Genomic DNA, 72,089 nt, shown 5'->3' on the forward strand with positions numbered 1-72,089 from the left:
ACCCAAAAAGTGGCCTTTTGGAAACGCGCTGGGAATTTTTTTTCGAAAATGGCGGCGATCGAAAGGGTATCCCATACAAGTGCGAAAAGTCGAGTACGAACCGAATCAGCCCCGGGTCCTAGCTACAGGGTCTCAAAAAGTCCCAAAAAATGCGTTATTTACGTGGCCACAGCACAGGTGCCTAAAACATGGGTCGCTTTGGGAATTTTTGGCGCGAGAACCGTGACAGATGGAGCAAATCCACTTTGCCGATTTTAGAAAGAGGAGGTTTCGAGCTACCGCGTGGTATTTGCTTGTTTTTCTTATGCGGCAAATAGTAACGGAGCAGCGCCATTTTGAATTTGGCTTTTTTCGAATTTTAAAGTCACGTGACAGTAGGTGGAATAGGTTTGTGTTAGGGTTATAACAATGGTGTTCATTATAACAATGGTGTTTGTGTTCACAGTCTCCAAAAGTCTACACGAAGAGCCTCAGCAGAATTGAGCATTTAACAAATGTCTATTATACGAATCCTGAATTCGATTGGGTTGGAATCTCATCATTGACTGTCCACCTACTTTTAGTTCACTCTGTATATTCGAGGTCAAAACTAATTGCTTATCTTTGCTATTATAACAAAAAAAACTCTCCTCCCGTTTATTTTTGGTGGTTTTGGAAATCCCCCAGGAATCGGCACCCTGTGTTCAGGCACGTATCCAGAGGGGGGGCTTAGGGGGCTCGAGCCCCCCCCCGAAAGTTTTAGGTTTACACTAGATAAAATGACGTTTTTGGTTTCTTGTGGTGTGAAATAAAATAATGTGACAATAATTTAAGGAGAGAAATAATTATCGAGGCAAGACGGCGAATGTTCCGTAACCCTGTTATTGATAATAGCACGTATCCAAGATGGGGCACAGGGGGCTCGACCCTCTCCCCAGGAAATTTTTCAGTTTACGTTAGATAAAATTAGGTTTTTGGCTTCTTGAATAATGTGAAAAAATTTAAGGAGAGAAATAATTATCGAGGCAAGACTGAGAATATTTTATACCACTGATATTGTTAATAGCACGTATCCAAGGTGGGGATGAGGTGGCTGGACCCCCCCCCCCTTAGGAAATTTTTCAATTTACACTAGATAAAATTAGATTTTTGGCATCTTGAATAATGTGAGGATAATAAATTTATAAATCTGAGAGAAATAATTATCGAGACAAGACGAAGAGTGTTCTATAACCCTATTATTGTCAATAGCACGTATCCAAGGTGGGAATCAGGAGGCTCGAGCCCCCCTTCAGGAAATGTTTCTGTTTACACTAGATAAAATTAGGATTTTGGCTTCTTGAATAATGTGATGATAATTTGGGAGAAATAATTATCGAGACAAGACAGAGAATGTTTTATAACCCTGTTATTGTTAATAGCACGTGTGCAAGGTGGGGTTGAGGTGGCTCGAGCCCCCCCCCCCTCCCCCCTTCAGGGATTTTTTTTATTTTTCACTAGATAAAATTAGGGTTTTGGCTTTTTGAATAATGTGACGATGATTTAAGGAGATAGACAATTATCGAGGCAAGACAGAGAATGTTCTATAACCCTGTTGTTGATAATATTGCACGTAAACTTTTCTTGCGCTTTCGGTGTTGTCGCAGCGCACTTGAGCACTATGTAGGGACTTGCCAGCATTTGGAAGCTGCACAACAAAGGTAGCGCCACACGTAGGGCAATTCGTTGTAATTTCTAATCTCTGGAAGGCGGGAGAGGGTACGTTCTTGACTGAGAAAAGGCAACTACTGGCAATATTAACGAATCGTTTTATCTGTGGAACGTTCTAGAATATATTGAAAATATAAATACGCAGATTCAATTTTTCGGTTCATCTCTACAAAGAATCGGTTAATGAGATTTCAGAGGTAAGTGTGACAATTCATACAGTCGATTAGTGATCAGTCAGCGTCCTCTGATTGCTTTATACAAATATAGTGATTCGAAAATGAAGACATTGACGACAGTAGAACTTCCGGGTCCTCAATGTAGTGCTAGTTCGGGTCGAGGGCCGAAGAGATCAAGACCTCTCTCTCTCTCTCTCTCTCTCTAAAGTGAACATTTCAGCAGTACTGGATTTTGGAGTGGTTTATTAATAAGCTGAAATAAGCTGCATAGATCAACTGAAAATCAAAGTTTTGAGTGATGATTTAGTTTTGCCAGAACTAAATTTCGTATATGCAGTCCGAGAATTTCATGCTATAAAAAAATACTTTTGTTTAAGCCTATCTACTGGGTTCAAAATACATTCAAACACTTAACTATCATAAAGAGACAGCCGAAAATTTTATGAATGTCGAGAAGAGAAAGCAAGAAGATGTTGCATATGTAGACATTTTAGGTGGAAATTGCAGGCTCTACCAGGACCCGAATCAGGGCTCTACCAACTGAGTCACCTAGCCATCCTTGACTTCAACTGATTTTTGTTAAAATGTCTACATAGTACATGTCCTGTGTATATCAAATCGTAAGGTGTTGCTTGTATAGTGAACAAGCACAGAGAATATAGGAGAGAGAAGAAAACTGAGGAGCATTCCCATCGGTTAATGAGAAATTTTTTATTTGTGGTCAACAAGAGCTACTACTTCGAGGTGACAAGTGACAATGACAGTGGTCTAATAAGGGAGATTTCACACTGTGTCGCCTGAGGATTTCACAAGTCGAAATTAGGTTTGTGCGGCCTTTTGTGTCGCTACGGTATGAAACGTTGCTGTTGATTGGCCCATTCCAATCGACATGTAACGCGTGTCCCTTCGGTCCGAAAACTTCCTAAGTCTTGAAAATCCAAGTCACAAGGATGGACAATTAGGGCCAGTTAAGGTTAGGTGTGAAGGCAGGCAGACAGCACCCTAAAGGATCATATCCAAACCTACAGGAAGAACACATCTTACTTCGATCTCCAATACGGAATGATAAAAACTTCTGGTGAGTTGATTTTAAAAAATGTGTCCGAGATAAAGAGTGGCGTGCCCAGGATTTTCGGAAAGGAGAGGAGTTACGCATACTATTTTTGGTGGTCAGTCCTGATTTTGTCATTTTTTTCCTGTCTTTGACGTTCTTCTTCTTCTTTTTTTTTTAAAAAAAAAGGAATACTGGGTCAAATGGGGTTATGACCTCACCAACCCTCCCTTGGGTACGTCACAGGAGATAAATGAATAAGCATTTGATCATACTGGGAGACGAAACATTAGATGTGTTGGGAACGGAAGGGTTTTCATTGTGCATTAATTGTTTCGTGATCCAGCTGTATTCGAGAAGACTTCCTTTGTTTCGTGCCGATATATGACAAGACAGCGGAAGCTGTGACAGGCATTTTTGAACACTTGTGAGTGCTAAGGCCTGAATCTGAACAATTTGGTGGGTTTCGGCTTTTATGTTTTTATACCTGATGAGAAGAAATGGGCAAACACACATACTGAGATGGTTCCGGCACACAATGTTAATGCATGGAAACAAGAGGAGTCGAGTGGTAAAAAATGTTTCGATTTCACTTTCTGGTTAAAATAACAGCCTTACAGTGGCGACGATTTAAGGGATAGTTGCTCCCCATTTTTTTGCCTCAACATTATGGCATCTTAATGTTAAGCCTTGTCTACCAAGAGAAAGTAAACTTTCCTTGCACCGTCCCCCCTCCCCCCCCCCCTGTTTTGGAACCCAATTGCCACCACTGGTCTTAAACATACAATTGTGAGGTTCTTACTATACCCCTTAAAAAAATGGTGTTGAGCCCCCCCCGAAAGGAATTCCTGGATACGTGCCTGCCTGTGTTCCACACCGGCCAAAGAGCTCCAAATCCAAATTTCTAACCACAAGCGAGACTCTGAGGAGACTCCATCCGCTGTGACATTTCAACGCCCACGGAGCGCGTGCCTTGAGGCCAAACGCTCGCACGGACCTCGAAGGCTAATAAAGATCAAGGAACCGTTGTCACGGAACGCTGAACAAACCAGGCTTCCCCCCTCGGGCGATTTGGTCCAAAGGTCAGCGACAATCCCGAGAGTGCTCTCCAGTGGGATCTTCACGCGCCCGTTTTGTTCGCTGAACTTTTTTGACTGGCTATCAGATTGAGAACAAGATAAAGGAGATTCGCCATGTGAACCATTTTAATCCCCTTTCAGCCATCGGCGCTAACGTCTAGATTTATTATCTGACGGATGTTGCAATACTTACGGCGATCGATGGAACTAATTATGGGAGTGCAAAGGGCACGATTCGAATCCCATCATACCTCTCACGACCCATTAGGAGAAGCATCAGTGTGCCGAGTCCCGAAAGAGATGTCGAAGAATGAAGGCACATCTGGTTCCTACAACAGGTACGAGCATTCTGCCTCCCCATTCAGTAATTTCCAAAGTACCATTTTCCAATAGACCTTAGAACCGCATTCAGCAATCGCAATACTTGTTAAAGAGCAGTTGTACATTGGGATGTAAAAGTATTGCAGCCATAAACCTTCGGGTTTAAGAAGCCTAGAGAGTTAGTAGTTTTAGATTTAGATTTATTCTTTCATGTGCGAGCCATAAGCTGTACGCATTACATAACATTTGGATTTTTTCTACAATATATATATATATATATATATATATATATATATATATATATATATATATATATATATATATATATATAGGCACAGATGATGTAAGTTGCTTGTCTGATGTTTTGTATTCGTTCCTGAAGCTCTCAATGCGTAAGACAAAGACAATTGGACAATTTGCTTCGCAATACTTATGCATTCCATTGTACAATGCTACAAGAAGTTAGAAACCTCACGAAGAAAGAAAATTATCCGAGGAAGACTTAGGAAATTTATCTTTGTACTTTAGTTATATTCTGTATTTCAGCAAATTTGAGTGAAGAAACATGAGGTCAATTGTTTGAAAGAAAATTTTCCGCCAATTTTTGGATTACTACGTTAACGTATACTTTGCAATGGTGCTAATCATTGGCGTACGCAGGATTTTTTTTTCGGAGGGAACTAGAATTGCAAAGGTGGATATTACATAGATTCGTTCTGGTGATTTCGTGATTACAGTTTTTAACCTTCATTTTAAAATTTTGTTCAAAGGCGAAAATGGTAATCAGGTGAAATTTGTTTGGGAAGTATTGTTCTTATCACTTTTGTTTTACCCGAGAACTTTAATATTTTTATGGAAAAATATTGTTTTTCTAAAAATTTCGGGATAGTCTGTAGCCCCGTCAGCTCCCCGCCTCCCCCTTTTCCTCCGCTTACGCCAATGGTACTAAGTATTCATGATAGGCGTATCGTGTCCAGTTTCCCAAGCTGAACAAATTTGTTTTTCAAATTGTCGCAATCTCGAGATCAACTAGACAAATGTCCCGTAAGTTTTGGAAAAGCGCTAGCTGTTGTGCCATCATGGATTCAAAGCCTAAAATGATTTTGTTTCTGTATTTTATCTTCTATCCTTCCAGAGCTCAGAGTAGAAATTGTTACGTGGAGAAAATGTTTATCAAAACTTGGGGAAAATGATGAATAGGTAATGGGATGCTTGCATAGTTCATAACGGTGACAATGAATCAGGTAGTGGAATTCTCGTGCACTCTTTGATAAAAAGGAGCTAATTATCTTGTCCTGAACGCCGAATCCTAGAGAACAAAATATTCTGCCAGGAACAAACGTGATCTGCCTACCATTGTGGATTATATCACGAGAGATATCTATCACAAAAGAAAGTTCATATGAAGGTCCGTTTCGCCTTGGTGAAGGTCTCTATTCTCCCCTTCAACAAGTGTCAGGTCTTTCTTTTTTTACATTCATAGTTGCCGAATGCTCTATATATCGAAGGGAATTCTTGTAGAACAGTCTGCACTGATGTCATTTACGGAGCCGCAGAAAAAAAAAACTGGACGTTGTGCTACAATGCTTCGCTGTGTACGCTGATACAGGGTGACAATTAATGAACTATATGAAATAAAACCGTCATAATTTCTGAACGGTTCGCGTGATGACGTCCAAACTGCGTGGCTGGCCACAGGGCATGATGGGAATGCGTATGCGCACGCAACGTGTTGATGTCGGCCATTTGCAAGTGAAAATGTCCTGGAGGAGTATTTTGGGGACCGCATTCTGGCTCTGGGGTACCCAGAGGCCACTGGAAGGGGGCTATGTTAAGGACAAGGTGTACAGAACCCCAAAACCATTGCCGAGCTGAAAACTGCCATTCAGGAGGTCATCGACAGCATTGATGTTTTGACACTTCAGCGGGTCATGCAGAATTTTGCTGTTCGTCTGCCCCACATCATCGCCAGAGATGGCAGACATATCGAACATGTCATAACCTAAATCCGAATGTCTGTAGTGCCGTTTACATGTGCAATACAGTTTGTGTACTACGTGGTTTGTCACTAATTTCCGTTTGATTTCATATAGTTCATTAATTGTCACCCTGTATCAACGCACATGTGGAAACGTGTCAATCTACAATTTGACAAGTCTCAAGTACAATTACACATTTTCCAGTGTATACAAAATGTCAAGTCCAAAAATTATCTTAGGGTTTTAGAATCTGACTTATTTTAGGATCAAAAGCCACTTCACCTCACTTCGTGTATGAATGCATATTAATTTATATATTGATGATGACAGTGTTTCAACTAATGCTTTTAGCTTTTTCAGAAACACTGGCTTCTTACACTATCTCCGAGGGAGTCTCCATACCTAAAGTGTTGTGTGTGTCCCGTGCAGGTCACTTTACAACCTTCCACTTTTACCCATTTTTTAACAACCAGGCAAGGATTTTAGATAAGAGAATTCCCCCCCCCCCCATATACTTTGAAGGGGGCAAAATGGCCACATGCGCCGACGCACTCCAAAAATTGCAACTCATTCATTTATTCATTCATGATATAACGACATACGGCCTGTTTTGATATTATAAATTCATATGTTTGACACGAAACTTAGATCTATCACATTCAACGTCACTTTCTTCCTTTTCCAAGGATATCGAGGAGATGGTCTCCAAACAAAAGATTGAAGACATTAGTTTTTATTTTGGGGAGAAGGGTTGGGCACTAAGACATAATTGGAGACTTTGAGAATGAGGTATCGGTGCTGCTAAACTCTCGGGAACGAATTACATGTAGAATCCAAGCTCAGTTCCTGTTCTAACAGCATGCAAAAGTTTCAAATGACCTTTCTGGTTGATGAAACTGCAGCGAGTCTTTGATACCCCTGACGGGATGAGGAAACCAAGAAAGATCGAGCAATCTTCACCAAGACGAACCAGGCGAAACCAAAGTAAAAGTTGCTGCGTTCGGAGCAGCAGAAGCCCTACGGTGATTCTCGCACCATGCGTGACTCCCTTTCTGTAACAGAGCACATTACAATAAGGGCCATCATAAGGAGAACAACAGTCAAGCGTCCCTAACACAAGGCACCCGCTCTATCATCAGAAGCTCGCCGATGCTCCAAACCCTATGCACACTTCCTCGGCAGTCCGCTTTCGAGACGGTGTAACCCAATCTCTATCAGGTCCGTGCTGTGCTTATCTACCCATTATTTCCCGTATCTTGATATTCACTCCGGACGATTTGAGCTTCTAATAGTCGACGCTTTAATGTCTCGCTCGTAACAGCACGGTGTGCAAATAACGTGCGAGATGACGACGAGAGAAACGGTGTGAAGAATCCATTTGCGGACAGCCTTGACGGTTGCTACAGCAAACATCATCTTCAGGAAAGTCTGCAATGATGAAAGCTCCGGTAATATACCCGCGGGAGACAAGAAAACCTTTGTTACGGTCCGCACTAACGACACCAAATGATGATTTATGGGATCGGCCGCTGGCGTTGGTTCGCGAGAGAATTGACCTCGATGTAATTGTGAGATCTCTCGCTTCTTTTTTTCGACGTCGTCAAGAGCGCCTCCGCAAACGTGAAATCGTTAATTGGGCTCCCCGCCTCTGGCTTTCAATACGTGGTCCAGTGTTTTACTTAAGCGAGAATTTCCACCACTTTGGGTGTCATTATTGCGATTCGAAATTGCTCCGCACAGTTTTTGCCTTGAAATTATGGGATCGCTCGACATTCGACGTACCTTCTTCCCCCTCACGACCTTAACGATTCCAGATCGAAAGTGGATTTCCTAATGACACGTTAAGCGATGTCGATAAAGGTTATTGTAACTTGATTCCTTTCAATTTTCAATGGGAACTGCAAGCAGGTTGGTGGGAGGAAATAACAGTCGGAGAGTTCAATCAAAATACCATTTGCTTCTGGCGGTGAAAATACCAGTCCCTGTATGCTTTCCATAGAAAAATATTAACTCACTATTAAGCTCTCATCGTGGGTCTTGCAATGGGATCTCCACTGGAAAAGTCGTATACACTGAATGAATTGGTGTAAAATGCATCAATTTTCCACATCTTTGCCTGGTGATGTAGTGTGGTGTGTTTCTGTGGCACTGTAAAAAAAAAAAAAATACTGCGAGATATATATAGGCCTATGTTCATCTTGGTGAAAAGACTCAAGAATATTACCAAAATGAAAGAAGTGACAAAATATGACGAAACAATACACCAAATATTGCGAGAAATGACGTCAAAATGGCGAAAATCGGGGGAAATGACCTAAAACCTGAAAATTGGCAAAAATGCAAAAAAAAAATGCACTTTAATTTTTATTTTTTTTTATTATTATTATTTTTTTTTTGTTCTAGACGAAGTGTAATATTGTGTATATTTAATGGGCATCGTGTCCGAGATGTCAGAAAAAATATGACATTTCATCAACTTCGGTGAAGGGAAAGTACCTTACAAAGTAAATATGATGAAACGCTACTCCCATCATGTGAATCATGGGTTTGATACCCGGCCACGGCTTGGGTGTGCCATTATGTTTATCAGCTCGTCTGTTTCATCCTCATCGCCGCGATTGGTAAAGCTACGTTAGCCATAAATGCAAGAGGACTATAGATTGTTCAGATTGTCAGCAGGCACTCAGGCAGTTTCCCTGGTCCTCTGAGACGAAGTGAAATACCCTTTTAAGGGCATCAAGCAGGATTCCCTCTTCACACCCCATTCTTCATCGTCATTTATGCTCAAGGGATATCTTAGGGTACTAATCACAGAAGCTGAAACGCATACATTTTTGGGAAATATGGCATACGGTCTGTGCCAACTATGTGAATCTCAGAGGCTGCTAAATCTAAAAGCCAAATTCTGCTGTACTGTATGTACTGTATTTAATCCGGCTATCTGTCTTGCCAGTGAAATTAGTCATCTCGGGAAGTAACAAAATCTGCAGATCTAAAATATCTTTAGGTTGAAGACCAAGAGAATACTCCATAAACACAACACACATTACTTCGATTCTACAGTCCATGTATAAGATACGAATTATATGAGGAATCATGTACTAGGATGATTTGTGTGGTGCAATTTACGTACACAACATCTCATTTAAAAAAATGTCACACGATGTCGATATCATCTCATGACTACAGCTCGCCGGGTCCGACGTAAAATATATTGAACAATTTTAATTTGATGGCCGGTGTCGTAATGGCATGTATGGTTTGGCTTTGCCGAGAGAAACAAAGCTATCCTGACAAAGTTGATATCCACCAGCAAGCTATGCCAGGTAAGGAATTCCTTACTTGCGAGGCGGCGGTTGTTGGTTCCTGGTGAAAAAGTTCGGAAATTCCGCAAGGAAAGCGGAAGAAGAGGTGTCAACGAAGGGGTGAGTGTAACTTTGGTTTCGCTTTGTCTTTGCATAGAAGAAGGACTTGCTCCGTTAGTGATAGTAAGAAGTTTGTAAATAAAATTCTGGCCTGTTGGACAAAGAAAAGAGTTCCCGGCCATTTAGTCATCCATATTCCCATACATCTTCAAAGTTTAGCATAATCCTCACTGGTCAGAGCCTTAACACTAAACAGTCGACCTCCGTGGTGGAGTGGTTAGCAGCTCCGGCCTGGACATGAGTGTTCTTTGTAAATGCGTCTTCATTAATTTCATCATATCATCACTCGTTCTCATCTTCACGATTAGCCAAAGGCGGCAGAAAAGCGAAGTAAAACCAACTAAATCAATCACTTATCAGTATGTGTTGATTGATTTTTGCTGTTGAACACTCAGGTTTTAAGTCCATTCTCTGACTATCTTAAAGATATCAACCTACAGGGTGCCGAGTTAGTGATTGGTGCCCTAAAATGGAAACCCTACTATAAAAACCATCCTCCTAAAACAGTATGTTGATCCCATTGAAGAACTTTGCACCGCTCCCAATCACCGTTTATCGCACCGATCATCACACCTCTTTACAAGCGTTCAGAACAGCCCATTGTTCCAAAGTTTTTTGTAACTTACTTAACTAGCCTTCTACTCATCGCACCATCCATCAATCTATTTTTCTTAACTCCCTCTTGGACTCTTAGTAACCCTTGATTCCACATTGGTGACCCCCGTTGAAGCAGTTCGCAGCAATCTTCAATGTGCATTGATTAGTTTATTATCAATGGCGGAGAATCAAGTTGATGTATGGATGTTTGCCGTTCGTCATGTATCAAACTCAGGATTCCAGCCCTGCTTTCTTTTTTCTTCTCGGAATCCCGTCGACCCTTCCGAACCTCCTTTCCAAGAGATTTATTCCCGAGAGTCAAGATGTCGGAAGCAGCTCTGAGCTACCAAATAATGGTGGTATATGAGCGATAGGTGTTCTTCGAGGATAGTGCCGTGCAATTAACTACAAAGGGGGCGGGGACTTGTGATTGCCAGGATTTTTCTCGATTGTTATGAATGATTCTTCCGCCCCCTGGCGGTCTCCTTTCCAGTGCGCGAGCTTTGTTCTCGGAAAGGGACCCGGCCGTAAAAATAAAGACCTTAAAAATGGTAACCGCGTGGCAAAAGGGAATGCGACTTTAACGAGGGGATTGTCGATCGAGGAGCTGCAAGGCAAAGGGGTGTTGGAAGGAAGACCATCAGGGATTCGTGAAGACGGATGATTCCGGAGCAGGAGGAGGAATAACGGTATGATATAAACGCCAGGAATGACTCGTAGAAATGATTTGGGGAGTGTGCGTGGAGGTTGCGAATCATCATCTTCCTCTCTAAAAGGAAATGGATAATGTCAGGGGTTTCATCCTGTCTGCTAGCATAATCCCGTTTCCATAGCATACTGACGTCTTTAGTATCTTATCTGACAAAGAAAATATCACCTATATACACACAAGCTCAGCCCCCGAAGTGTTGGAAGGGTGAAACGCAGCGGGATAACCCCTTCAGTTAAACAAATTTTATGAAGCCAGCTAGAATAATTTGCATAAGCATTACCCCTAGTGCATTGTCTCAATGTTGATGTACGTATATATATATAATCACCAACCCCATCCTTTCAACATCCAGCTCCAAACTCTCTCAATTTTTCCTTATCTATTAAATACCACTTTGAAAACTACCCAAGGAAAAAAATGTTTTTTTGAGGGCTAATATTGCCGTAACAAGGCCTACCAAAATTTTTTTCTATGAAGTTGTTTGTCTTGATGCCCTTTACAGACTGAAACTTTGTCGGGTGTTGAAATGTGTGTTGAAGATATGAGGTGGGGGGAGGGGTTGAGTGTAGAATTTTACAAGGAGAGAAAGGTGTCTATATTTTCACTTTTCAAAATATAAGGGCCTCGCGGTTATGGTTCGTATAGGGCCTTGCGTTTCCATGGCTCGGAAGTATCAGCCAGCATTTTGGTCGTAGAGTTCTTTCACGAGTGTTGACTGTATCCTAACGCTATCATTACTACCGTTCTCTTCCTCCGTAAGAAAACATTTCCCATTTATTTCAACACTGGCTACATGAAAAATGGGTAATTTAAAAGCTTGTAAAATTGTACGTGCCTTGTCGGGGATCCGAACAACCATGTGCTCCAAACGGGCATCGAACCCGAAACACCTTGATCACAAAGTGACGACGTAACCACTACGCCATCAAGGAGACCCTAGGAGAATATGACAATGCAAGGAAAGTATCTACGAGATGCCATATTGATATCAAAGACCAATGTCGAAATATATACATCACCTAAATGGGTCATTGCGATGGCGCCAAAATCACGGACAATTGCGATGATTTCGACGGTGATTTTACAAATTAATGGTAGGACAATTGCTACGATCAGGACCTAACCTAACCTAACCAAAGGCGCCACAGAACTAATAATGCTGTAGAAGGTTGGAACAACAAAATCAATAGGTGGCTTGGAAGACCACTTCCAAAACTTCATGACGTTCTGGCCTGTCTCAAGAGCCAAGCAGAAGACACAAACATCAAGTATATGCGGATGGAACTTAATCTAGAAGGCCAGAAAAGGAAGAAGCGTAACATTAAAATCGACGAGAGAGTTGCGAAGTGTTTTCGCACATATGAGGAAACGGGTGACTTCAAAAGGTGTCTGCTGGCTCTAGCCCATGTTCAAAAACTTGATTGAACCAAATTCCCAGCCGGAAATATCAATATTTCACATAATTATCTTGTAAGAGGTATTGTACCGGGGTGTTAAGTTCACCATTTGATAGAAGATTTAAAATGCCATCGCAATTGTCCACCCGTCCTTTCACTTCTAACTGTGTTCATTGCAATTGTCCGGCTACCGGACATACACGGCAGAGTGGTCCGGATCCCACTTTAAACTGTAGGTCTAGTCCCCATTAGCCTTTATGTGTATAAAGTGGGCTTAAAATCAAACTCAAAAAGTCGAAATATGTGCAGTTTATGTTTGTGTCTCTTTAGGCTAGTAACGACAGCGAAGATAAATGATGATTAGGTGAAATTTATGAATGGAAACTCACGAAGGACACACCTATGACCTGGACTGGAACTCAAAACCTTCAGCACCGCGAACGTCAGTCGACAACTCAACGTGTTCTGCTTTCACAAGTAGAGCCTATTAGTGCTTTAGCATCCAAGCCCGTAGCTACGAGTAGAATTGATCTCCAGGGGGGGGGGGGGCTCACGGGTTATCAGGGGGCTTTGTAAACCAAGTCCATTTTTCAAAAGTTGGATAGTATTAAATGAAGGTTAATTATGTGTGTGTCGGGGGATGCGGGAGCAGGGGGTCATTAAGTTATATACATTTTAGAATCATCATACAAATACTACATTTTTTTTTTTTTTTTAATATCGCTTGAAGTGTCAATTGACTGCTACTGAAATCATCTCTTACTACACACTAAATACTACTTTATTGATACAGATATTTATATCTCACAAGAAAAATGGACAGTATTCAGTCATAGTGCCTAGCGTACAGTCCACCCCCGGGCCGAAACATTAACACTACCCTTCGTACCATGTTGACCTTTGACGCAGATACGAGCGAATTTGCATGATGACGTGTCAAAGTTACAAATTTCTGTCTAAACGGGACGTCGCAACTGGCAACGCAACAGGGGCAGCGAAGGTACAGATACAGGAAGTCCCTTATGGAGGAACTTTCTAGAGTCTAGAGAAGAGAATATTCTAAATCTAAATACTTGTCGCTATTTAGACTTCTTATAAATAAGATGAACGAATGTAATAGCTGCTGTTCATGTTCCGTGAATTTATCTTTCATCTAGTTGTGAGCCAAATAATATCTGCTGTCTATATTTTTACTCTTCACTGCAAACAAATTACACAAAGTAGTTTTACCTAATGTCAAAAGGAGGCTGACGGCAGTGCCAGGGGGAGCTGACGGAAGTTCCAGGGGGTTCAGCCCCCTTGGCCCCTGCCTGGCTACTTTCCTCCTGCAAGAGTAGCGCAGCGAATGTTATAACGCTGTAGTGCTCTTTGGAGGGTTTGCACTACATCTGGTCCTGCTTTACCATCCAACACTATAGTCGCCTTGTAATCAAGGTGTCCCGGGTTCGATACCCGGTGGAGACACATAGTGCTTCGGATCACATTTCAAACAGTAGGTCCAGTCTCGATTAGCCTATATGTACATAAAGTGGGCCTTAAACAAAAATTGAAACTCTAACTACTCCAGCACTACAGACCATCAGGTAAGCGACTTCTGCCCCAACATGTACGTCCACGAGACAAAGGCCTGGAAAAGCAAGGCCCAAGGATCTACCAGAATATTACATTCACACCAAAACACCTCATAACGCGGCAATGTCCGCCATTAATTTACATGAAAATGGAACACGTCAACCAGTTGGAGACACAGGGATCGTGATTTCGTGCACGAAGGTCTCACCTCCGCAACCTTCAAACCCGCATTAAAACACAAAAGAGCACCTCCTCTTCTTCCAGTTTGCCATAGATCTCCCGGGAACATGAATGAAACAAGAACGGGGAGGGAAGAAAGAGCGGAAAAAGGGTAATATCAGACGAAGGTGTTGGTTAGTTCTGAGAAGAAAAGAGAAGATCGGGGCGGTGACTCAGAAAAACTAGATCTGGGTGGACATGTGAAAAGGGCAGTGCGTTACATTAGGCCTCTGCACCGGAAATGTCAGATGCCTTGATAAGTTTGGTTCTGGCTTTGCTTTGTTTCTGGGTTGGTGCAGGTGTCGTTGTTCTTGACTGCACAAAGTAAGGTCTCTAATGGACTCCCTGTCATTGTTCTTGTACCCCACGGTGAGCAGAAATGAGCTGTATAATCATTGCTGCATCGACAATATTCTCTATCAATGCAACACTTCATCAACACCGACATAGGTGTTCCATCAGCACATAGTTCAACGATATGTGTTGATTCTTTATCAACGGACACTTCATCGACTTGATTCCTTTATCAACAGGACTTCACTTTACTTCAGTCCTGGAGAGCCTCCCCGGTGGCGCAGTGGTAGCGTCGTCGCCTTGTAATCAAGGTGTCCCGGGTTCGATACCCGGTGGAGGCCCATAGTGGTTGGGATCCCACTTTAAACTGTAGGTTCAGTCCTGATTATCCTTACTGTGCATAAATTGGACTTGAAACACCAACCAAAAAAATATGATCGGTAAAACCTTTTGCAGCCTTCCAAATCTTATACATTACTCCGAAAATTTTCACCAGGCACACTAGAGAAACACCTGGGCAAATCAATTTCATTGTCTTACTGTGTATAAAGTGGACTTTAAACACCAACTCAATTAATCAATTAATTCAGTTATGTACTGACGCATCATGACATGGAAGCTATATGAACGGACATTTCAAAAGTGCCATTTTAAAAAGGACACTTAATTCATATGGGCGAGTTACCATGTATTCCTGCATACAGGTTTTCGAACATGAATATAATAATATGTGGATAGTCCGTAAAACGGAGCGGATAATCGATATATCAGAATATCCATTATCCTATAATTATCCGATATCCGGATAAAATTTTATCCGGATTTGGCCATGCATAGTCTTAACTGTGCATAGCCCCAGCAAAATAATAATAATAATAGTTGGGAAATACACTATTTACTATGAATCCGTACAGGGTAAACAGTTATTAGTTACCATTGAAAATTTAAAGGAACGTACCCCTCCTTGTCGACACTTCAAGATTCAAAAACACTTAGCAACAATTCGCATTATCTGCTGGTGCCCAGAATATTTCAAACCCTAACCTTCTTGGCGACCATAATAATATATTGAGGTCTAAGATTAACGGCGTCGGCGGACGGTAACCTTTCGTATGTTCTGGAAGCAAAGCTTTTCTCGCCGTCCAACAAAAGTACAAGGTAAGCACCAACGGGTAATTGTGAGGGAGAGAGAGAGCGAAAAAATTCACGCAATCGTCTGGGAAATTCGTCATCGTCCGTTTTGCGAAGAGATATTTTGCGCAAGATCCTAGTGCATACCACTTTTTGTTTTATTAATATCATATATCACAGCTTCCTGTAGCGCATACTTTCTCGGGTTCTTGTAATTAACCCTCGGCGTAAGTCAAGTGACGTAATTTATGGGGGGACAGGGCTCTCAGATCTTCCCCCTCCTCTCCACCTCTCCCCTCAACCAACGTTCGGCTATGCATCATTCATATGTTATCCGGGTGCCAGGAACGATGCGCCTGCGAAACCTGATGCTGAGTGGTTGCCATGTACTGACAGCCTGGCTAGTCGTAATTAACACAACATTGACACGCATTACTTCCTTATTGAAGCTTCTTCCTTTCCAATACACACCTTTCTCGTTTCTCTTGTCTATACTTTTCGCATTTCGTTACGTTATTCGTAGTATCCGGATCACCTCTGTTTTCATGCTTCTTCGATCACTCCACACTTTCTCCTGTTCTTCTTCATCTTTACTTTCTGTGTCTATCTTTCTTTATCGCCTTTTATTTCCTCTTTGGTAACTCCATTCTTATACTTTATTCGCATAACATACCTCGATCTTATTATACATCACCTCTTTTCTTTCCACTATCCCAGTTTTCTTCGACACCTCGATTTTCCTATACGTCACCTCTTTTCTTTCCACTATCCCAGTTTTCTTCGACACCTCGATCTTCCTACACGTCACCTCTTTTCTTTCCACTATCACAGTTTTGTTTGGCACCTGGATCTTCTTACACGTCACCTCTTTAATTTCCACTATCCCAGTTTTCTTTGACACCTCGGTCTTCCTACACATTTTCTTTATCCCAGTTTTCTTCGACACCTCGATCTTCCTACACATTTTCTTTCCACTATCACAGTTTTCTTTGGCACCTCGATCTTCCTACACATCACCTCTTTTCTTTCCACTATCCCAGTATTCTTCGACACCTCGATCTTCATATGCGTCACTTCTTTTCTTTCCACTATCCAAGATTTCTTCTCCTTGCACACCTTCAATTCCTTTCCCTCTATTCATAGCCTTCATTATTACTCTCTTCTACGTTCTTCCCTAATCTAATTTCCCCTCGATGCCTTACACTCGCTTCCATATCTGGATTCATTTATTTCATCCACGTTCTTCCTTTAGTCTTCCTTTTTGTATTATTCCTGGAGTATAAGGGGTGATCCTTCCTTTTCGGAGACACTCAAATGTCAATCTTTCTTGCACGTAGCACTGCAATCTTGCAGGCTAACGAGGATCTGGTACCGGGATTCACAGCCTGTATAATCCTTTGTGGGACTTGTGTTGTGCTTAGTTCATATGTGTGTGTGACTGTTCCTTCAATTACTTCATATTTTCAACATTCATCCTCAACTTACCAATTGCAGAAACGGTGTTCGTGCACAGCTACGACGCAAGGGGTCCCGGGTTTGAGTGTTTCTTCATCAGTTTCTCATCCTCATTCTCGCGATTATTCAAAAGTGGGAGAAAAGCGAAGTAAAATGAACCAAATCAATCAATTCAATGGTAGAGTAGGGACAATTTACTCCATCTCCGTTGCCCTATTCCGCCTTCAAATGTGGGTACTTTAGTATTATACGGAATACCTTTTTTCAGATCGTCTGTTTTCTTGAAAGTTTACAATATATAAATCATACAATGTGTTAGGTACATAACCTAACCTAACCTAACCTAACCAGAAAACAGACGGTCTGAAATGAAAAGAGGGAAAAGAGACCACGTTTTCACATCTCAAGGTTATGGTAACCTTAAAACTGATCATAGTTAAGCTTACTGAATCGAACATAACCACAAAGTATGATCGGTAAAACCTTTAGCACTCTTCTAAAACTTCTGCCTGGCTCCAAGAATTTTCACCATGCACGCCAAAGAAACACCTGGGCAAACCAATTTCATTGTCTCACTTGCAACAATACACTGCGAATTCTCAGCATATCTCTCCAACAAGAAGACACGATACTGGAACCATGTGGACAACAATGGCTATGTGAGCAGAATCCATAATGATAACTTTGAAAATTTGTAAAACAAGGATGACGTAACAATCGATAAACAATCTAATCACGCATATTTCTTTTCAAAACCAGAATACACGACTTCCAACGTCAATTCTTTGGAACATACTTCGGGAAATCAATAGATTTGCAGGGCTGTACATCTACAAGCCCGATTGTATTCGATCTCCACGGGGTGTCCACGATGCAATGGTGGAGCTACTAGTCCTCATTTACGATTCACAATCGTCGTAACCGAGAGAATTATTTGACCTAAACTGAGGATTTACTACGGGACTCCTCAATGCAACCTCGTGTGCTTCCACAAAATTTATGCTCTCTGCCGGACACCAGAAAGGACAGACCCTCTCTCTCTCTCTCTCTCTTCAGCGGGAACACGACATTATAAAAACGTCCGTGAACCTGCACCCTCGCCCACATAGAGCACTAACGAATCTAATAGTGCAATTCGTTAGTCCTTTGGTAGTTCTCTTAAGAACTGTTAACAATTTAGTTAGTGCTTCATTAGAACACGAGTAATTACAAAAAGTCGTTGGCCCCCTTCACACTAACGAATCTAACAGTTCCATTCGATAGTGCTCCAAAGTACTGTTAACCATTTCGTTAGTGCTTCACTAGAAATGAAAGAAACTACAAAAAAACTACTGGGTGCTAGTTTCACGTTGACCTCCTCCACATATAATGCAATAGTATTCGTTAGTGTAATACTAACAAATGAAAATTATATTAAAGAGGAAATAAAAAGTAGGCTTAATTCAGGAAATGCATGTTACTTCTCTCTTCATAAACTTTTGTCTTCTCGTTTAATATCTAAGAAACTGAAAGTTAAAATATACAAAACAGTAATTTTGCCTGTAGTATTATATGGGTGTGAAACTTGGTCCCTTACATTGAAAGAAGAACATAAATTGAGAGTATTTGAAAATAAGATCCTTAGGAAAATCTTTGGACCTAAAAGGGATGAGGAGACAGGTGAGTGGAGAAGGTTACATAATTTAGAACTACATAATTTGTATTGATGTCCAGAAATGATTAGAATAATTAAATCAAGAAGACTTAGGTGGGCAGGCCATGTGGCACGAATGGGAGAGGAAAGAGGAGTTCACAGGATTCTTGTTGGGAAACCTGATGGTAAGAGACCTATAGGAAGGCCAAGACGAAGATGGAGGGACAACGTTGAGATGGACCTAAAGGAAATCGGTAGGGATGGAAAAGAGTATATAGATCTTGCTCAGGATAGGGACAGATGGAAGGCCTGTGTTGCTGCAGCCATGAACCTTCGGGTTTAAGAAGAAAGTTAGTTAGTTAGTTAGTATTCGTTAGTGATCTGAAGTTATTTAAAACATTTTGCTAGTGCTTCATTAGAGCAAGAGGAATTGCAAGAAAAAATGTGTTGGAGCAACGTTCTCGTTGGCATCCTCACATAGGGCACTAATGGCTTCGATGGTACGACTGTTAGTGCATGTCTGCTCTCCAAAATACTGTTAACCATTTCATTAGTGTTTCATTAGAGCAAGAGTGATTACAAAACCAAGTCCTGGAGGTTCAGATCACGTTGCCCGCCATAGAGACAAATAACGAATCTAATAGTACCATTTATTAGTGCTTTGTTAGCTTTCTAAACTATTGTCAGCTATTTCGTTAGCACTTCCTTAGAGCAGGATTAATTAGCTGTAAGATTAGAATTCATGGGCGAAGTTCAGCCTGTGGCTGCTGGGTGTGGTTGATTGATTTGGTGTCTTAAGTCCACTTTATGCACAGTAAGGCTAATCGAGACTGGGCCTACGGTTTAAAGGGAATCCGAACAACTATGTGCCTCCACCGGGTATCGAACCCGCGACCCCTTAACTACAAGGCGACGACGCTACCACTGCACCATCGGGGAGGCGAGTGGGGTTGAACGTACGGCTGCCCAAGGATAGTACTGTTCAATTTTAATAGCTATAATTTAATTTTGCTATTTGTTTATTATGAATAATAGCTTATAAAGTATAACCAATAAGATTTTCTGTACACAATTTCGATGCAAATATTGGTTTGATATACATTTTCAACTTTACAATATTAAACTTTAAACCATTAAAAACCTTATTGACCAATGTAATGGTCAATTATCAGATTTATTTATTTGATTATACAATTTGTGCAAAATGGATACTTAACCAATCTGGGGAAGGAGGGGGGGGGGTGGACCCGTTAAAACATCCTCTTATTTCCGGCTATACCAATATCCTTACAGCGCATTAAGCTCGAGACGAATAGTGCAAATTATAATAGGCTAAGTGTGAAACAGAATGGGAGCATGATTATGTTTTTGCACGTAATCTGTATCTCTCTCTCTCTCTCTCTCGCTCTCTCTAATCCTGGGTCTAATTTCACTTCCAGGCCTCATGATACCACAGTTGCAAACAAAAGGTTCCTGGTTCAATTAACGGTAAAAGTACGTTGTACAACGGTTCAGATCTTGCTTTATGCTGTAAGTCACGTCCCGATTAGCCTATCTGACCATTAGAGAACCAAAAGAAAAAAATTGATATCAATTTTGTTCTATAGATTAGCTATGTCCTCTGCTAAGTACGTCGCTAGTTTAGAACAGATTATTTCTGCCAGATATCAGTATTCTTCTGATTATATTCGTGATATTCGTAAGAGGCTAAGCCAGGCCCGTAACCAGGCAGGAGTCAGGGAGGGCTCAGCCCCCCTGGCAGGTCCGCCAACCCCATTGACATTAGGTAAAACTTGTATTGTAATTTCTTTGAGGTGAAGAGTGAAAATGCAGACGAATATATTATTTTGTTCACAAGTTCACGAGGGATAAATTCACAGAACATGAACAGCAGCTATTACATTTGTTCATCTTTTGTGAGCAGAAGTCTAAGTAGCGGCAAGTGTTTAGAAGATTCTCTAGACTTTAGAAAGTTCTTTCATAGGGGAGCTTCTTTATCTGTAACTTCCCTGCCCCTGTTGCAGCCTCTCGTTTGACAAATATCTGGGACTTTAACGTCATCATCTCATCCACATTCCTTCCACACTGCGTCAAATGACAACAGATCCATAGTTTTTGGAACGAAGAGGAGTTTTATTGCTTCGGCCGGGGCACGGTAGGCATTATGATTGAAGCGAATATTGTACATTTCTACTTGTGTGATATAAATACCTGTATCATCAAAAATAGTATAGTGTGTGTATTTAGGGATGGTGTCAGTAGCAGTCAATTAACACTTCAATAGATGTTTTAGAAGGTATAGAAGAAACTGGTATTTGCATGATATTTCTAAATTTTACCTTTAATACCGTTAAACTTTTGAAAACTAGACTTGGGTTACGATGCGCCCCCCCTCGATAACCCGTGAACCCCCCTGCAGATCAATTCTAGCTACGGGCCTGGGTAAACCCAGCCTGAAATCAATGGGTAGCTCGAGACAATCCGGGACTAACATGTCAATGGAGTAAAGATGTACGTGGAAGTTTGCAACACCGTACGCACTGACTCGCAGTGGCAGCCTGCAGTTTCCGCGGTTCAACGGACATCGCTGTGTGCAGTGTTGCCACTTTTCGCCTACAGCTTTACTCAGTTGAATAAAAATAGGTATAAAATCGGTTTGCACTGACAACGATAATGGATTTCGAAAACACATGCAAAGAGCCTCAAAACAAGACTAATATTGTATTTGTAGGACTACCCAATACTAAGAAAAACTTGTTTCGAAAAATTGATGATAACGGTTTTTTTGACAAATTTTAAAAATTTGAAAATTAAGATTTGTGTTTAAAATCTTTCTGCCTGCAACATAGTAAAATTTTATCATGATCGGACACCCCTTTTTTTATTTATAGAAATTCAAAAGAGCAATCGTTTTCAAAACTAAAAAAATGGCACTTTTTTGTTCTCAAGACGTTAGAAAACGTAAGGGTTACTCGAATAGAAATTGTTAGCATTGATTATTGCTGAATTGAATAAGCTACATTTTGATGTAACTCGGTTTTTGTAGGTCTACTGGTTATTTTCTAATTACAGACTAAACTCGAGTATCTATAATTTTTAATCCGATAGTAGATACTGCTGTTTGGAATATCAATGTTCTTTACTTTCATAACCCGTTACCCTTCTGATGAACCTTGGCACTTGAAAATGTTCTGACGAATCGAGGGAAATTTCATTTCCATAAGGGAATATTTCCTTAGAACAAGGGAAATTTTCTCTACGTAAGAGGGAATTTGTTGGAAATGGAGTTGGCACTACTGAACAGCCAGTCCCATGAAGCAGCACGCCGGAAGATAGTCGACAAGGCTAGGTTACCCGTTGAGCCATGTGCTCATGGCTGCCAAGAAGTAATGGTAAAGTATGGGCGAATATACATGTTTATTTTATCCGTAAAAGTGCAGAATTTGTGTATGGATCGCGTAACTTGCTCCTTGCAGAAACTTTCTTAAAATGTGACACGTTCCCCTTTCAAGAGCTAAATCAAACTATTAGATATGTCAAATTTCTGCAGTTCCGTGAATAGAGAATAACAGCTAACTACATTTTCGTAAGGAAAAATAGCTTCTATCGTTGCAGTAGACAAATATTGTCAATTTCTATCATTCTGAGATTATTTCTGTTAATAAGTGTAACCGTTGTTTGACAACTAACAGCATGAAGTTTTCGTTTGTTACATTTGAAAATCCATGCATAGAGAGTTACATAATCGTGGTCAGTATTTGATTGGTCGGAGAAACTGGATTCACATAGCAACCGTATTGAATTGGGAAAACTATGATATTTCCCTAAACTTCAGTGCCTCATAAATAATGATAGCTGGAATTATTATGTGGTTTATTTGGGTACTTTAATGGGGAAAGCTTTGCAATAATAATTGGTGATAAAAGGGGCGAATTCGTGTTCATAAATTTTCGTTTTGTATCTGGTTGGTTCACTATGATTTCAGTTTTCGTATTGCATTTATTTTACATAATTTTAATAGTCTCTGGTTAATTGGTGAGACCCCAGTTGTGGCACCATGCTTTCTGCTGCGAGTGAACCACTATACTTTAATATTCTCATTATTACGTCATCTAAATAAGGAATGAATATTCAATATAGAGTTTGAATGTCACGGTAAAAACTTGTACAAATTCTAATTTCTCATTTCAAATTGTTAATTAGATACCCGTAATTAAGAGATGTGAATTCGAGTCTTGCAAGGTTACCTGTTATCACTATTACTATGCACATTAATTCGGTGATCGTGACCGTTCTTACCCCCGCGAGAAACTTTCAAATTTTTGTGGTTTGTAAATATGTTATTCATATGAACGTTTCTTGTTTCTAGTGTGCGGAAATGCGTTATACGAATATTTGGCGATTTTATAAGGATAGGCCTGTTAGGTTTGGTTCACTTACCATAAAACTATCGTTGAAGTGAACGTTGCGAGTGGAAAGTGGAGTACCAAACATGTTCACGTTCTACGATATTTCAAATTTACGATTTCTTCAATAGAGCCTTCGTGTACATTCGTGAGTTTCCAAGAAGTGTAGCTGACGTTATTTTTTTTTTAAAAAATACACTTTTTCATGGTGATAGTGATTACGCGTTGTCCATCGATATCCGCCGTCGATTTCTTGAGTGACGAAAATTTTTTGAAATAGTGGCGAAAGTGGTCCGGGATGCGAAGAATTGCACGTACCCTAGTCTCATTTCGAGAATATATATTTCGCTTAGCCTATTTGTGGTTTCTGCATATTAAAATTATTTTCAGGCGCCTTAAAACATCGAAATGTGCAGATTTGAAAGGTAAAAAGTTGGAATTTTCCAGGAGGTACGATCTGTCACCAGCCCCGCCGCTGCTCCTGTGAGAACGTCAACGAATCAGCAATGCTCTCTCATGAGTACAAACCCATGGTTTGTAGTTTTGAAAATGTTATCTACATGGGCAGATTTCCAATAGTAAAATGTGCGACAATTACGTGCTACCAATGAAATAGGCTGGTGGTATAAGTTCGCGCTGTTGCCACGTCGGAGCACAACCCCTTGTGTTCGGATCTCGAAAAGTTGGGCACTCCGACATGTAGATATGGAACCCAACTTCTGGAGTCTCTAACGAACTTTCAATTCACACGCGTCAAATTTTAAGTTAACGGTACGTCGGGAACTGATGCTCTCAAAAGTTACTTACTTTGTGCCCTCGATTGACATGTCTTTTGAGAAATCGCAACAATTGTTTCGGCTCAAGTTTCGAATGATTCACAGACGTTTTCTAAATGGTTCGATTTGTATTTGTCTGATTCCTTACAGCGTGTTGTCTAGAGAACGATATTTCCCTTCATACATACACTCATGTATGGTTCTTTGTCAAGTACGAAAACTCCTTCGTACCTCACATGAAAATCCGCGAAATTCCGTGTCTGAAACTACCGTAAACCAAGAACGATTGCCCACGTAAGCTACTTTTCAAATCATAATATTTGCTGTAATTATAACATAATGAAGCTTTTAACTGTGGTAATTGGTTTTTCCAAGCTTTAACCTTACTTCCACAATTGTTTCCAGTATTCAAAAGCATTTCCTAATACTCCTATAAAGTTACGAGAAATCATCGTTGAATTTCTTTTAAATCTAGAAAGCTAAGATATTAGGTCAGGAAGTTTGACACATGACAATTAAATAATTTCAGTTCGTTAAATGAATTAGTTTTTTTAACAAAATGACACAGGGTACGATAATGAATTGTAAAAACTTTACAGCCTAATTGGGCTATAGCAAGATCGTGTGTATGCATTCACCAACAACATAACTTTTTGCTAATGCAAACAGTTCGAAGGCTATGAGAAATACCGATGTCTGCGACCATCTGTATCACCCCAGACGTCTGAAACAAACACCTATAATTTGTGGTTTCTGTAGTTTTTATCGATACGTCGCCAATTTGTGACCGGGAGGACATGCATTCAAACCCTCGAATGCTTGAGAGCAGTCTTTTGTTTCGTCTAGTTAGTCCAGGTCTCAGGTTCGAATCCTGGTATTTTTGCACTCCTGCAGCTTATTATTTGACCTAGTCGTCGCTTGAAGAAAGCGCCTGGGAAGAGACTTGAAATAAGGATGGTAAAAGTATAATGCAAAAATATTTCCTCCTTTTGTTATTTGGCGCCTAAGCAGTTTTCTTCATTTCACCTATGTTCTGAACGTTCTTTGTAATCAAGGGTTTCCGAGTTCGACAACATTTGGAGGCACGTAGTGGTTCAGATCCCACTCCAAATTGAAGATCCAGTCCTGATCAGTCTATCTGTGCATGAAGTGAATTCTAATATTACACAGCTAAACTGACTTCTGGTACGAATTCCAGATAAATGTTGGATAGTGTACACCTGACGATTCCGTGCTGTTAGCGAACACACAAACTTGCCGTCTTGTTTGACCTTGAAAGTGGTCAACATGCAAGTGTTGCCAGTGATACCTTATAATCATATTAGTTTGAAATTAGCTAAGTGAAGGATCCTCAACAATTTAGGTTAACTACATGAAAGTTTTTGTTAAAATATTGATATATTTCATCTTCCTTAAAATCAAATTTTACGTAGGAAATATAAATGTTAATCAACCTACGTTACTTTTTGTACAAAGGACAACTTCCTAAGACATTTGTAATGTTGTTATCAATTTTCAGTTGTTCCAAAGCTGTTTTTATCCGGGTGTCGATGTTCATGTAAGTCTTCTTCCTTGAACCGCTAGAGACTCCCAAGTTCTCCAGCACGAGACTCAAGTCAGGTCAAGAAGCACCAGCTACTGAGGTGTTTCTCGACGCAAGTTGGCTTATCACTGGCAACACTTGCATGCTGACCAGTTGGAAGAACAAATAACACAGGACAAGTTTGCGTGTTCGCTAAAAGCACGTGTTCGATACGAGCACGTTCGCTAACAGCACGGCACCCACCTGACTCTCTGTAGTCCCCCTAGAGAAGCTTTGTGTGCGTGTGTGTACATTGTCGTATATCAACGTTTTGTGTTCTAGCTCGCGGTGGTGTATCACGGTGAACTAATGAATGGTTTCAGTGATACTATTTATTACGTTGATTCATCGTTTCCAACTCTGTGTGATTTCATCTCTTAGACTTATTTGGCTCATTTTACTTCCGCATTTCTGCCACTTTCGGCTGATGTGGAAGATTAGGAATGATATGGTGAAAGTGATGAACACTCGGAAAGAACAGCCATGTCCAGGTCGGGATTCCAACCCTGGTTGTCTGGCGTCGTAGCGCGCTGTTCTGATTTATGTGGATTTATGATATTTGATATTTTGATATTTGATATTTATTGATATTGGTACGAGCCCTTCGGCTGTGCGTATCTTACAATATTGTTACATAAACACCCCGACCTTAAACATGCACCCCATTTCAGAAACATTTATAAACCGAAACATTTGGAAAATAATTACATACTATGTACATATATAAATAGCAATGTGGTCCTCTTCTTACATTTGAGATTGTTCATTTTCACAACACTGCACTACACGCTCCACCTATGCCTGAGCCACTGCTGTTCCATACCCTTCACTTTCACTGACTCCTTGCAGCATTTTCCTGCGCTCCCTCCAAACTGCATGTAAATAGGAGCCCAGGGCTTTGATATTTACATTCGTTATACCACTCCCCTCCTCCCTACATATAGCCTGGATGGTCTGCTCAATGCTGTCCCTTGCACTGTCCCCCCATTTGCGTTGTCTTAGGGGTGCCGACCAAACACACACGTGTAGGATGTGAGCCCTCGTCTCCTCTTCGCCGCATAACGTGCAGATGGCATGACCGTCCGGCCCCTTTAGTTTGTGTTGCTTCCACCCCCTAGCAGGAACCAGGCGAATCCACATCTTTGCTGGTACCTACACGTATCAATGTATCGTTTTCTCCCCCATTCCACCCACGCCCCTGGCGGTTGTGCGGCGACGAGCGTTGCCTTCTCCCTACATTCTGCCATGATGTCTTGCCTGCTACCGTCCACCAACCTTTCCCTTATGATTTGCAACATCCCAGTTTCGTACCTCCCGCCCCTCACCTCTTCCCACAGTTCCCCCAGACCCATTCTGTACAAGTCGTCCTTAATCCCACTTGCCCAGTGGCGTGCGAACCCTTCCTCAATCTGAACTCGCAGACACTGTTTTTTCAGTGATTCTCCGGCCCCTTGTTCCAGCTTCATCCAGTACTTGAAGCATCTCATCCTCGCTTCGACATCCTCCCTATGTTTTCCCATATCACTCAGGACGCCACACGTGCTTGCACTCGTGCTGGTTCCCAGTATTTGTTTTAAAAACCGCGCTTGTATCTGATTCGCTACTCGCCCCCGTACCCTCCCCCATAGTTCCGCGCCGTAAAGTAGGGTTGCTTTCACCGTTGCTTCATAAATTTGGTCCAGCAATCTCAGACTGACTGTAGGGACTTTCCGTTGCAGTCGCTCTACCTTGCCCAGCCCATAAAAAGCTTTTCCATTTCTGCCTTCGATGTGCTTTGTCCACTCCCCTGCCATACTCAGCGTGATGCCTAGATAGGTGAAATGTTTGACCCTTTCAAGCTCGGAATCCCCATAGGTCCACCGATCCTTTGCTGCGAAAACATAACCTTTCTTGAATGCCATTATTTTAGTTTTTCGTGTATTTACCTTATCTTTGGAGCGTTTTTAACATATTAGTTTCGTTCGTCGGTTCTTGGGAAGAACAACCAATGGAAAGGAAGCTGAAATGTGGTTGTTATTTATGTTCGTTGTTTGCATAAAGTTTTGGTGCCTACAAATGTAGTGGCGTGCCCAGGATTTTGAAAGGAGTAGCGTAGGTTTATTTTTAATACTAGTCAGCCCTCATTTTGCTACATTTCCCTGCCATTGGCATTTTTTAAAATGTTTTGCCAAGTGTGGGGAGGGGGGGGGGGCTACAACACTCAATAGCCCCCTCTAGTTGGCTGCACTTTTTGACACTGTGCAGTGCAGGTGTATCCAGTATCAGGGTGGTGGAAGGAAATAATGACGTTCAACCAAGTATACGGAAAGCGATGTTCAAGTTCAGAAGATTCAACAAATGCCTGTCTGCTGCTTTAAACAGTCATTTGATTAGTTAGCACCCACCACGTGACCATATACCAAACATACACCGGTCCGGAAGGTGGTGCAGACACTAAATACACTAGTTGGCTCCAAATCAACGAACTAGACGCCTCGGTGCAAAGAGTCAAAGCGAGTCAAAAAGTGCAGCCAACTAGACTGGGAAGCCACTTTAAAGATGGTACTACTAATTTGACGACAGGGAAACTTGTCGAAAGATTTAGTACAGCTGTAGTGAGAATCGCGTGGTGCATGTTAAACTATCATTGTTAGACGATAGTGTTCTATTGTAGACGATCTAAGTGAAGTTACACATTCGGTGAATTGAAATAGATTTGCAGTGAAATCAGGTAGATTGGGACTGTTAGAAGATAGTGCTCTGTTGTTGACGGGCTACATGAAGTTATACAAATTCTGTGAATTGTAATAGATGTTGTGAATTAGATAAATCGTGATTTTTTAAAACATAGTGCTCTATCATAGACTAAGTGGTAAATTGTGATTGATAGAATATAGTGTTCCATTGTAGACTGGCTAAGTGAAGTTATACACATTTAGTGAATTGGAATAGAGATGTTGGGAATTTAGATGAATTGTGATTGTTGCTTATTATAGACGACCGAAGTGAAGTTGTACACATTAGTGAATTGGAATAGAGATGTAGTGAATTGTGATAAATTGTGATAGAAGATAATGCTCTATCATAGATGGGCTAAGTGAATTTATGCACAATAGGTGAATTGGAATGCAGATATTGTGAATTGAGATAAATCGTGATTTTTAAAAGATAGTGCTCTATTGTAGAAGCCATAAGTGAAATTATACACATTCGGTGAATTAGAAAAGAGTTGGGAATTGATATAAATCGTGATTTTTAAAAGATAATGGTCTAGTATAGACGGGCTAAGTGAAGTTATACAGAATCTGTGAATTGTGATTGTTGAAGATAGTGCTCTATTGTAGACGATCTAAGTGAATTTTAATAGAGTTGTTGTGAATTGAGAAATGGAGCGATTTTACAATACCGGGAATTTCTCCATTTTGTTTGAAATTCGGCATACTCGCTAATTTTGGGCTCCTAATCACGAATCTACAGTTAAAATTTGGCGCTCACACGTGGAAATAGCAAAATAATCTAAATTAAGTCTTATTTCTACACCCTCGATTTCCAAATTTCCAACCGATTCCGGGCTCCGCCCCTGGGGTAATTGACCTACCGGCCCCAACCGCTAACGCGGCCCCGCCTCCGCTCCGCTCCGGCTCCCCGGCTTTCTCTCTAGAGTCCCTGTTAAAGGCATGCTAGAAATTGGCCGGATTCACCTGCCCCCAAATAAGCGCCAAATTTTAAGTGCAGATTCGTGATTACGAGGCCCAAATTAGTAAGTATCCCAAATTTCAAACAAATTGGATAAATTACCTGTATAGTTAAATTATACCGAGAACGGTGTTCCATTGTAGACTGGCTAAGTGAAGTTATAGACATTTAGTGAATTGGAATAGAGTTGTGAATTGAGAAATTCTGATTGTTAGAAGATAGTGCTCTTTTGTAGACGGGCTACATGAAGTTTTACACAATCAATGAATTGGAATAGAGATGTAGTGAATTGTGATGAATTGTGATTGTTGAAGATAGTGCGCATTGTAGACGATCTAACTGAAGTTATACACATTCGGTGATTTGGAATAGAGTTGTTGTGAATTGAGATATATCGTGATTCTTAGAAGATAGTGGTATATTATAGACGGGCTAAGTGAAGCTATACACATTTGGTGAACTGGAATAGATCTCTAGTGAATTGTGATTGTTAGAAGATATTCCCAACTTGCAATTTGCTTCTGATAAGCTCGTCAATTTAGATTTTTCTTAACCTACAAACTAATGCGTGCAAGAGATCGAATGTTGTAAATCTTGATAAAATCTTGGTTGAATGTTCCAACAGGATTTATTGCATTTTGTGAGATATTCTTCATGAGAAAGCAAAGTGGTAAGTGCCCCTTTTAGAAATAAACAATAATGGAAAGAATTAGTAGAACATTAAAACATTTTTTTATGATAATTGAAGAGTTCCTAGCTTTATATATATATATATATATAAAAACAATTATTGAATTCCCTGAAGAAAGTGTTTAGATTTGAAAGGTGCAAACAATTTTATATTAACCTTATCGTGGTCTAGTTATGAATTAAAATAGTTTAATTGTAGAACAATTTAATTGTAAAGTGAATCGTCGTTTGATTTCAACTGCTGAACCGTCGTTGCCTTGTAATCAAGGGGTCCCGGGTTCGATACCCTGTGGAGGCACGTAATGGTTTGGATCCCACTTTAAACTGTAAGTCCAGGCCCGATTAGCCTTACTGTGCATAAAGTGGACTTAAAACACCAAGTCAATTAATCAATTGCTGAACATCCGTGCAACTCGCAAATTTCAGTTTTGCTACAATTTAGGGATCCTACTAAGATGTATTTTAGTCTTGCAGGTAAAGAAAGCTAAAATGTAGTTTGTACCAGATTATTTACGAGGGAATAATGCAGACTGACTTATGAGGTTCATAATGTAGATTCACAAAGAATACAAATCAGCTTGGAAACACTTTGTGGAAAGATATTGTCAACTATTGACCTCTAGAAAATACTGTTTTGCGTTCAGCTTTTTTCATATGTCCTATCCTGTCTTTCCATGGTTCGAAATAAAATGATCCTGGAAATTGCAGAACTTGTTGATCAACTAAGGAAAGATCCGACCAACTCATCAGGTCCAAAGAAGTCTGCAACCTGTATCTAAATTGCGCGCATTGAAAGATAACGTTACAGTAAAGTGGAATTTGGTATATTGAAAAGAAATTAACTTCCGAAAACTGAAAGGAGTAAGTGAAAATCTGTGTGAAGTATATCAGAATTTGCGGGCAAGAAGTGTGGGTGCATATCATTTTGGAAATGAAAATTTCACTTATATCTTCAGTTTTGAATTAAACTTCCCAATCTTTCACTCAGATAAGACTTGCCAATGTGAACATGCAGAATGGAGTACACAATTTTATATGGGGCGTAATTGTGGTGTCTTAGTTTGCATACAAGGTAGTTAGTTGGTTATACTTACTTAGCTGCACTTCTTAGTTTGCTGTTGACAAAGTTCTTGCATTTTTTGATACAAAATTGTGTTTCTTTCCTGCATAATTGAATCTTAGGGGGGTTTGTTTGCTAATGTAGGCGAATTAGTGTATGAAACATAACCCAGTGTTCACAGGTGTATTGAGATAACTGTGATCCAGAATTTATTGTAATTTCCGATTTTTTTTGCTTTTCGAACATATCAGTGTTTCCAGTGGCGGCGATTGCGTTCCAAAACCTTTGGGGGGGACAGTTTACTCCCTCTTGGTAGATAAGCATTAGCATAGTGCGGGGGCTAAAGTAGCAAAAAGTGGAGAGGAAGTGGCCTCCACTAATCGCCGCCATTGACTGTTTCAGATACTACAATTACTCTCACGAGAATTTGCTTTTGACATTACGTGTGCATAGCCAGTTACTCGGATTTGCATCACAACCAGAAGGATGATATATTTGAAAGTCATGAAGAGGAGTTTCCGGCTAGTTCTTCTCACTCCTATAGGTATCCTCCGTTACTAGTAAGGAGTTACGAGTCTCCATCTCATCTAAGGCCAGACAGACAACCGCGAACTAGAGAAACTATTTTGCAGAGCATCGGGATAAAAAAAACAACTTGGTAAGTTGAATATAATAGAACGGCTACAAGATTTTTTTGTTCTTGTTGTACATTCTCTAATGATGGATCTGAAAATATATTGATTGCTCTTTACGCTGCTTGAAACATCATTCTGTACGAAAAGCAATATTGTTTTTTTTTTTACAGGAGATGGAGTTCCTTAGGGAACTAATCGTGGAAATAGATTCTGGATTTGGTCTCGAAGTGAGCTTTACTTTACGCCTCGGCTGAAGTATTCAACTTCTATTTCCCACAGAAACTCTCTATTTGAATATAAGAAAAAATGGTGATGCTGCTAAGGTACGTATTGAATAGTAGCTATATTTGAGACATTTATTTTCAAAATATAGTCAGTAATTGTGCAAGTATTTACTTAGTTTCGTAAGCAACGTGTTTGTTATTTTTGTGTACACATTTTGCATTTCTTACGTATGAGAATTGTGTCTGATGAAGCTAGTTGTTGGTTACGATGGATCTAGCAATTTGTAATTGTAACCAATTGTCTTGGCATGTGTTACAGAGAGAGATTAACTTCCGTATATGTAGTGTACGTTTCACAGGAAAGTCAGATGGAACTTGGCCAATGCGGACATGCTTAGGGGAATAGAAAAGTGCATGTATGATATTACTAATTTTAGTTTTTACGTAGAGTAGTTAGTTGGTTTATAATTAACTAATCTGCATGTACTGCTTCTGTATTGGCAAAGTTCCAGTTTTGTTGAAACCATTTCGAATTGAGAATCTCTAGATTATTTCTCTCTACGACAAGGCGTGTTTGCTTTGTTTATAGGGAGCGTAAACCTAACTTCATCTATTGTCTTTCAACAATTCATAAACTTTGTGTGATATTACAGTGATACTACAATTTACAATGTGTACAGGAAAGTATTATTTTACAAAGTAAAACAAATATTTTTTGAACTTGCAAATTGAATTTTGTGTGTGTGTGTGTGCTTACAGACTACCAAGAGTCAAGTTGATCTCAAACCATGATTATGTTTCGATATTTTTTTAGGATATAAAAAATTATTGGATTTTTAGTATTGTAACCTGGGCTTCAACCTGCAGTTCAAGTAAGATACGGAAGTTCTTGTCCTGAAGGAAGTGAAAGTGTACCACAGAGTTTGACCAGGAGGATCTGCAGGGAGTTCTTCCGCCTGCCTTCCGGTAACACCAGCCGTGAGCCACACATCCCAATCTCACTGCGCAACAGTGTTATCTTACTCAGGTAAGATTTTGAAGCACATTGGAATATCGAACTTGGCGAGTCAAATACAAGTAGAATTGAAAACTTGTAATTGGAAATTTCATTCGCTGGTGATGTTTCTCACAAATCATAAACATGGGTCTGAAAGATTAGTTAGCGAATACAATGTACTAAATAAAAATATTTGTTGTCCATTTGTAGAACAATTACGATACAGGCTGGTTGATCCTCGTTCGCTTATTTTTTATGCATCGTTGCTACAAGAAACTATCAATTTATCATCAGTATGTAATTAAGAAAATAGTTTCTTACATGAACAAAATGGTTCTTGTAGTAGGCCTAGTGTGAATAATTATATGGAAAATTATTGCGTTTGTGACGTTAAGTTGCACATGGAACGTATGTATTAATAAGAAAAGAAACGTGCTCTGTATAAAATATTGTGAAAATTCAGTATACAACTGATTTCTCTCTCTCAACAGCTTCAATAAACATTCTAATTCTTCTGGAACCAGATCCTCAAGTTTGTTTCTTTACATACAGCCTGGAAGAGAAACCTGGAGTCAAATCTCCAAGGAAGGGAGAGATTAGCTAAGACTTCCAGAAGAGAGGATTTCTAGCTCTTGATCTAGCTGCACAGATGCGGACTTTCCACCTTGATAACATGATTCAGATGTGATAAAGTAGTAGTGCATTGGAGTATGTAATTTGACGAGTTGAATTTGTTGGAAGATAGGATTTGAAAAGATAAATAATTTCATCACTTTGCTATTTTGGATGGAAGAAAATCATTTTGTGGACTTGGATTAATGATTGTATTGCTTAAATTTAATTATCTTTTTGTATAATTTGAATTAATCTTAATGTTGATTTCCATGGTTAAAAGTTTGAAGTTTTGAAATCATTGAGACAAATTGTAGATATTTATCTTCTTTTGTAATTATGTAGGCATTCACATGAGCGTCCTTCCTGAGACTATCATTCTGCAATTGATTGTGAGCCTGTCGAGTTGACTGGACTAGACCACCCAACCCGGGAACTTCTTATTCTGAAATGAAAGTTTCTTCACTAAAGGCTCATCATTGTGAACCAGTTGAAAGTATCCTGTATCAAATAGAAAGAGAAGTGGTATGTTGAAATGTGTGTGATGGTAAAAGGTAAGAAAAAGAAAAGTTAAGTTTGTAACACTATTGATTTTATTGGGATTTTCAATCCTTTTGTATTTTATTGTTGATGAAGGTATTTGTCATTTGTGGATCAGGAGTGTTGATTTACTAATGGGAATATCTGACTGATCTTGCTGCATAGAGTTAATTTTCTCGCGATAAACCATAACCAGCTGACTTTTGCGTGGAGTACGCACATATTTCTGATTACGTTTAGTCATTCAGATAGAACTAACTAGTCAATATGAACTTAACATGAGGTGGTAGAATAGTTTGGGTGTGGTTTAGGGCTAATTATTGTAGTTTTGTGTGAAGTAGTAATTTGCACAATTAATTGCAATGCACGTATTGTACTAGTATGGTATTGCCTAAGTTCTCTCGTGAATTGATGCTATAATTTCCATTCAATGACGTCAAAATTCTTGCATAGTCTTAACGGAAAGTGATTTGCATTTATTCTGATTCGGAACAAGCAAATACGAACAAACTTTTTTCCGCCGAAATGCCATGCCTGTTGATCTTTTCAAAATTTTTAATTACATAACGTTATGATTTTAGAATTTTGTATTTTATTCTGATGATCTTTATTTTAAAGCCCTTCCAGCATGTTTTTTTAAAGTGCTTCAAATTGAATTTGTGTTTTTATCTAAATAATGTTTAATGTTGAAATGTAATATTTATTTCTTGTAAACATGGTCTAAAATAAAAATACTTGCCTGAAATTACAATAAACTATTGTTGATTTTATTCAGGAGAAAAGAAACATTTAATATGAACATCATGAATAGCATTTTTTATTGAATATAGTTAGTTATGAGAAATCAATACTTAGTTTAAGAGTTGTTTCAGGAAACATGTTGAAATCGAAAAACCAGAGCCACGACTGTCAGTATACTGTCCGGATGTAGAAATCGAAATTCCCAAGGAGATAAAAATATAGAAGTGTTCAAGATATGAGGAAGCGATCTTAAAATATGGGTGCAGTTAAGAGCCATTCAAACCGTTGAGACTTTCTTGTACAACCGTTGACCCTTCACTAAACAACACGACGTAGAATAAATGTATCAATAATCGTACTGAAATATTAATTTTTCAATTGTATAGCTGCAAACTGGCTACTTCTGCATGAGCATCCGTGCTTTCATATACAATGAAGAATACATTTTTAGATATTCAACTAAGAGTATTTTTTCAAAGATGATACTTGTAAGGCATTTCAACATGATTATTTCGGATGATTTTACTTTCGTTACAGCTCTCATGGCAAGCTGTTTTGGATTGATTGTGTCGAAGAGTTTCAACAATTCCTGTGGTAAATCTTTACAGTTTTATATTGATACGTTGAAAAATTTGAGATTTGAAAGCTTAACAGGAACTTGAAGATTGTCTCAAAGTTATGGAGTCCAGAAAAGGAAGAATCTTCTCATGCTAACTACAGATGTATTAAAGATTCTGGGAGGAAACCTTAGGTATAATGTTTTACTGCAAGATGGGAGAGAAATTTTAAAGGTCAACCGAAATACATGTGGTTAAGATAACAGTAACATATGAGTTGTGCTGCATTCGTCTGCATTGCTAACAAAATGTCAAAATCTTTCTCTAATCTTCCATACAGTTTTTCATCCCGTCAATCTCTTCTACTTGATCTGAGACTGAATTCTGACATTTTCGGAGCGGAGAATCAATGCACAACTGAGATTTCCATGGATGAAGACTGCAATTCGGACACTTCCTACCTGAGAGAGCTTGATTGTATAGGATCAGTGAGTAAGTAGAACTGATCGGTTTATTGGCAAATTTTCCAGGATATATAAAGCCAATATTTGTAGAGTACTGCTAGCTTGAAAAAGTGAATTTTTCTGTCATGTATGAAAAATATGAAATAGTTATTTTGGAATTACCAGATGTTGATTACCTTGAGGTAAGACCATTAGGGGAACCTGTCCTAAAATGACATACGGTAAGGAAAAAATGCTGTAGCAAGTGTATTAATTTGCAACTCTTTGTTTATTTTTTACATATTAAGAACTCAAAGCATTACCTTTTATATGGTACAGTTAAAAATAATATATGTTATGTTATATACCCTTTACAAAGGTTTTTTAAAAAATGCAACAGTGTGTCATTTTATCTGAGGTTCTTAGATAAAATGACATACCCATTTATAACACGTAATTGAATCTTACATACCCATTCATACAACACGTAATTGAAACTTTTTACTTGCATAAAACGCAAGTAAATGTTCTTGATGTCTTTGGTACACCAGCACACTCATTGTGCGCTCACATTGAACATTGTATGCACTTCAGTCATGTTTCCTTAGGTTTCGAATGACTGAATAAGTCGTTGCAATAGATGCATGGCGCATCGTCATCACTATCTTGTAGCTCAGAATCATCATCGTCATTATCATCAAACTGAAGTTTAATCTTGGCTTGTCGAGCTGCCCGTCTTGATTCTAATAGGTTCTTCTCTGCAACTTTTGTCTTCACTTCGGCGAGATAAGGGCTACCTGTTAAGACTTGTGGTCCCTTATGCTTCCTTTTTTTGGAGGACCTGGCCTGGGATGTAGAGGGTAGTGGTGATATGTCGATTGGTCTGAGCAATGAGGGTAATTAAGTTGCAGTTACAGATGTGGTACCACAAGGTAATGGCATTTCAGATGGCGGAGGAGAAGATTGTGCAATTTCGATTACAGGAGTCAAAGCTGGAAATGATGATGATTCTGCCGCAGTTTTAAGTGCATCAATTCCTGGCTGGGCCCTACCTTCCCACTGGCGGAAAAGTTGTTTGGTAACGACCCAATCCTTTATCAACTCCAACCACCTGCTTGTTTTTCCCCTGCACTCTCATCTGCAGCGTAGCCTGGGGAACGCAGAATGTCTTGGATGCACGTTGCCAACCCATTTCTCCATTGTGTATTGCATTTATAGCACGTTGCATAGTGTCCTTATGCCATGACTGTCTGTCAGTTTTTCTTACGTACTCTCCAACCATTATTTCTGTAGCCTAAAATAATAATAAATAAAACATTTTCAGTCTGCTTTCCATAATATCTACAATAATTCAGTTGCAATAGTGATTTATTTAATTAACTGTAGCCATTACTGGTATTATTTACACATTGAACAACTTTAAACACTTACATATTTTACGCCTTGGCAATTATAGAATTCCTATTAAATGTGTAGGTTCACAAAAATATTTACTCTGGTAAAATTACATACTATGTCATTTTATCCTAGTTAAGAGTATGTCATTTTACCCTCTGTCATAATCTCAAACAGGTGTTTAAATGCTCGCGTTTATGAATACTTGCAAGATTTTACAATGGGTTTATAATATGCACAATATAACTAATTCCTTAACTTATTTATACAAATGTAGGCCCGCTTATTGTAATTGTAGAAATCTGGCATCAAACAATGATCACCTCAAACTTTTACAACTACGTATTTAAGGATTACGCTCCTGTTCCGAAATCCTTTACACAATGGCACCGCCACTCGCACAGGTTCTTTGTTGTTTACTACAGTACACAATCAGAGACTGAAAAGTACTGACCCTTGCGGCAGTAACGAGAAACTCAAGGTATGTCATTTTATCTGAGTATGTCATTTTAGGACAGGTTCCCCTATTAGTCTTATATCGGTGAGTTAATTTGTTACTTTGCGCCATGACATTGCAACTCTACAATTGTACAGACAATAGCAAAGCTAGTAGTAGGCAAATTGTTCAGCATTATTTTCATTCTACTCTACATCTTGTGTTATGGTATTCTGTTGCTGCGAAAGTGATGTTGGCATCTGCTTAGTGGCGATTTTATTTAATCATCACACTGGCGAATGAATGAAAATACAATGGATGGATATATTAAGTTTGCCGTTAGGTGCACACCGCGATGGGTTCCCGGTTCGAATTCCGGGCTGGGTATGTGTTCTTTGTTAGAATTTCTTTATCAATTTCATACTATCATCCTCATCGCCGAGATTAGCCAAAAGTGTCAAGAATTATACGTAATATAACGTAACTCACTCAATCCAACAGCATTTCGACTCGTCCCTTCGTTGCACACTGAAAGGTCAGGAGAAAAATGAAAATACAAGATAAAGTGCTTTTTATTCAATAAAAGACTAAGTGGGTAACATGTGCAAGCAGTGGCTGCGATTGGGTTCCAAAACTGGGCGTCAAGATGCCAAACCACGGGGGGGGGGGCAACCCCCCTCGCCCCCCATGTTTCACATGAGAAATGCCAGGATAATTATTACTTTTTCTATAATTTTTGTTCTATTACATTTTTCCTATCAACCTAATGTGATGCAAGGCCCCTTAAGGCGCGAGGCCCCATGTGGTCGGCTATTTCGCCCACCCCTTGGTACGCCACTGTTGAAAACTATACACATATTACAAGGACAGGAAGTAGAGATGAAGAAAAAAATAGTTCCACTCATTTAATTGTTGCCTGTTAATTTAATTTATTTTCATTTCAGGTGTGGGTTTAGTTTTACTCATCATGAAAAATATAGTGACAGAAAATTAATAATTTAAATGAAACAATACTATATTCAAAATCTATAATTTTCCACTCAAACCAAAGTACAGTTATTTGAGTTTTCACAAAAAAAAATGAAAAGTTTAAGAAATATTCTCAGTGTACCAACAGTTGTATATAAATACAAATCATGTACATACGCTGTTGACACAGTTCACATTGACACATTTCAATTGAAATTAAACTCGTCATAGTAAACACTCTTTTTTTTTGCTAGGCTTTCTGTGGGTGGAGCAGATTAGATGTGCAGATATCTTCGATGGCAACATGTAGATGTAGTCTACCTTTCTTCAAGTGAATTGATTCGTCTATATGATGGAAATCTTCTAATTGGAACCAAAATGTATGTGCTGGAAGCAGGGGACATGTTTGGAACATTTTTCTGTGTGTAGTTTAAGTGTGTGCGGCTTGACGACACATGAAATACAAGCATATGTATTGACTTAAACATCCAAACCACGTTATGCACAATAGGATTAGCATTGCCTTCACCTGTGTATGAAGTCCATGTCCGTCGGATGGTGATGGAGTACGTTATTGGTGTGATTTCACAAGAGATGATGATTACGTGGTAGTTCTCTGGTTACACTGCATCTCACAGTGGGACAAAACTTCAAGACAATAAGTTTCCACACCAGTGGATTACTTAGTGTCAGCCCTCTAACCTACATTGACAACCAACCCCCTATAAATATCAGCATCTAACAAATGTGCTACCAGATATACACATTTTTTTAAAATTTGTTAATTTTAATTATGAATAAAAACCTTACCTGATTCAAGAAACTTGTAATAATTTGTTTGCAACAAATTTCATTTAAACCTTTAGGTGCAGGCTACATCTCCGCATTTTTCCTCCAGAAAACAACTGTTGTAAATGCTAAAATGGATAGAAAATTGTGGCAAGTACCATGAATGACAAGTTTGGCCACATCTTTCAAGGATAAATCGTGGTGTTCAAGATTTACTGCTTGAATGCTACTATTGTTTGATAGTTGATGTAGAGAAATGTGCCAGTTTTTCAATATTTGAGGTATTCTGTAAATTTTGCTAATTTCTCTTATTGTTAATACAATTCTAAATCTTGTTTAAAAGTTGTGAAAATTGTCTTTAAACGTGGAAAAATCTAATGAACAGTGGTAGTTTAGCAAAAAATGTTGAAATACAAACTTATACCTCAACAAGAAATAGGATAGATTAATTCAATAAACAAAAAAAAAAAGGTAAAGTGCTCCCCTGTGCATAGCACCACGCCATGAAGGCGTATAGGGGGTGTGGGGGTAACGCCCCACACTTTCTTGATCCGGTCGTGAGTGGGGGTGATGTGATCAGCATCACGCCCCTGACCGCCTTTACCCCCCAGGGTTCCCCCCAGGTACCCATGTTATTCGACGCTGGGTGGGCGCCGGGGCCGCTTCCATCGTTAGAAAAGTTCCCGGATTTGAACCGGCCGGGGATCGAACCCGGGACCTTTAGCATGGTAGTCAGACGCGTTACCGACTGAGTTCTAATAGCAGCGCTTTAAGTGCGGGGAATTGTTTCCACTCAGGTAGCAAAAGTTTCACAAACCATCCCCCAAATTTTATCCTTGCCACTTGTTAAAAAATAGGAGCATCCCCCGGATAATATTTTCCACAGCATGCGCTGTTTAAGAACAACACTGAATTTAAATCATTGTCATGTCAATATTATGTTGAGTTTTCAATTGTCTAGTATACTTAAGATCCAAATTTATCTTCGTCATATATTTCGAATGATTGTAGTTTGTGAGAATCATAAGAAGGTTCCTATATCTGGAGTAAAAATATTTAACCAAACTTCCCTCCTTGATTTCTTATTTTAACAATTCGAGAGATTTTGTCGCACTTCTGCGACGTCGTCCCACTGTGAATTTTAAAGTACCAATGTGTTGATATACGTGTGTGTGTGTGTAATAGATATGAAATTTGGATGATTTTTTGATTGTGAAAGTGGTGTACTTTCATGATTCCTCTTGAGAGTTCCTAACAATTCTCATGACCTTTGACCTACCTATGGACTGTCAAATATTTATTGTAAGTCCTTTGGTATTTGTAATGGCTGATGTGCCTGAACATTTTCTTGTGATGTACTGTTTGTGTTCATGTGTACTTCATGATTAATCTGAATGTAATAAAGCAAATTGTTCCTCGTGGTGCTTTCTGGCCTGTGGACGTCGTTGCCATTTGTAAATTCATTCTTGGAGGTGCACAGTTTATTTCAGTCTTCCACCCAGGTTGAGAAATCTATAAAAATCTTGGTAAGTGAACGTACATTCAACATCGAAATAGAATTATGAGCAATATGATTAAGCCGTTAGTTGTAATTGGTTAAATGAAATTCCTCAGTTGTTGCGTAGATTAATTCAAATTTATTTCTCACGAAGTTTTGTCGTATGATTTACATTTTCTAAAAAATACACAAAATAATGTTAATCGCTGAAAATCTACATAAAATAATGTTACTGTATTGTGAAAAATATCCAAAATAATCCAATTTATGGCGGTTAAGTCAAAGAATTTAAATTAAAGAAGGAGGGAAATATAAATTCACTTCATGCAAGTCCAAATGATTGCGAAAGTAGTATTTGTGTTGAAGTATCTTTGAGTTGAAAATTTATAATAAGCTGTAAATAGAATGATAGGCAAATTGTCCATCCGTAAGTTATCATTGATATGTGTATTCAGGTACTGTTGTCTGGCTGTTTGTAGTTTCAATTCGTGATCAAAAAAGTTTTGAAGAAAAGTAGTGAATGAAAATTCAAATGGACAATTCGCCTATTAATTTTGCTGTTGCGAGGACGAGAATTTTAAGCTGAGTGTATGAAATATTGACGCAATGACTGTAGGAGGAGACTAGTGGGCTTAAGGGTGAAATTTACGTATAGTCAGTGGCGTGCCCAAGGGGTTGGTGGGGGGGGTCATAACACCCTTTCGGTCCAGTATTTCTAAAAATTAAAAAAAAACTCAGGAAAATATGGCAAAATGAGGGCTGATTACGTTAAAAAGTTCCAAAATCCTGGGCACGTCACTTCGTATAGTCTTCAATTGTAGTGAAAATAGTTAGGAAAGTTACTGGTACGAAATGATGCAAAATATATTAAGAAATGGTGGTCTAAATAAGGAATATATCCATAAATTTGCATATTGCAATCACGTATGGAAATCCTGGCACATCCAATATCAAATATGATTATAGGCAAATTTCCCATCGGTATTTTAATTTTTTAAAAATCCATATCTGGTGTTAGAGAAAAAGCAGATGGTAATGATTGACAATTCGCGTACTATTAGTTTTGCTGTTGGGTGTACATGATGTAATCCACAGCCACCAACTGGTTGGTATGTCCGTTTTGTCTCGGGGGGGGGGGGGGGGGGGAGGGAATGAACTAGTATAGTGAACGAGAGTTCTCTCTATGACGCACAGTCCTAAATGTACTCCATGCTAGATAAAACCGGAAGAAGAAACGAACACTAGCTAAAAAAAAAAGAACGTCTCCAGAGTACGGGAAACACTACCGATTGTATTCTCAGAGGGCAAGACATTGCTAAATTGTCCAAGACTACACGTCACGGTCGTGTTTGAAAATAAAAATATAGCTAGTAAGATGTGAAGAAAGATTGAAGAAAATAAAAGTTGATCAAATACCTCTTACGTCAAATAAGACATGTTCAGAATATTATACGAAGGAACTAATTCTACTGTAATTATACTGATATCTCTATAGGGATGGTAAAATGAAGACCCTTATCGAGAGCCACGTGCGAAAAATCTATAATCTCTGAAACTGTAAGAGAATAGTCCACAGAATACTCCAGTGTATTACCCATCAAGTAGCTATTCAACTTTCCAACGTGTGTATGGTCACCACACATGGTCATATGGGGTTTTTCTTCTTCATTTTCTTATTATTGGGAGTCTGTGCTATACTTTTGCCACCTAATCAGGCATCGTAATCTATCTCTATTAATTTAAGAGTAAGTCTGCCCACCGAAAACGTCATTGTCTCAACAAATGAAATGATTATCCTTAACCACATTATACCTTGTACAGGTCAAGTGTCATTCTGTTCTTTAACTGTTTTAAGTGTGCAATGCAATAAAGTAAATACATATATGGAAATTAAGTTATTTATTTAAAACTGTTTATGAATCAGTGATCAGTGTTATCTAGCACTCAATCATACACACTGTATTGAAATCATTCCGATAAGTATGGATAGGAACAAACTTATTCAGGGAATTAGATAGGTTTGCGCTCTCATGTATGTCAATTATGAAAAAGCAGGTTAAATAATCACTAGTTTTCTCACTTCTCGCAGTGAATATTCTTCAATGTACCTGGCACGACTGTACTAATAATCTAGTGCGAAGTCTCAAAGTCGGAAGAGCGTGGATTGAATTCTCGTAGGGGTGGAATCCTTTTGATTGAAATTTGCTTATGATATCGAAGTCCTCTTAATGTATTCATAATATACTTTGTTTTTGAAGTATTATAAAAAGTTAAGAACTCAAAAGGTAGCAGCATTGCTTGGTGGCTTGCGTTGCTGTTCCGTGATCCAAAGGTCCATGGATTGAATCCTCGCAAAGCAGATTCCTGTTTCGAAGACTTGGTATGACAACGTAACTTAAATCCGTATGATTTCTGTTGAAAGTCCACTGTGGCAGCAAGTGGCAGCGTAGGCTGGTGGTTAGCGCAGCTGTCCCATGTGCACTAGTTCTGAGGATCGAATCCCTGCATCGGTGGAATTTTTTCATAGGGTTCCGGACTTGCATTATTTCAATTTACAGACCTTGCTATGAAGATATAGCAGAAAATGTCGATTACGAAACAAGTGGCAGCGTAGGCTGGTGGTTAGCGCAGCTGTCCCATGTGCACAAGTTCTAAGGATCGAATCCCCGCATTGGTGCAACCTTTTTCAGAAGGTTCTGGACGTGCGAGAGAGAGAGAGAGAGAGAGAGAGAGAGAGAGAGAGAGAGAGAGAGAGAGAGAGAGAGAGAGAGAGAGAGAGAGAGAGAGAGAGAGAGAGAGAGAGAGAGAGAGAGAGAGAGAGAGAGAGAGAGAGAGAGAGAGAGAGAGAGAGAGAGAGAGAGAGAGAGAATTATACCAATTTAAAGACCTAGGTATGAAGATATATAGCTCTTTTCAGTTCTTACGGCGGCCGGTCCTAGTTCTGCCAAGGGGAGCGGGGTTTACGCAACAGACCAACCAGAGAGACGCGGCCGGAAAAAGCACTACGTGAAACCCGTTCAACTGGCCGCTACGTTTCTTATCGCGCTAGATTGGTCTCTTCCCTGCCAGCTTCTAGAGCGCCCGCCGTAAGAACTGAAAAGAGCTATAGTAGAAAATGATGATTCCTTAGGAAGTGGCAGCGTAGGCTGGTGGTTGGCGCAGCTATCCCATGTGCACAAATTCGAAGGATCGAATCCCCGCATGGACGAAAGCTTTTCAGAGTCTGCATAACTTGAATTTATTTCAAGCATTCTCGCTGTAGCTGAATAAGTAGGAGAAAAACTCTACGATTAAGCGCCGACGCCGTGGTCCAGTGGCCATGGTAGCCGACTACGAAGCTAGAGTTCCGGGTTCGATCCCCGGCGATGATGAAAAGGGAGAAAGAAAAGCAGTTAAATAGGAGAGCCAGATGGCGGTGGGTTCGATTCCCGGCGAAACCTGGAGGATAATCGTACCCGGCGCGATACTCGCCGAAGGGGTGAGTGTGGTTCGACTGTCTTAATATGCGCGTTGGAGAACTTTGGTTCGACTGTCTTAATATGAGCGCTGTCTTGATATGCGCGTTGGAGAAGTTTGGTTCTAATGTATTAATATGCGCGTTGGAGAAGTTTGGTTCGAGTGTGTTAATATACGCGTTGGAGAACTTCAACTTTAATATATGCGTTGGAGAACTTCAACTTTAATATATGCGTTGAGAGAAGTTTGGTTAGAATGTTGTGTTCCTCGTTGACATATTTTTTAAAAAGGTTTTGAAAATAAAGGAAAGAACAACTTTTATGTACGTATCTACTTTAATCTATTGCACTGTTAATACAATTAAAAAAAATGACACTTAACATTATATCTCGTATACATCAAAGATAATTATTTCATTTCAATTCTTGGGAGCGCGCCGTTTTGACTGTTGGTGGCTGTGGAATAAATTCCAATAGTGTACCAATTCAAAATCACATTTTTTTCCCTTTCTAAATTAACACAGGCTATGGAATATTAAAAAAAATGAAAATAGCAATTAGCAAACCTTTGCCGTTGGGTGTACGACACACAATATGCAAATTTATGAATATAGTTAATATTCATAGTTTTAAACTCTCGTACACTAGAGAAAAATTAATAGTAAAAGAATTGCCCATTACCATTTTCAATATTATAATTATCATGTATTGAAATGTACAGACAGACAACTAGGGGTGTGCGGAATTCCGAAAATTCGGGATCTTGGGGGGGGATTCGGTCCAGACGTTTCGGGACCCAGAGTTGTCGTTAAATACAGAAATTAATTTTAAAAAGCAGTTAATTCTAGAAGTTTTCCGCATTGTAAATTAGAACTTGTCGGAAAATATTAGTTTTTGTAGAGTCAACGGCAAAGATAATGGTAAGCAAATTGTCCAAAGTTTATTTTCATTACTTCATTTTTTCTATATCCTGTGTTGTATTAAGGAAAGAAACTCTGTTGGTTCGAAGCAAGCATTGTTCTCCGCTTAGTGACTTCTTTATTTCAACTCAATACATTGTATTCAGATCGAATGGAAATTGCAGTGGACAATTCGCCGGTTTATTTGCCGTTCAATTGAAATGTACAATTAGATTTTTAAAGCGCTTCGGTAAATGGAAATTTTTGGTTCAGAAATTCTGTATTTAAAAAATTGTCCCGCACACCCCTACCGACAACACTACCTGTGGATATTTTTTTTTTTTTTTTTTTTTTAAACTATTATAAAATTTTGAGTCTTTTTACAAAAATTAGTCATACGACAAGACTTCATACTGAGAAATAAATTAAAATACACAAGGACTAAATGGCTTAGTTAACCAATTACAACTAACGCCTTAATTACATTGATCATAATTTCATTTTTATGTCTCATGTATGTTCACTTACCAAGATTTTTGTATACTTTGTCAAACTGGATGGAAGAGGTGGAAATAAACTTTGCACATCCTTCAAAGGAAGGTAAGAGTGAATCTTACAAATGGCCTTTGGCAATTACGTCCAAAAGCCAGAAAGCACTACAAGGAAGCACTTGCTTTATTACATTCAGATTAATCATGAAGTACACATGAATACGAACAGTACATCAAAGGAAAGGCTCTCTTACATCAGTAGTTACAAATGGACTTACAAATATTGGACATTCCATAGGTAGGTTAATGTCATGAGAATTGAGAGGAACTCTGGAGATACAATTCATGCAAATACACTTCAACCATTTCTCCACCATAACATCATCGAAATATTCATATCTACATTACACAAACACATGTATATGAACATAATGGTACTTTGAAATTCACAGGACGGTATCGCAGAAGTGGGACAAAATTGAAATAAATCAAAAAGCGAAGTTTCGTTAAAGATATTCATTCTAACCTTATGTCAAAAACAAAATTTAATCAGATATGGGAGAATTCTCATGATCCTCTCATAAACTACAATCATTCCAAGTATGTGACAAAGATAGATTTGGATCTTAACTATACAAAACTTGAAAACAGAACATGATAATATTAACATTGCATAATGATTTAAATTCAAAGTTGTTCTTAAGACAGCGCATGCTGTGGAAAATATCCAAGGAATGCTCCTATGGTTTAACATGTGGCAAGGACAAAATTTGAGGGATGCTTTGCGAAACTTTTGCTACCAGGAGGAAAACCATTCCCCGCATCCACCCTCACTTCGAGCGCTGCTCTGAGAAAGAAAATCTGGATTTAAAAAATTACTCTGTATACTATTTCTTGCTGAGGTATAAGTTTGTATAACAGGACATTTCTTGTAACATTACTATTATTCATTAGATTTGATCACATGTAAAGTCATTTTTCACAACTTTCAAACAAGATTCAGAATTGTATGGAAGACAATGAGAGAAATTAGCAAAATTTACAGAATGCATGAAATATTGAGCAACTGGCACATTTTTCTACATCAACTATCAAACAATAGGTTCCTTTCATTCAATAGTAGCATTGCAAGTTGTAAATCTTGAACACCACCATTTACCCTTGAAAGATGACGTCGAATTTCTTATTCATTACATTTGCCAAATCATTTTCTTTTTAATTTAGAATTTTTAACATTTTTTGTGGGGGAAATGCGGGGGTGGAGCCTGCACCTGGAACTACTCATTTTTTTAAAAAGAATAATCAGCATGTAATCCAAGTTCAACATTAACATTTAAAGAAAATTTAACTTCTCTACCAAGGTTAAAATACATAGAATCCAGACATTCCCACATCTGGAGCATATTTGTATCTAGTACTGAAGAACAACTTCATGATCATAAGGTAATATAAAAACTCTGGAAAATCTTTGAGATACCAACATTCTAAATTTCATATTTGAAGTAGCATATGCTTTGGAAACTAATCTAATGTTAAGGCTTGCATCAGATTTGATGCAAACAAATTATTACAAGTTTTTCTGAATAAGGTAAGATTTTTATTCCAAATTAAAATTAACAAATTTGCAAAACAATTAGCTGGTAGCACATTTGTTAGGCGCTGGTATTTGCGGCATTTGGTTGTCAATCTAGCTTAGAGGACTTGAGCAGTGTTTTGGCACCAGCACTCTCAGTGTTCCGAAGTTTTGTCCCACTTTTGGATCGCCTGTCCCACTGTACCAGACAAGTATCACATAATAATCATCTCTTGTGAAATCACAACATATTACAGCACCATACAGCGGATATGGTCTTCATACACAGGTGAAGGTAATGGTGATACTATTGTGCACAATGTGGTTTGGATGTTTAAGTCAATACATATGCTTGTATTTTAGCTGTCGTCAAGTCGCACATAGTCAAATTACACTAAAAAAAGATTGCAACAATGTTACAAACATGTCCCTGCTTCCAATATATAATATTCTGTTCTAATCTGAAGAATGCCATCACGTAGACAAATAACGTCACTTGAAGAAAGGTAGACTACATCCAAGTGCCGTCATCCAATTTTGTCTGCAGATCTAACCTGCACCTCCCACTGAGCGCCTAGAAAAAAAATAACGAAGGAATTTACTTCAATGAATTTTATTTCAATTGAAATGTGTTTAAGTATAATTTATGTCAATAGCATATTTATATGATTTGTATTTACATACAAATGTGAGTACACTGAGTTAATTTCTTATAATTTATATTTTGTGAGAACTCAAATAACTGTGTAATTTGTTTCAAGCAGAAAATTAAAGGTTGTGACGTTCCTTTCTGGAGTTCGCCACTGGATCACTACGTCACGGTAGCTAGCCAATCTCCCTGTGCGGCGGAGTTATGAGACTCTCCTTAATGTTATGCTACCCTGAGCATTTTCAGGACGTAACGATTAGAAAAAGAATAGCTTCTTGCCATTTTATAAATTTAATAACACATTTTACCTTTAAACAATCACTGCAAAATAACAACGATATTCACAAATACAATCACATTTCCATTAAGCTGTGGCTTTTCCTTTATAACAGTGTTTTTCACAAAATTAACATCATCTCACGCAACTCAACTTACTTTTCGCCTTTTTCACGCACTGTTGTCCTGGCAACGGAATCAATAAAAGATTGGACAGTTCTACAAATGTTTATAAACCGGAAATCACTTCCGCTTCCGATATTGCGTGTAACAAATATACAGCAAAAATTACAAATTTAAATAAACACAAACAACAATATTGAAACTAACAAATAAATCAACAGATTTCTGTGAAATAAACAGAAAACAAATAAAATATTACATATGACAAAATAAACAAAGCATATCAAGGTTTTGAACGTAATATTGTTTCATTTACATTATTAACAATTTTTTATTGCCTATGTCAATATATTTTTCATGATTAATAGAACTAAACCTACACATAAAATGAAAAAAAATATTAACGGACAAAGTTTTCAAATCGACAACATTTGATATTTTAACTTTTCACTACTTCATACATATTTTATTTACTATTAACAATCTTATCTCAATACTGATTACTAACAAGTGTTAAATGAGTCAGTTTCCTAATATTAAGCCAAGTAAAGCAGATGGTCCAATGTTTCATGTCAGATTGAGGCACGGTGCAGACCGGGGCCTCCGAGATACTTATACTTATGTATGGGCCTCACACCAGCTTCCGTGACGTCACAGGATTGGTCAAGTATAGTCCATTTACAACATTTAACAAAGTGCATTATAAGAGTATAATATTTAGTTTTCTGAGTGAATAGTCCTCTCTTATTCGTTCAGAACGTTGCTTTCACCTGAAGAACATTTCAAATGATAAATGACATTGGAAAATATGTAAATAATATTGATAAAGGTAAAATCCAATCTTTACCATTCTGCATAAAGTACCTTTATTTTTCAAATTACCAATGGAAAAAAGGCGATGTAGATAAAATTTCATCCTACATTTGCAACTTACTGTAAGTTCGTAAAGAATTATCGTCGTTAGTATATAATTGCTATTAAATTGCTGTGGAATGAGAACGTACTGTCCAAGTTATGTATGCAAGATAATTTTGTAAAAGTTTATGTACAGATGGTTGAGGAAAGAGCTTGTAAGATTAGAATTTCTTATTAAATAAGCTTTCCAACTTTCGAAACTCAATTCCCGTGTCTAATTTGATAAATGTTTAATTTTCTAGACATCTGGAAAATATTTGGATGCACAAGTTCCCGTGGTTTAGTTGTAAGTTACATTTTTTTTAATTATTGTTCGCATCAAAATCTTACAAGCAAACGAAGAGAGAAAGTGTACAAATACTAATGCATCAAACGTACTAGCTTAACCCATTCGCAATACCTAGAGGCTAAGAACACAAATCTTAAATGACCTAACAGTAATTCAAGCCTAGGGATTTGTGATCACACGGAAAATGAAACTCGTTGAGAATATTATTGCAACTTGCAAACAACTTACTTTAATTAAGAAGTCCAAAGCAAAAAGAAATAGGAGACAATAAACCTCATGCTCTATCAGGAGATTATTGTTAAAAGAATATCGTATTCTAAAATCCTTATAATTACGTATATCCCTTTTCGGTAAACAAACTAGATAATGGTAAAAACCAAGATAAGTTATTTTTCAGGATAAGGCGTAAGTTTTAATATATATCAGCGTGTGTTTCATTCATCCCTAACAACGACAATTTACTTCTAACTGTACCTGAACATGTACTGAAATCGTGTCATGCAATATTTTCTGACATGTAAGTTGATAATTAGATTTTCCCCTTGTACTTGTGATATTTAGAACAGGTTGAGATAATATCTCGCTATCCTACTTTTCCACAGAGCATAATGTAAATAAAGCAAATGTGTTACATGAAATCACAATGTACTAATCGTTATTCTTTAGGATAGTAAATTTTCACTTTAACAACTTGTCTACATTGTCAAAAACCTTAAATGTTGGTGACACAAGTGCACGTTTTTATATAGTTCGCTAACTATACATTGCAATAATCAAAGCGTTTTTGACATAAATAATCGACAAAGGGAAAATATAACATCGATTACTGAGTAAAAAAGTACAAAATTATCCACGTTGTATTTGTGAAATACATAGGCTAATAAAATTGAACAAAGTAGTAAAATTCTATAGATCTATATTATATTTCTTTCACCTCATGTATATCATGAAGCACATAATTCTTGTAAATTGGAACATAGCATGAAGAGGTAAGTTAATATCCTCCACTGTGACTAGAATGTAAATGTGTTAAAGCCACATTGTGTGCACTTTGAACTGCACAATTTGAGACGACGTATGAACAATAATACGGACATATAAATAACAATCAACATTTTTTCGTGTGATTTAAAGGAATATTATAGTTACAAGTTCGGCATCCATGTAATTAATATTACCAGTCAGCTCTGTTCACAAATTCTTAAATGTCGTATACTTCGCACTGATTGAACACAGACTTCTTTTACTAACATATAATTAAATGTACTACATACAAACGCATAGATTTACTTGTAACTGATCAGGAGACAACTATGTTTAATTTGCGATAAGAATTATTGTTCTTACTTTGAAATTAATAGATTTACAGGATCTCTTTATCGTACAAATCGCTCATTCAAATACATGTATTTCACCAAAACACACGACTAATCTTTTAACGTCATCAGTCCTTTGACGTCATCAGGTTGCGGCCAGTATACGGAGTATACACGAAGTATACGCATCTCTGAGGCCTCGTGCAGACCCGATTAGCCTACCTGTGCATAAAGTGGACTAACAAACTAAACAAATGAAGCAAACTGAAAATAAACACTCAGTATACCATCTAACATTCAAATGCGAAAACTAGCATCCTTTCTCTGATTAAGTGATTCCATACATTTTCATAGGCAGAAGGAGAGAGCACCTATAACTTATTTCAAACTCGATCTGCTCTAAAAAGGAAGACATTACTTTCCCCAACTTCCAGTAAGCTGTAGTTGCTTTTGCAGCATGCAAGTGCAATGTGTTCCATGAATCTGGGCTTGTTCCAGTGAACAAACGGGACAATTGAACTGATATACTTCATATCACTTTAAGCCGATATTTTCTATACTTTGTGATATCGAGAGAAAGGACTGTTTGAAAATGATTACATTGCTGGTGTAACAAGTCATCCTTGTATCTATTACAGAGGTATCTACAGTTGATACACACGCCAAATTTTCTTCTTAACTATTACTTTGTATCTTATAATACTTATAATTATAGACTTACATTAGCCGAAAGCTGCCAATATCAGTTATAACAACGTGAAATACATCTCCGTTGTTCATGAATCATGTTTCTATATCCATCTAATTGATGAGTCTGTTGATGGTGTTCCTCTCTTGGTCCTCGAAGTCCGATAGCATGAACATCGGCGATGAATCACCTTAAAAAAAATATACAATTGTATTGATTATAATTGAGGATATACATAACTCCTACAATTATACATTGAAACCGTTTAAATTGTGTGTTTTGTTACAATTGACGATAATCATGATAAATGTTTGTTAGTGCACAATAAACATTTACTAATAGTTCGTTCAGTACTTAAATTATACATTAACGATTAATGTGACCACAATTTTTGTAAAAAAATAATAATCTTTTATTTAAAAATAAGTATTTCCAAGATGTAACAAACAATTGTGATTGTGGCATAAATGGTATGATTTGCAAAATCTCGGTAAACGCACAAGAGAGTTACCAGTGATATGGTCTTACCACAAGGTACGAAACATCGGGTTATTACTCAAACAAAATAACTGTATTTCATGCTTTCATTCATGAAAGAAGCACACACTCTTTTCAAGCTATGTGGACTAAAAATATTGGCTTTATATTTCCTGGTAAATTTACCAATAAACTGAGTAGTTCTACTTACTCACTGATCCTATGCTCAGCTTTCTCAGTTTTCATCCATTGAAATCTCAGAATTCAGTCGCACACCAAGTAGAAGAGATATGGACGGAATGAAAAACTGTATGGAAGATTAAAAAAACATTGGGATTTTGTTAGCAATGCAGACGAATGCAACACAACTCATAAGTTATGAAAATCCAATGTATATTTTTTTTAACAACTTCATAACATACTGCTTAACTTATGAAAAATAACGAATACATTTTGAGCGAATCAAGTGATGACGGGATGAATAGTTTAATAATTACTTTTCTACGTCTGTACGCCCATTCTTTAATGTTTCTTCCGAGTAATATCGGCCGGCTGATGTCAAATTGAAGACTCCGGCCTCCCTCGGAAGGAATAAAGATGGCCGTGGTTGACCACGAATTTCAAACAATGCCAGAAAGGCTTTCAATTGTAAAATTTGAAGCAATGTAAGTTTCAACAATTCTAAAGGAAATGTGAAAACACTGTTTTATATTAATGAGTTAGTTATATCAGAACGGCTGAAATTATCCAATTCAGAATTTTTAAACTGACGAAAATTGTAGAATTATACATATTCCCTCAATATATCAAATTATAAAGGTTTATTCGGAATTTAGAACTAATTAAATCGAGAGGATAATAACTAATCAGAAATGGTTGCCAATACGGAATTAGTTTGTGTAGGACAGGACAATTATAACATTGTGTTTACCAAAACAACAAATCCAAAATTCTTGACATTTTCATGACATTTTCTTCACCTTTTCCCCCTTTTTCTTAACAGTTATTTAATCGCGCCCCTACTTATAGCCTATATAGTTGGAAATTAACAACATATACGAGGGGGGGCTGGAAAGTTCGTGAAATCACCCAGAAGGAATACAGCTGGAACAACCATTTTAATACATTTTTCAAGGTATTCCCCCCGAAGCTCAATACACGTTTCACAACAATGTTTCAACATTTGTAACCCTTTCAAATAGAAGGTTTTGTCCTGCCATGCAAAACAGCCCTCCACCTCCTCAACCAGTGCCTCTTCGGATGGAAAATGTGTGCCCTTGAGATGTTTTTTGAGGTTTGGAAAGAGGTGATAGTCGGATGGGGCGATATCAGGGGAATAGGGTGGGTGGGGTACACAGGTAAAGCCCAGATCCGCCAGCAATTGCATGGTTTGATGGGCCTTGTGCGAGGGCGCATTGTCCTGGAGAAATTGCACACCACGGCTCACTTTTCCCCGACGTTTTTCCTTCAGAGCCGCCTTCAATTCAATCAAATATTGGGAATAAACAGCAGCACTGATGTTTTCACCCTGTTTAAGATATTTTATGAGGATGACACAGTCCTTATCCCAAAAGACCGATGCCAGAACCTTCCCTGCTGACCTTTGACTTCGGAACTTTTTCGGTCGAGGAGACCCACTGTGGCGCATCTCCATGGGTTGCTTTTTAGTCTGTGGATCATAATGGTGAATACATGTTTCATCTTCAGTCACCAGACAGCGCAAAAAATCATAAGGGTGTTGAAATTTGCGCACGATCTCCCGTGACATCTGCACTCGTGTTCTCTTCTGGTCAGCATTCAGACATTTTGGGTTCCATTTCGCACTGAGCTTCCGCATGTCCAGATACTCTGATATTATGACACCCACACACTCACGCAATATCCCCAGATACGCAGCAATGGTTTTGGTGGATATGCGCTTATCCTCCATGAACATGTCGTGCACTTTGACAATGTTTTCCCTAGTCACTGCACTTGCAGGCCTGCCAGAGCGGGGTTCATCTTCAGTCTCACCATGTCCAGTCCTAAAACGCCTCACCCATTTGGCTACTGTTGTATATCCTGGGGCATGTTCCCCCAAAGTCTCATGCAAAGTTTTATGGATATCCATGGGGGATTTGTCTTGCAACACGAAAAACTTGATGACACTGCGAAGCTCATTCTTCTCAAATTTCCTTAGGTCCTCCGCCATCTCTTCTTACTGAACGTGAAACAAAAAAAATAACAATGACAAAAGGATCATATGCAGGATAAGAGGTTTACAATATATGCTCTTTCTAATGGCTACAACAATTTGTTTCAATTTTTATTTCTTCTGGGTGATTTCATGAACTTTCCAGCCCCCCCTCGTATTTTTATTCAATGCAAAACCACTACCACAAGGACGGTTAAGATGAAAAGTGAAGCTGCACTTTAATAAGAGATTTAGACTTGCTTTAATTATTAATGCATGCAAAAATTAATGCTTCAGACTTCATCCTGGATGGATAATGACCGCAATACTTTAATATTTTTACAAAACTTCACGCATACAAGATTGTAATTATTAAGAAACAAAGTGAAAAAAATCTTAACTGCAACTCAATACAATTTTTACGTTTCCAAATATTCAATTTTATCAAAAATCCCAGTACAGGTTTATAACATTGTAAATTCACTACTGTTGAAAACATTCTTGACCACAAGCATAATTCCTTGACCTACGTGTTGATTTCTTGACTTGTAGAAACCCTGTTCTAGGTTTAGAAATAGAAATTAAACTATCGTTTTTATTCGAACAATCAAAGATTCTTGAATTCTTAATATTTTCCAACAAAGAATAATTGAGAATTTCATTTGAATATGATAATTTGTCCAGCATAGTTAAATAGGAAAGATATGTAAAGGTATCGAAACTTTGACCACATGCAGCGAAAAGTCAATCTAAGATTCAGTACTCTGCATATATTAACTTTTATTTTATTCTGCTTTACGAAATAATAATTACCTATCATTTTACATTGTAGAAGAATTTAATGACAATTGTGTATACATTAATTGAAACTTATGGTGCTCATAGCTGGCCTGTTTGTCAAATATAATTGGGGTCCTAAAAAACGACGTTAGGGGATGGACCAGATAGTAAGGCACTCGCGATTGGCCATTTTTCTTAGCACGGTACCTTTTAGTCGCGGAAATCATCGCGAACTGGCCACTTTTGGTACGGTACTCGCGAACGGTCCACTGAGTTTTACGGCACTCGCGGATTGGCCTCTTCTGATCCGGCAGGGCCACCTCAAATTACGGCAGTCGCGACTGGGGTCACGAGCTAGGTCGGGAATCGACCACTAGCTGGGCGTCAGGAATGTACGGGCCGTTCAGGAATTCTCGCAAGCCAGACAGTCGGGACTGGCACACCGGGTCTAGTAAGTCGGGATCGTGTACCTTAGATAGGCCGTCAGCAGGAATATACCATGGGCAGGACGGGTCGGGACCTCAACCACGCCTTAGCAAATATGACGCGAACGGCATCTGATTGGCTTAACCAATGTTACTGTGCTCTTATTGAAGGATTTAATAATTTTTTTCAGCAGATTTTTACACTGTTCAATTACAATATCTGTGTAATCATAAGCATTAGGCACAATTCAACAGTGTTGGAAAGAAAAATCAGCAGAAATAATCATACATTTTTTTAACATACCATTGATTTCACAGCCAAAAGCACTTACATCACTTCAATATCCAAGCGCATAGAAATATATACATTTGTATTTAAATCCGAAAGAGACATACTATATTTTTCAGGTACATCAATTATACGGCTAGTTTCTTTTTTCTTAATTTAAAATCCTGTCCACATTCAGTAATGCTTAAACGCTTCAATATGGTCACTCAAAAACCACTAACAAAGCAAACGGTGGACAGTTTGAAATACATGATTTGGCAACTCTGTTCCTAAGTCACACCTAACCTAAGCTGTATACACTTGCACTTTCTCTGTTAGGTTGTCAACGAATACACACATGAGGTTTATAGCACAGTAACAGACGAAAGCAATCAGTGCCGCGAATATAAAACTATTTCACACACTTATACATAAAAAAAATTAACTCCAAGTCAAGACGGGACGACGAGTTGGCCAGCCGGGTATATATAGTCCACGAACAAGTCAACCGCCCAGGACGAAACCAGATCGTGCCTAAATGGACGAATCCGCGATCATACCAGTCGAGTCGAGGCCAGGAGCGCCCAGCCTGGGAAGACCATCACGTGCCAGCAGGACGAGACCACGACGGAGCCAGCTTGGGACGAGATCACGACGGGAAACTGTGGGAAGTGAAATGACCACGCATATCGCATCAAGACGAAGCTTTTCGCAATACAGTCAAAGTAATGGAGTGGCTCTAAAAATATATTAAATATAATATTAGTATTTCAAAAGACTGGTGGTCAACGTTCCTATACCTTAGTGGGTTGTAATTCTTGTTCTGGACCATGAGTCACGTAAAACTACATTTAAGACAATCGGAAAATCCTTGATTTCTATCCCCGAATTTAAGGGTAAAATAAATTTGCATCTATTTCAATATGCATTATTTCAAATAACGAATTACCGTCATAGCCTCTTTCAATGTGTTCTCATATTCAATTCTGTTGCTTAATTTCTACTTCTAAACCTATCATGTAAAATAATTCTGCTAATCTCAACCATTGGCTAATACAATTATCTTCTCTGGCGGCTATAAAATCGATAGTCATTCTTCCTTAAATTCTATTTTAAAATTATTAATACAATATAATGCATAAATATCAACATCATGCATAACATTCCAAGAATCGTTGTTTACACTCCTGGCACTTCAACTCAGTCTTACAGGGTTTTTTTCTTCGTATTGAGCCTCAAACTTCTGAAGTGTAACAATCTTATGTAATCCCAGATTTATTATTGCTGTGTCATCCACCTATTACTTATTCAACTTCGCCATTATATTCTTGTTTATGTTCTTATATATTTAAATTATAACTCGCTTGTGTAAATACAATACCATTATTGGTTACTGTAATGGGCTGTTCATATTCTTATAGATTGTACTCTCTAAAGTAGAAAAATGTATGAAAATTGAAAATTTATTACTGCTCTATCGTCCAGTGACTACTCAAATTCAACTTAATATTCTGACTTCATATTTATTCTTAATTCCCTAATGTATAATATTTTGTATGAAGTATCTACACCCAGTGTAGAATCTCATTCACATAGTCCAGTAGTACTTACTCGAACGGAAGTTGTAATACACTCGTTTCATATTTATTCTTAATCCTTTAAAAAGAAAATCTAAAAATCTCAACACTACAATACAATTTCCCATTAATTTCCATGTAGAAATTGTAGATTGATGTTCTGTTGCTGGTAATGTATATTTTCAATATGTACGTTTTTAATTTTAAAATGTCATGGTTCATATGTATAAATATACTATTGCAATGCTTATTTATTTACCCACACTGCTTAAAGTATTTTGCTGATGTTTACCATTTTGTGAAATAGTATGTTATACTTCCCTGTTAGAAGGATGACAGTCACGATCCTGTTGCAGGATATGGCAATTAGATAGTTTCCGTCAATGTATCAAGCTAATGAAGGTTCAGTTCACCCTGGAAGGATGGGTCCGGCTCTGGTTTTTCGATTTCATCTTGATTCCTGAAAAGTTTGAGGGATAATTACGTAATTAATCGCAACAACTCGTAAACGAAGGATTGATTTTTGATAATTAACGCCATTCAATAAAAAAAATGCTACTCACGATGTTTATACAGAGCATTCCCTGGCATTCGCTACGAGACTCGTCGGCAAGCTACCCGGCATCAGCGCTTGTCTTTCCCGGTGAAAGACACCTGGTCTACAGCGGTCATTTAGACGGCTGGTCTAAATGACAGTGCTGCACAGTGAGATTGAGATGTAGACTCTCTGCAGATCCTCCTGGTCAAACTGTGGTACACTTTCACTTACTTCAGGACAGAAACTTCAGTATCTTGCTTGATGAACTGCAGGTTGAAGCTCAGGTTACAATAAAATAATAAAGGTAAAAAAAAGGTAAAGTGCTCCCCTGTGCATAGCACCACGCCATGAAGGCGTATAGGGGGTGTGGGGGTAACGCCCCACACTTTCTTGATCCGGTCGTGAGTGGGGGTGATGTGATCAGCATCACGCCCCTGACCGCCTTTACCCCCCAGGGTTTCCCCCAGGTACCCATGTTATTCGACGCTGGGTGGGCGCCGGGGCCGCTTCCATCGTTAGAAAAGTTCCCGGATTTGAACCGGCCGGGGATCGAACCCGGGACCTTGAGCATGGTAGTCAGACGCGTTACCGACTGAGCCACCGCGGCCACAATAAAATAATTCAAATTATTTTTGATTTCCTAAAAAGAATATCGAAACAATCATGGTTTGTAACGCAAGTAATAGTATCCTTGTATAAATACTGCCTGAATAGTTTCAACTCTACACTTTGTATTCTCAAAGTACACACACACACTAATTTTAATTTCAAAGTTAAATAATTATTTGCTTTCACTTTGTGAAAAACTTTCTTGTAGCAAGGGTGTAATACACACATTGAAAATTGTAATACGAGTAACAATAAAATTGTGACATCACACAAAGTTTATGAATTGTTGAAAGACAATAGATGAAGCTAGATTAGGTTTACGCTCCCTATAAACAAACACGCCTTGTCGTAAAGAGAAATAATCTTAGAGATTCTCAATTCGAAATGGTTTCAACAAAGCTGGAACTTTGCCAATACAGAAGCAGTACATGCAGATTAGTTAATTATAAACCAACTAACTACTCTACCAAAAAACTAAAATTAGTAATATCATACCACACATGCACTTCTCTACTCCCCTGAGCATGTCCATATTGGCCAAGTTCCATCCGACTGTTCTGTGAAACGTACACTGCATATAAGGAAGTTAATCTATCTCTGTAACACATGCCAAGACTGTTGGTTACAATTACCAATTGCTAGATCAATCGTAATCAACAACTAGCTTCATCAGACACAATCCTCATACGTAAGGAATGCGAAATGTGTACACAAAAATAACACCTTGCTTACGAAACTAAGTAAATACTTGCACAATTACTGACTTATTTTAAAAGTAAATATCTCAAATATACTATTCAATACGTATCTTGGCAGTATCAGCATTTTACTTATCTTCAAATAGAGAGTTTCTCTTGGAAAAAGGAAGTTGAATAGTTCAGCCGAGACGTAAAGCTCACTTCGAGACCAAATCCAGAATCTATTTCCACAATTAATTCCACAAGCTCAGTTTCCTGTAAAGAAAAAGGTTGTTTTTCGTACAGAATAGTGTTTCAAGCAGAATCAAGAGCAATATATTTTCAGATCCATCATTAGAGAATGTACAACAAGAACAAAAATATTGTTTTAGCCGTTCTATTCAATTCAACTTAGCGAGTTTTTTTTATCCCGATGCTCTGGAAAATAGTCTTTCTAGTTCAAGGTTATCTACCTGGCCGAAGACTTTACTCCTTACTAGGAACAGGATACCGATAGGAAGGGAGAGAAGCTAGCCGGCAACTCCCCTTCATGACTTTCAAATCTGTCATTCTTGTTGGGATTCAAATTATTCTCTCCTAAAAATATCGATATTACACACACATATACAGAGTCATAATCCAAGTAATAGTTTCTTCACACACTGTGCTACTGTGTAACTGGCTTTGCACACGAAATGACAACAGTCTGAAAGACAAGACGCTCACTGTTTCTCGTCAGAGTATTTATAGTATCTGATACACTTAGTGGCGGCGATTAAGTGAGGACAGTTGCTTGTTCCTCCAATTTTCTTCCACCTTTCCTCCCGCACTTATCTACCAAGAGAAAGTAAACTGTCCTCCTCCCGCCCAACTGTTTTAGAACCCAATCGCCGCCACTGGAAACACTGATATATTCGAGAGGCAAAAACTATAATAGAGCACTATCTTCTAACAATCACAATTTATAACAATTCACTACATCTCCATTCGCATTCACCGAATGTGTGTAACTTCACTTAGGCCTTCTATAATACAGCACTATCTTCTAACAATCACAATTTATCTCAATTCACTACAACCCTATTCCAATTCATGGCCGCTCGTAAGTATACAGCATATCCCGGACTGCTTAAAGTTCTTCTTCGTTATAATTATTTGATTATGTAAATGAAGCGAGAAACATTGATAAATGCTACAATAATATCAAACCGAACACTACATTTAGTAAAAAGTCAATATACACATTATATGAACCTCAAAGTACTAACAAATTCGTGCGACATGTAACACTACTCCACAACAATAGTACCCCACTTGGAAACCAACAAGCACCACGCGATTCGCTCTACAGCTGCACTAAATCTTTAGCCAAACTTCACTATCGTCAAAGTAGTATTACCATCACAGTGGCTTACCCAAGCAGCAAGTATTTAAAGTAAAACGTCAATGGCAGGAAAAGATACAAAATGAAGGCTGACTAGTAATATATATATATATATATATATATATATATATATATATATGTCTACCTCCTTTCCAAAATCCTGGGCACACCACTGCATTTGTAAGCACCAAAACCGCCCAAAAACTCCATAAAAACCAGGAACATAACGTAAACCTCATTCCAGCTTCCTTTCCATTTGTCGTTCTTCCCAAGAACCGACGAACAAAACTAATATGTTAAAAACACTTCATAAATCCTCATAAATCAGAACAGCACGCTAGGACGCCAGACAACCAGGGTTGGAATCCCGACCTTGACATGGCTGTTCTTTCCGAGTGTCCATCACTTTCACCATATCATTCCCAATCTTCCACATCAGCCGAAAGTGGCAGAAATGTGGAAGTAAAATAAGCCAAATAAGTCTAAGAGATGAAATCACACAGAGTTGGAAACGATGAATCAACGTAATAAATAGTATCACTGAAACCATTCATTAGTTCACCGTGATACACCACCGCGAGCTAGAAAACAAAACGTTGATATACGACAATGTACACACACGCACACAAAGCTTCTCTAGGGGGACTACCGAGTGTTAGGTGGGTGCCGTGCTGTTAGCGAACGTGCTCGTATCGAACACGTGCTTTTAGCGAACACGCAAACTTGTCGTGTTATTTGTTCCTCCAACTGGTCAGCATGCAAGTGTTGCCAGTGATAAGCCAACTTGCGTCGAGAAACACCTCAGTAGCTGGTGCTTCTTGACCTGACTTGAGTCTCGTGCTGGAGAACTTGGGAGTCTCTACCGGTTAAAGAAAGAAGACTTACATGAACATAGACACCCGGATAAAAACAGCTTTGGAACAACTGAAAATTGATAATAACATTTACAAATGTCTTAGGAAGTTGTCCTTTGTACAAAAAGTAACCTAGGTTGATTAACATTTATATTTCCTATGTAAAATTTGATTTTAAGGAAGATGAAATATATCAATATTTTAACAAAAACTTTCATGTAGTTAACCTAAATTGTTGAGGACCCTTCACTTAGCTAATTTCAAACTAATATGATTATAAGGTATCACTGGCAACACTTGCATGCTGACCACTTTCAAGGACAAACAAGACGGCAAGTTTGTGTGTTCGCTAACAGCACGCACCTGCAAGTCCTTTCCATCCGGTGTTCGCTACGAACACGGAATCGTCAGGTGTACACTATCCAACATTTATCTGGAATTCGTACCAGAAGTCAGTTTAGCTGTGTAATATTAGAATTCACTTCATGCACAGATAGGCTTATCAGGACTGGATCTTCAATTTGGAGTGGGATCTAAACCACTACGTGCCTCCAAATGTTGTCGAACCCGGAAACCCTTGATTACAAAAAACGTTCAGAACATGGGTGAAATGAAGAAAACTGCTTAGGCGCCAAATAACAAAGGGAGGAAGTATTTTTGTATTATACTTTTACCATCCTAATTTCAAGACTATTCCCAGGCGCTTTCTTCAAGCGACGACTAGGTCAAATAATAAGCTGCAGGAGTGCAAAAATACCAGGATTCGAACCTGAGACCTGGACTAACTAGACGAAACAAAAGACTGCTCTCAAGCATTCGAGGCTTTGAATGAATGTCCTCCCGGTCACAAATTGGCGACGTATCGATAAAAATTACATTTCTTAAAGTTAGGATTACAGAAACCACAAATTATATGTGTGTGTTTCAGACGTCTGGGGTGATACAGGTGGTCGCAGACATCGGTATTTCTCGTAGCCTTCGAACTGTTTACATTAGCAAAAAGTTATGTTGTTGGTGAATGCATACACGCGATCTTGCTAGGTTAGACCAATTAGGCTGTACAGTTTTTACAATTCATTTTCGTGTCCTGTGTCATTTTGTTAAAAAAAAAAACTCATTCATTTAACGAACTGAAACGATTAAATTTTCATGTGTCAAACTTCCCGACCTAATATCTTAGCTTTCTAGATTTAAAACAAATTTAACGATGATTTCTCGTAACTTTATAGGAGAATTAGGTAATGCTTTTGAATACTGGAAACAATTGTGGAAATAAGGTTAAAGCTTGGAAAAACTAATTACCTCAGCAAAGCTTCATTATGTTATAATTACCGCAAATATTATGATTTGAAAACTAGCTTACGTGAGCAATCGTTCTTGGTTTACGGTCGTTTCAGACACGGAATTTCGCGGATTTTCATGTGAGGTACGAAGGAGTTTTCGTACTTGACAAAGAACCATACAAGAGTGTATGGAAGGGAAATATCGTTCTCCAGACAAGACGCTGTAAGGAATCACTTAGACAAATAGAAATCGAACCATGTAGAAAACGTCTGTGAATCATGATTAATTCGTTAAACAATTGAAACTTGCGCTGAAACAAATGTTGAGATTTTATAAAACGAGATATTTCAATCGAGCACACAAAATAACTAATTTTTGAGAGGATCATTTCCCGACGTATCGTTAACTTAAAATTTGACTCGTGTGAATTGAAAGTTCGTTACAGTCCCATTATCTACACGTCGGACTGACCAACTCTACAACGAGGCTTGTGCTTCGACGTGGCAACAGCACAAACTTCTGCCACTCTACTATTCCATGGTGCTAGCTAGCAAGTAATTGTTTTACTATTGGAAATCCGCCCTTGTAGATAACATTTTGAAAACTACAAGCCATGGGTTTGGACTCGTGAGAGAGCATTGCTGTTTCGTTGACGTCCTCGCAGGAGCCAAGTGTGGGCCACAAAATTAAGTAAACCCATGCTATCAAATTGCAATTGGCAAAATTTGTGACAAACCTAGAATTAATGTGCATAGGTAATAGTGAAAATAATGGGTAACCTTACAAGACACTAATTAAGGATTTCTTAATTACGGATGTCTAAATAAAAAAGGTAGCACATTTGCAATGCAAAATTAGAATTTGTACAAGTTTTTACAGCGATATTTAAACTCTTTACTGGCTATTAATTCCTTACTTAGATGACGTAATAATGAGAATATATTAAAATATAATGGCCCACCTTCACCATAAAGCCTGGTGCCACAACTGGGGTCTCAGCAATTAACCAGAGACTATTAAAACTATGTAAAATAAATGCAATACGGAAAACTTAGTCAATTAACCAGATATAAAACGAGAATTTATAAACATGAAATTCGCCTCTATTATCACGTTAATTATTATTGCAAAGCTTCCCCGTTAAAGTACCCAAATGAACATAAATCTACCAGCTATCATTATTAATGAGACACTGAAGTTTAGGGAAATATCATAATTGTTCAGATTCAAAACGTGTTGCTATGTGAAGCCAGTTTTCTCGACCAGTCAAATACAGAACACGATTATGTAACTATGTGCATGGATTCTCAAATGTAACAAACGAAAACTTCATGCTGTTAGTTGTCAAATAACGGTTACATTGATTAACAGAAATAGTCTCAGAATGATAGAAATTGACATTATTTGGTTACTGCAACGATAGAAGCTATTTTTCCTTACGAAAATGTAGTTAGCTGTTATGCTCTATACACGGAACTGCAGAAATTTGACTTATCTAATAGTTTGATTTAGCCGTTGAAAGGGTAACGTGTCACATTTTAAGAAAGTTTCTGCAAGGAGCAAGTTACGCGATCCATACACAAATTCTGCACTTTTACGGATAAAATAAACATGTATATTCGCCCATACTTTACCATTACTTCTTGGCAGCCATGAGCACATGGCTCAACGAGTAACCTAGCCTTGTCGACTATCTTCCGGCGTACTGCTTCATGTGACTGGCTGTTCAGTGGTGCCAACTCGATTTCCAACAAATTCCCTCTTACGTAAAGAAACTTTCCCTTTAGCTAAGGAAAAATTCCCTTTTGGAAATGAAATTTCCCTCTATCCGTCGGAACATTTTCAAAGAGCCAAGATTCATCAGAAATGTAACGGGTTATGAAGGTAAAGAACATTGATATTACAAACAGCAGTATGTAAATACAATTTGCCACAAATATAAAACATTAGACACTCTCTGAATAAGTTAAATGACTACGAACCATTCTCGAGTAGTATCATGAATATATGAGAACCATAAGCTACCAAATTTTCTTAAATAAATCAACGATTATACACTGAAAGGAAATCAACGCCATACGGTAAGGTGAAATCTCCTGTGCAATGTATCACCTTACCATGAAGGCACATTTAGACGATGTGGGGGTGGTTTATTTTCCACGCAGCTATCTTTTCCTTTCTGGATAAAAATAAAAGCTAGACTGTGAAAAACTTGCGTCAGGACTTTCAAAAATATGTATAAATTCAATGGGATTTGGATTAATAAGAGTTGCAATTTTTCACGTCAAAGGAGTGAGTAGGCACCCTGTTAATATGAATAGAAAGTGATTATAGAAGCTTTATTGCACTTACTAGAGTAGACAGAGTTGATCTACTGCTTCTGTAAACCTTTGGCTTCTATCTCAGCATACCACAAGCAGGGTAATCTGTAAACACACAAAACGCCATGTTAACTAATGTTCATCTCCAATTAGGAATACACTATTGCATCTTATGGGCTTTTACCTTTTCGTCCTCACCCCCAAATAAGAATATTTAAGAAAGACATGGGGTTAACACATAAAGAACAATGTATAATAAATATGAAAAATGTATATGGAATACATTGTTAAGATTCTATACGAGTTCGCTTGCAGTGCATATCATCTTGAAATTCGTTTGTTATACTATCTGCGATTTGGGGGGGTTAAGAGTAAGAGCCAACTGGCTGTTGCCATGTCTACCATCACGTGTACGGTAGACGGGGAATGTTCAGGTAAAAAGTTTCCTACGGATGCATTCATTTCACTGCAGATTTTTCATGTAGGTATTAAACTTAAGTGATCTACGCATACTTTCAAGTGCTGATTAAGCCACTTATGTTCACTGCGAAAGTGTTTCCACCCATCTGCCAACCAAGTGACGCCATCATCGAATTTTCTCCTTTGTAAAGTTTCTGACGTGACAGATATGCATGGGTATATTGAATTTTCACTCGCCGAAAAACTTCTACAGATTTTAGGCATCCAGAAGCTAGAAAACCATTGCTCTTCACTATTGTATTGTGGAGCCTCCATCTTTGAAATGACAAAATGGCCAATTTCAAGCTCACATGATCACTGCTACAGCCTTGAGGACATTCTGTGAACAACAGGTGACACTACATATATGAGCTGTATACGGAATCTCCTATAATATTTGTCGAATTTTTCAAGCTTTCATTTGACTCACCATTCCATGTTAAAACCAGTGTGAAATAGGCTTAAAATGGATTACTTCTTTTCCATTTTAAGTGTTATTAAGCCGCAAAGCGGAGGAATACAATTTCATATCATCCCATCGCATCCATTATCCACATATGCTGAACTGTAAAAGCAGTAAATGAAGATGTAGTTGCACTCAACTGGCCTCATTGAGTGTCGAACGTAAGTTTCTATTAGTTCAGCAGCACTCCAACAGATGTCTCTACCTTGACATCTTCCCTGAACGATCGAATATATACAAAATGCATCTATATCTTGAGGTTATAAAGAAAAGGAAAAAATGAAAGTAGAAATGTTAAATGGGTGATATTTCTGCATTTATACATGAGAAGTGGTAACGATTCTCACTTTGTAGTTGTTTATGGGTAACCAATCAGAAATGAGGAGTACTTTAACTGGAAATAGTTCAGCCCCTTGACATAGATGGCACTAGTATAAATATGGCACGCTTAGTAAAGCTAAATTGGTATTATTTCTATCAAAGACACATAACGACTCTCTCTCAGTAGTTGGTCATGAGAGACCAATCAGAAATGAGCTGCAACTGGAAATAGTTCAGCTCCTTCGCACAGATGGCACTAATGCAAATATGGCTCTCTTGAATATACGAGGTAAACGAGAACTGAATAGTCTTACTTCCTCTACTGTCTTTGGTTGTGCTACAAAGAAGTCAGAAATGCAAGGTAGATGCCTATAGTAAGTTACACGTTATCATCTCGATCAGATACAATGGAGCTTCAAGCAGTAGGAGTTTTGGCGCCTCCAGTACAAATGGCGCATGCTTGAATTTACATTCTTTTAAAGAACAAGACCCAAGGGTAACATGCGGGTACGAAAAAAAGAGGCGTGCAAGTCACGTTAAGATTTGGGCATCGTTCTTGAAAACAAAATCTCACCAGAGCACTCCACTTTAATTTAGCAAAAGGGGCAAAAAAAAGATCAAGACCGTTGGGGCATTACACAGGGAGCCTATTAAGGGTAGTTACGCTGTATCTTTACCTAAGCATTTCAGTCATTAAGAACGCATTAAGACATTTTTAGAACGCCCCGAAAATCCGGATTCATCTATTCTTTTTACTCTTAATAATTTTTGCTAACTGTGTATTCGGGGGGGATCGTGAGACGGTAAACGAGGGTTATTGTAATCTCAGGGATCTGAATGACGTCACGATCCCCTTTGTGCGTCCATTTTTTTAAAATAACAATTTAGCATCATTTCCTGGCAGGAAACTCCAAGAATGATGTACACAGTTTCAAAATTGGGTGTCCAATGGTACCAAGGTTAAGGTTTCAATCACATGAAGACGGTTTAATGCAGACAGTATCTCTTCTACCTCTTAAGATTAATCGCGGAGATGAGGATGAATTATCATTAACGAAACAGATAAAAGAACGAACGCAGCGGACGAATCTCGAATTTTCAGAGGGTGGGGTGAGTATCAACAAACCAAAGACGCATTTAAGGGGGGTCCAGAGGAACCAGATCCCCCCTCCCCCCTGAAAGACTTAGCAAGTGCTAAAATTAAATAATGAAAATATACTTGTTTAGCATTTGGTGTATAATCGAGGGATATTTATTTCCGCTGAACTGGATCACACACGACTTTGCATGACAGCACCAACGAAGACTTATGCGCACTAGTACTTATAATAACATTCAATTCTTTATCATTTTGACATTAATTTCTTTACCAGGACAGTTGTTTCTATTCAAAGTTTGGCCATATTAACCTAGATAACAAATATGTGCTGTTATATCGCTATTCTTATACCGAATTTTTACCTATTTATCTAAAAATAAGAATACAATATTAATTAAGTAATTTACATATTATGAATAGACCTATAAATTATATTAAGATATTAATTTACACATTTATATTATTATTATTATTAAAGGCACTTGGTGTGGACTCCCGCCTGCCCCCTACCACCCGAAAATGTATTTCTGATACGTGCCTGCAACAATAGACTTTGTTGCCGAGGTGGCCTGAAGATATTCTCCCTGGATCTAAGACTGTGCGTCATTTCGACAGAACGAAATCGAGTCTATATTTTAAAAAATATACAGCGTGTCCTGCTACCATTACAATGAAACATAGCTCCGAAACTATATGAGATAAAGACATGCGGTTTTTTGCAAAGTGTTCTACAGCTCTCAAAGTTTTAATAAGCACTGGTATTTTTTTTTTTTCAGATTATGTTGTGAGCGACAATGACGACAGCACAGGTGAAGGCACAATGTGTGTGGTATGCTGAGTCTGGTAATTGTAAATAAAACTTTGAGAGCTGTAGAACACGTTGCAAAAAACCGCATGTCCTTATCTCATATAGTTTCGGAGTTAAGTTTCATTGTAACGGTAGCAGGACTTTGTGGACACGCTGTATAATCATCGATGTATCGATACCGTTAATATCGACGTCAATAGCCCGACATTTTCGATACTCGATTTCGATATTCAATCCACATCACACAAAATCAAACAATATCCGGATAAAAACTTATTCGCATTTGGCCATCCATAGACTTAACTGGATCTTAAGGTCAAAACTTTTCGCATTTTTTTTCCTCAGGCCGTTTTTCCGCTGGTACGCTTATTCTCAAAAATGTAAAGACTACGTAAAAAAAAAAAAAGAAGTAGGAAATCCGCATTAAACGCATTTCGTGGGCGATGCAGACGATAGGAGCACGAGAGTGAACCAGATTGGTCCCGAAAGCACCACAGCACCCGTCGTCCGCAATAATCGAACCCTCGTTTTCCATCCAGTGTATAAATAGTGTAGACTGACAGTCGTGGCTCGAACCATTTCAGCATGTTCCTCATTTCTGAAGATAGGGAAACACGATTTCGTGAATAATAAGCTCGTGAAGGGCGATCATCATCGGGTATGAATTGCCACGACGTATCATCGTGTAGAGGTGCGGATTAGTGTTGCCAACTCGAGGTAGGGAAAATCTCTGACAGAGGTGTACTGTGCCAGATGCTTCTCTTTTTCGCTCTCTCTTCCAGACACACACAGAAAACTAAATCCATCATATCGATTGATGCACTAAAGTGTTTTTTATGGCTTCTTCGAAGAATCAGATCCACATTCGATGCATTTGGGTGCACTTTTGTATGTCGTGAAAGAAACACCAAGTGCATCATTTGATTCAAGTGAGGATTTATTTCAGTCGAGATACACTTTAATGCATCAGTTGATGTTCCTTGATGCACCTTCCTGCATCTTTTCGGATGATGCACTTAAACGTTTGGTCTGAGCTACAGAGTTTATGTAGCTCAGACAAAACGTTTAAGTGCATCATAAAAAAAGATGCATTCTTGTGCATCAAAACTCATGAACACGCATCAACTGATACATAGAAGTGCATCTCGACTGAAATAAATCCACACTTGAATCAAATGATGCACTTTGGTGATTCTTTGAAGAAGCCATGAAACACACTTTAGTGCATCAATCGATGCATTCGGGTGCTTCAATCGATATGATGCGTTTAGTTCTGTGAGTGTAGGTAGGCACTGTCGCTCACTGGCCGTTGACCACAGGTATATGACTCTGCAACGCTTCTAAGAGTTGTTACCAAACCTAGTGCTCGAAGTGAAGGTGATAAGTGGGAATGGTATCTCCCAGCTAGCAAACCATAGGAGTTAAACCCAGCTAACTTCAAGCTTCGACAAAACATAACCCAGGTAGCAATTTCCAGTGCTGTAACATAGTATACCTGTAACACCTCCTGTAAAATATACAGAAATTATGCTGAGTAGAATTCGTCATGATAGAAACAAGTTAAGCCCAGAAGGAACCCAGTGTTCGAAATGGAGGGGGATGCGGTGAGATGGAAATTCCCCCAGCTAGGAAAAATTACGCAAAGCATCCTCCCAGCCATCTGCATGTTAAAAACACGGGAGGGGCATCCAACAAAACGTGGTCCATTAATATGGAAATTATTATTGTTTTTAATTGCATTGAGGTTTAGATGTTTGTGAATTCATATAATTTCCACATTTCAGCCTGTATGCTTCAAAGACAAAAGAAGTCAAAATTTGCAACATTTTTCAAGCGTCCCACACATAAAGCACTATTGTTAGTTAATACTTTTCACCAGTGGCGTGCGGTGCTAAATCAGGCAGGGGAACAGGTGACCTGCACTTGCCCCCTCCCCTCCCATACCTGTCGTAATATAATACAGTAAACCAAGTAAAATTCAACCCTTGTTGAAATGAACCAAATAAACATACGAAACATATGTTTTCAGAAGTGACATACATGAAGCACGTTAAAATTATGAAAATACCAATGTTAAAGCAAATATGATATAATGTAAACAAAACATTAAAAACAAAATTGTTGATGCGCAACAAAGGAAAAATTAATAAAAGCAATTTATGATTGATCAGGAAAAAAAATGTTTTGTCGAAACCGGTTTCATCTCTCCATTTGTAGATTAAGTTGACAATTTTTTTTTTTCTTAATGCAATAATGGCAATCAGATGGCCGAGTTTTTTCATGACGTCCGCTAGATTTGTAGAAATTGTGACAAAATCCGAACTGTTCCAAACTCCCTCTCGGGAACAAACAAGGACAACAAAAATTTGCCACTGTAAGAGTATCCAGTTAATCATTTTACGCGTACAGAGTTGTAGTAACTTGTGCCCGACCCTGTGGCCGAGTGGTTAGCACATCGCGCTGCGACGCCAAGGGTCCCGGGTTCGAATCCCGGTCGGGCTTGGTTGTTTGTGAATGTCCATTCATCAATTTCATCATTTCATCACTCATCTTCGCAAATTAGCCAAGAGGCACAAAACGCGAAGTAAAATAAACTAAATCAAATCAAATCAAATTGTAGTAACTTGTTTGAAAATGCCTTGTGTACGATTTCGTTTTAGTTTCTAATTAGGTTAGGATAGGTGTATGTCTGCTGTCTTTTCTGTAAAGTTCAATGTACTAAAAGCTTTCGTCTTCAGCCGGTCGATCATACAACATTCGCAACATTCGCTTTCTTGTCCTGCGCTGCGCTTGTCTTGCTGGTGGAACAGGTGGATGCAAGCTGTTCCCTCGGAAGCTATTTCGCAGCGTTTAGCCAAGGCATTTAGACTCTAGAAGATTTTTCCAGTTCGTTATGACTGACGGACGCAATTTTGCAATGAGATTAGGAAACTATAGACTTACTACACTCAAAACTATCACTACGACGCAATTAAGCTTTAGCACATAGCAAAAACTCGAAGGAAAACGAATTCGCTATGTATCTCGTAGGGAACAGCTTGAGAGTTCAGCTTCCGCGGTGGGAAGTGGCTCCATGAGGATCGTTTACCTTCGCGCGTGGTCGGAAATACTCGGCGTCAGAGCAGAGGGTGGGAAGACGAGGGTAGGTGAAGTAAATAAACTTCGAGTCACGGTGAAAGTTTTTCTTCGGCGTGTTGATCTCGGAAGGAAGAAGTGTTCTTATTATGTTATTATAGATAATTTAAATAGCTAAAAAGGGCGATAAGTAGAAGGGAACAGTCTGTTCCCTCTGTTCCATGGAGGGACCGCCACTGCTTTTCACGCATTCAGCCTACGCCATATTATCAAAGCTTTTTATGCATTTGTTAGCAGACACTACAGAGTACGTCATTATTAAATCAAATCTCATGTCTAGAACCTTAAAGTTTGCATGTAAAATGTCACCCACGTAACGCTGGAATGCCCCAGGAGCATCCCCCCGCCAAATCCCAAGGCTCAATCCAACATCCCCCAATTAACAATTTAATTTAAATTAGCCGAACGTGGCAGAATAGTGACGTAAAATAAACTCCGCACAAAAATAAAGCCCAAACCTGGTTCCAAAACAATAGTTATGGCAACACTGACGTAAACAACACGATACCGAGCATCTGAGCGAGATGATTCAGCCTCAGATCATCCCCCTCGCCCCCTGTTTTGTGGAAGGAACGCACGTCTTTTAATTAGCTAAATTTATGTTAATCGATGACCAGAATTATCTTTTTTTTCTCAGTCTGAACTTTTACTTTCTGTTATCGGCCGAAACGTGACGCGATTGTTCGAAAAGAAGGGCGGGCGGGAGGGAGGAAAATTGAATCTTGGGCAGGAAGTGAACCTTCCTCCATTGATAATGTCGACGCTGGCTCGAATTTCGTTACAGTTAACCCGAGATAGTAATTATGTGGTTCGAATCCAGCCATATCGTGCCGAGGTAACAGTCTTGGCTGGCTTGGGGGGGGGGGGGTATCTCACGGGGAGGTAGAGAAGGAACTGTCCCCCCCAATGGACCATATTAGTGTGACGTCACGCTGCAAGATTTAGTCCAAACATAGTAGTCGCGTGGATTTTCCCTATTCAAAAGCATTGCGTTTTCCATCGGAAGTG

General features: G+C 38.6%; 1 long non-coding RNA gene across 2 annotated transcripts; it reads left to right on the forward strand.

Annotated features, from left to right (window-relative positions):
• Positions 1-22,035: 22,035 nt before the first annotated feature.
• Positions 22,036-39,694, forward strand: LOC146004667 (uncharacterized). Of its 2 annotated transcripts, none has more exons than XR_014443956.1 (6): positions 22,036-22,122; positions 31,725-31,877; positions 32,593-32,805; positions 33,733-33,941; positions 35,566-35,717; positions 38,723-39,694. It is a non-coding gene; the product is annotated as an uncharacterized LOC146004667 (long non-coding RNA). The 2 variants fall into 2 exon arrangements; XR_014443957.1 differs by having other exon boundaries at positions 22,056-22,127.
• The last annotated feature ends 32,395 nt before the right edge of the window (positions 39,695-72,089 follow it).

The sequence above is a fragment of the Lepisma saccharinum genome, chromosome 22 (assembly GCF_977018435.1).
Source record: "Lepisma saccharinum chromosome 22, izLepSacc3.1, whole genome shotgun sequence".
Taxonomy (NCBI): domain Eukaryota; kingdom Metazoa; phylum Arthropoda; class Insecta; order Zygentoma; family Lepismatidae; genus Lepisma; species Lepisma saccharinum.